This window comes from Cupressus sempervirens, chromosome 1, assembly GCF_028749045.1.
Source record: "Cupressus sempervirens isolate cs-2001-9-10 chromosome 1, ASM2874904v1, whole genome shotgun sequence".
Lineage (NCBI taxonomy): Eukaryota > Viridiplantae > Streptophyta > Pinopsida > Cupressales > Cupressaceae > Cupressus > Cupressus sempervirens.
Window position 1 is genome coordinate 289541127 of NC_143118.1, and position 72089 is coordinate 289613215.

The 72089-nt window shown below is 35.1% G+C and overlaps 1 protein-coding gene across 5 annotated transcripts; it reads right to left on the minus strand.

Moving 5' to 3' along the window:
- Positions 1 to 3998: 3998 nt before the first annotated feature.
- LOC149577233 (glutathione S-transferase TCHQD-like) lies at positions 3999 to 43379 on the minus strand. 5 transcript variants are annotated; one of them, XM_089822844.1, is made up of 5 exons: positions 43100 to 43379; positions 6215 to 6259; positions 5513 to 5566; positions 5072 to 5245; positions 3999 to 4800 (listed from the first exon to the last, which is right to left on the minus strand). In XM_089822844.1, exons 4-5 carry the CDS (start codon positions 5188 to 5190, stop codon positions 4215 to 4217), a joined length of 705 nt encoding a protein of 234 aa, XP_089678970.1. In that variant the 5' UTR covers positions 5191 to 5245; positions 5513 to 5566; positions 6215 to 6259; positions 43100 to 43379; the 3' UTR covers positions 3999 to 4214. The 5 variants fall into 5 exon arrangements, with proteins under 5 accessions (XP_089678970.1, XP_089678963.1, XP_089678981.1 ...); XM_089822837.1 differs by adding an exon at positions 14629 to 14689 and having other exon boundaries at positions 5072 to 5566; positions 43100 to 43232; XM_089822855.1 differs by lacking the exon at positions 6215 to 6259.
- Positions 43380 to 72089: the final 28710 nt, after the last annotated feature.

Consider the following 72089-nt stretch of genomic DNA (forward strand, 5'->3'; position numbering starts at 1 on the left):
TGTTTTTTGATGACATTGATTTACAGATGGACATGGGATGATCATCTCAAACATATTGAGGAAGCAGTTAGCATCATATAGAGTCTGTCTCTATTTGCTAAGTTGTTCAAATGTGAATTTAGACTCAGAGAGATTTTATACATGGGTCACATGATCAATGCAGAGGGAGTGAAAGTGCATGAGGAGAAGATTCAGGCGATTCATGATTGGCCCTCTCCTAGGAACGTTATTTAGTTGTGTGGGCTCCTTGGTTTATGTGCCTATTATAGGAGGTTCGTGAGGGGATTCTCTCAGTTAGCAACACCTTTAATAGATCTCAAAAGGAAAGGAGCCTTCAGATGGACATAGAAGGCACAAGGAGTCTTTGAGAGACTCAAGGAGGTTATAAACACTGTCCATTTTTTGCACTCACTGATTTCTCGCAGCCATTTGTACTTGAGTGTGATGCTTCAAGTGAAGGCATAGGGGCAGTGTTGATGCAGAATAGACATCCTATTGCCTATGAGAGTAGGAAGCTACGACATAATGAGAGATTGTATTCCACATATGACAAGGAAATGTTTGCTATCATGCATGCATTAGCCAAATTCAAATAATATCTTGTTGGCAGAAAATTTGTGGTGAGGACGAACCATAATAGTTTGAAATATTTCCTTGATCAGATAGAGCTTAATGATAGGCAATAAAAGTGGATAATCAAGGTGCAAGCATATGATTTTGACATAGAGTTCATCAAGGGGAAGAACAATAATGTTGTTGATGCACTTTCCAAGAAGCCATCACTTGTTGCCCTATGTTCATTGAGTGAGATTTCGGCAGATTGGAAGGCTCGACTTTTAGTTGAGTATTCCAAAAATCAGCATGCTTGTGAGATCATAGATGGGTTGACACAGGATGACTAATATAGTGTAGTGGATGGTGTCATCTACTATAATGGCAAGGTCTACCTTGTTCCTGAATCATAGTTGAAGGAGCAAGTTTTGCATACTTACCATGATACTCCTACAATGGGACATCTGAGTTATGGTAAGACCTATAGGGCGGTACGAGAGAGATTCTCTTGGAAGGGTCTCAAGGATGATGTCTTACGCCATGTTCATGAATGCATGACTTGTCAGTAGAACAAGTCAGAGCATACTTTTTTGGTTGGATTGTTGCAGCCTTTGCCTATACCGGAGCAAAAGTGGACAAGGATATCTATGGACTTCATTACAAGTCTTCCTCAAGTTCAAGGGAAGGATTGTATTTATGTTGTAGTGGATAGGTCGACTAAGTATGACCACTTCTTTCCTATTGCAGTGGACTTCACAACTTCATAAGGAGCTGAGTTATTTTTCAGAGAGATATTTAGACTCCATGGTCTCCCCAAGACCATAGTGAGTGAAAGAGACAATAGGTTCATGAGTTCCTTCTGGCGGAAACTTTTCAAGCTAGTAGGCACATAGTTGACCCCCATCACTTGCTGTTATCCTCAAAGAGATGGACAGACTGAGATAATAAGTGGGTGGAGGGGTATCTACACAACTATGTGTCAAGGAAACAAAAGGCATGGGTGTGTTGGTTATATTTGGGCGAATATTGTTATAATACTACACACCCAATGTCCATTGACATGAATCCCTTCAAAACTCTTTATGGCTACAAGGCGTTATATTTTGTTGATTTGGCTTTTAGTGACAGCAGAGTTCCTTTGGCATAGGATTGGTTGCCAAAGAACCAAGATATCATGAGATCTCTCAGGGAGAACTTGTAGCATGCTCAAAATCAACAGAAAATGTACGTTGAACGAAATAGGACGGAGAGAGCATTTGAGGTGTGTGACATGGTTTTGCTTTGTCTACAGCCTTAAAAATAGATTACCCTTAAACGGGAGGAGCTAAGAAGCTCAAGTCTCGTTTTTATGGACCTTACAAAGTACTTAGGCGAGTTGGAGAGGTGGCCTATGAGATTGAGTTACCACCAAATAGTAAGGTTCATAATGTGTTCCACATGTCATGCTTGAAGAAAGAACTGCAACAACATATTGCATCACGTGATTTACCTCCTTTGGATGAAAAGGGTAAATTGACTTTGGTCCCCGAAGAGATTCTAGAGGTCAAGGAGAGATGATTGAGAGATTGGGTGATTTAGGAGCACTTGGTGAGCTGAAGAGGTCTACCCATAGAGGACACCACCTGAGAGGGTGAGCCCATTTTGCAGCATCTAGCATTGCAATTGCTTGTGGGCAAGCATCTCCGCAAGGGGAGGGCAGTCATATCCCCTCTCTAATCTGACTAGCAAAATTATGAGAGTTGGCCTATTATTGGACTCTCGTAGGCTAGCAATGGTGGATAGAGACTCATACTAGATACTCAATGACCGGAGTTGGTTCTACATTCAATTTGAGAGCCAGTCGAGGCAATTACTTAATTTTAAGGATTTCCCTAAAAGTTATGAAGTTTTGGCAATGATCAAATTTGAGGCTCCTTGAGAGCAATATATGATTTTAGTTTCTGGCTGACAGGGTATATTCCCTAGTTTCTACAAGCATCCCTAATTTTTAGGGATGGGACTGCCAGTAGGCCCACATTGCCCGACAACAATCATAGGTAGGTGACAGGACCAATTCACTGGTTATTTGGTTGATTTGGCTTTCCAGTTGAATAAAACAATATTTCCTAAGTTTGTGTTTAAATAAATTAAAATAAAGTTATTTACATAGCTAATTGAAGTAATTAGGGATCAAGCAGGCCTATGTGTTATAGCTCGTTGGGAAGATCTTGAATTATTATAGTTTATTTTCATTATCTGAAAACCTTTGGACACCTCGAGTTATGTTATTTGAGGAAATTGGTATTTTTTTTATACATAAAAGCCTTTTAATTGAGAAGATGTCATTTTATAATAAAGGGAAAAGCATGTTCTCTCTTTAAGGTTCAATTGGCTTTGAGAGGGAGATAAAAAAAGATGTTGGCTCATTCTTTCATCATCTTTTACATCTTTATTCTTCGTATTTGCGATTTTGCTTTCACGAGTCATTTTAGAGGATTGGGACGCAAACCCCAGAGCCTAGCTATTGGGACACAAACTCCAATAGATGGTCTTCGCAACTATTCTAATTGACTGAATATTGTATTATTGCGCGTTGTTTCCAGTCTATTTCATATTTGTTGCTGTTGTTAATTATTGTTTAACTTATATCTGAAAAATACAAAAAAAATAAAAACAATCCTTTTACAAATTCTGTCTAATTCGCTACGACCACAAGGAAAGCACAGGAAAATCTATTATTTTAATTAAATTTTCAGCAATTTGTGCTCTGCATTTACAATATGCATGCAAGAGTCAACTCAGTCACAAAATCCACCAAACGCATGCAAGATTCAACTCACTGCCAAGACACACCAAATGCTAGAAGATATCAAAAGTTAAAACAAGAGGCTCTACAACAAAACAGTTCTGGACTTTCATCCTAAAACATGGATGTCCACATTCAAGCTGCTCGTTTTCAAGTGTAGAAATTTATCCTTTGCATTGAATATTTCTATATCTAATTGATTGTGAAGGCATTTCAAGTCAACCTGGTTAAACTTGATTTATTCATTTTCAAAATCAGATAATGATAAAATAAAAGTTACCAAATACTACCTAGACAGATCTGATTTACTAGTACTCCATCCACATGTTGAATCTATTTAAAACTTCAGCTTGAAAATATCATAATACAGCTATCTAAAGCGCAACTGAATTCAAATTATTACATTTAATGCATGAATGTCTTTCTACCAATGTGGACAGACTATTGCCAATTTCAAATTTACAGCCCTGGCAAGAGGACTCAGTAAATTGCAGCACTCAAATCTCTTAGATTCGTCAAAACATTTTTATCAATTGGATGAGTAATCTCGGATTTATATATGGTAAGAAGAGCAGAAAAATATACAATTTAGGAAATATATTTTCCATAACTGGTCTCTCATAACTGTAGATTATTATCACAAATTATTGGAACACTAACAAAACTAAAAATCTTATTTTTACATATCCTCTTAGAAGTTGCACTTTACATGGCCAAAAAGGAAATACCAATTAATTGGCTTCCTGTAACTGTGGATAATGTTTAAAACACTTTAAAATAAATTTAAGTTTAACATTATATTTATATACATCAATAACAATCAACACATCTCCAATGGCACTCATTCAGTGAAAATCTGAAAGCTGTTAGATGACAGTCAGTACCTTTTTAATACATTTCGAATCCAAACACTAGTGTAGGTACTCGAAAAACTTTTATATTTTCTCCATCCTGAGAAATATTTGCCTATAACAGCACCAAAGCTTGGACGCTCCTTCACACAATTCCAGTAATCTAAAAGATGAGTTCTTATGCCAATATATTCATTTTCCTTTCTCAACAACTCGATACGTGCTAAAATTGGAACAAACATTGCATCTGCCATTGAAAACTTGTCACCTGCTAGAAATTTTGATTCTGCCAATTGGGCTTCGGCATCCTCAAGAAGACTTACAAGTTTCTCTGTGCTTTCATTCACAGCATCCTGGTCCTTCAGTTGCTCCTCTGTTGCATAAGCACCTCGAAGTTTCAGATGATATTTGTCTGCAAGATCAGGACTCTCAGCCATTCTTGCTATCGCAACTTGTCTCTTGAATCTTGAAAAGAACAAAATATACTTGTGAGGAATGTTGCTGAGGGTGAACAGCTTTGGATTCCATTCATCTATTTTCTGCATCCACACTAGCATTCTTCTATGGTCTACATCATTTCCCCCCAAGGGTTCATTGATGCCATCAATGTACCTGAAGTTTCATGGGCATTAATGGGCATTAAAGTGATCCACATCCTTCAGAAAATAAACAAATCCTGAACAGAGTGAAAAAAACGACGGTGCTCTAAACAGTAAAAAATAATCGAAGGTAGATGTTATAAAGCCTTGCAACAATTGAAGTGTCTGTTTGAATTCAAATTCTAGACTACTCTAAGGCAGTCATTTGCTATATATATATATATATATATATATATATATTTTTTAAAATGAAAGGAAAGTGAATTGTGAAGACAGATACATACTCAATGATAGTAAGTGTATCAAAAATGATGACGTCACCATTCTTAAAAACTGGTATTTTCCCAGTCGGGTTCATGCGAAAGAAGTCCAAATCCAGATTTCTACCCTTCAACGGATTCATTTTGTGAGACACATAATCTATGCCTTTCTCCTCCAAAGCCAGTCGCACCTTCTGACTGTTCAGGCAGAACGGATGGTGATATAAATGCATCTCTTTTGAATAATTTACAGCATCTCCAGACACCATAAAATAAGTTTGCAGGTTACTTCTTAAACTCTATCTGAGGCTCAAAACTTGTGCTGGTTCAAGATAAGGAAGGAATAGTGGGGAAAATTTTCTCTTTTATATTGTTTGTTTAGTCTCCCACCAAACCTATGCATTCACCAAACTAATATAACTGCGTCAATAGTTGATTAATAGAAAGCTTGAGATGCCCATGCACCTGGAGCTTGGATGTATAGCATAGTCCCCAGATAATCAGTCTGAATCAACAATTCTGTCATATTCAATAACAACACCTGGCAGTGAGCTTAGAATTCCACAAGCACAACATTTAAGAAGAACGTAATTAAGAAAAATGCAATTTGCATTTAACAAATTCAACTGTTGCAGTAATAAATTCTGTACCATCAGTGCAGAGGATATTGGTTGCAAATGCAAGAGAATTTTCAAATATTTAATTTCTTTACTTGAGTACAACAAAAGTCTCTAGTAAATCAGAGAATGTTATTTCAAATTCATATATCTGATAGCCTCTAACAATGAACTGCCACTTCAAAAAGTAAGCATGGCAAACTGGAATGCTAAATCAAAGAATCTGAAATATTGTAGATCTCTGAAATATTGTAGATCCAAGTATAGGTTTGGATAACATGGTCTGGCCAATTACAGAAGCACGGTAGGAAAAAAGAAGCTTCAATTGTGTTCCTGGAACTTGTGTTTCATAGGGCATAAAATTGATTTTTGCAAGAAAATATTTTTTTCTCTAGAAAGTCCAGTAGGAAAGAACTCTTAAATGGAGATACTATGAAGCAAGAACAAGGGTGGGATTCTTTACATAGAGACATCACATAAGATTGTAATTGAACCACAATCATCTAAATTGCTCATATCTAAGACTGCTTTCTGATAAATCATTCAATACCTCTTTCACTGACTATGAGAAGTAGATCTGCTTTCCACAATAGGTCTGTCAAGGAAAAATTGCACATTTTATAATCCATACGTAATCATAAAGATTCTCCATAATAACAAGACACAAACTTGACAATATTCTTGAATTTATCAGCAAAGGTTGGAAGAAAAAAATAAACAACAGCATTTGTTCAGTAAATAAAATAGTAGATAAAATGTGATTGATCATGATTCAAAGATTAGGAACATATTTATACACCAAAATAAAAGATATGGATGATAAGCAGAGTATTAAAGGCATCATCATTAATCATCAGTATGAGCAAAAGACAAATACTTGTAGCAAAATACAGTGCCATTGCTGAATTTCACATATCTTCCTCCGAATTAATCTTTGATGCCATTATCACGTATATGGTGTCTTCTTCACTGTGTATTGAAGTATGTGATGTTCTATCTGGATTCAACTTCATAGCTTCACATCAGTTTTCAACCCATGACCACACATGGTCTACCTAGAATCCATCACCTAGGAGTAATGGTCATACATTTGAAGCACTAGAACCTCCCATGGGGTCCATCTCAAGCACTCTTAATCATGGAGTTTCCCACAAGATCAAGCCAACTTAACTTGATGTTATTCATTAAATTTGTATCTCTATTATCACTCATTACTTATGTAGTGGGGCAACTTGATGCAAGGAGGGCAAAGAATAACTAGGGCCAAAGGTACACCCAGCAATCCAAACCAACCTTGCAGAGTTAACACAACGAAAGCAAACACACAAAGAGAACAGCACCAAGAGAGAGAACAAATTCTTTATTTGATTTTACAAAATATCAACATACATGCCCAACTGTAAGGCCTTCTAGGTTACAGCCAAATACAAAATACATTCCATTCCAGATCCCAAAATCCAGCTTCAAATTTGCACCCTCCAAATACATATGCAACAAACTTTCCAAACCTTCCAGTTCTGCTCTAAACTCTCCAAAAGCTGCCCTAACTCTAAGCCTAAACACCCTATTTATACTTGCCAAAACAGCTTATAGAACATTCTAGAACATTACAAAATAGAAAGGCCGACCCAACAACGGTCTGAACACATCCTAAGAGAAGATCTTATCATAAATGTTGCGATTGAAATAAATCCCGAAAGTCGGCTCACACCAAAAATGCAAAAAACACGTCCAAAATGCTGACACTCGGCATCAACAAGAAAACTCAGCACGTGAAGGATAGCTCGGCACACATTGTGGAACTCGGCACACACTACAAAGTGAGATGGGATAACACACTAACCTAAGTGTTAACATGATGTGGGATAACTTCAAATGATTTAAACTACAAAATTACTGGCACTTGGCAATCGCTGCAACTCGGCAATTACTGTAACTCAGCGACAATTGGCAGAATGAACACAAATGAGCAGGATAACACATCAACCCAAGATTCTCTTGCATTAAACAACCAGGGTAGAAAGAAATGATTCTCTTGAATCATGCAAGTGTCACAACTTGAGCTGAATCCAACTCAAATCAAGAAATCCATGTAGCATTTTCAATTGGTCTATTCTTCCACTTCACCAAATATTCATAGTAGTCTTTTCCTCTTGTGCTTTTACCAACTCTCTGATCCAATATCTGTTCAACCTCTTCAATTTGCTTCTTAGGATAATCATTAGCTACAACAACTTTATCATCTGACTCGTGATATTATATAGATCGGCAACATTGAATATAAGAGATATATCCATGTCATCAGGTAACTCAACTTCATAAGCATTTCTACTGTCAAACTTCTTCAAGATCTTACAAGCTCCAAACTTCTTCATCTTCAGCTTACCATATGTTCCAACCAAAAATCTTCCTTTCTTCAAATGAACCATCACCTCATCACCAACTTCAAAAACATGATGTCTTCTAGACTTATCAACATTCTCCTTGTACTTATGATTACTTTGTTCCAACTTCAGCTTCACTTCCTTAAGCAAAGACTCCATAAAATCAACAAATTTTTCTCCTGTAGCACTTCTCTTCACCAGCAACATCCCTTAAATTTGATACTCCTCTAGGCTTCATTCTAGTAACAATCTCAAAAGGTGTCTTCCCTGTACTCTTATTCACAGAATTATTATATGTAAACTCAGCTTGTGCCAATACCATCTCCTAATTATGCGTTTCATCTCCAACTAAACATCTCAACAAATTACCCAAACTTCTATTCACAACCTCTGTCTATCCATCAGTTTGTGGATGGAATGTAGCACTAAACTTCAACTCAATACCCATCTTCCACGAAGTTCTCCAAAAATAACCAACAAACTTACTGTCTCTGTCAAACATAATACTTCTTGATAATCCATGCAATCTAACAATCTCTTTGAAGAAATGTTCAATAACATGCTTAGCATCTGATGTCTTCTTACATGGTATAAAATGAGCCATTTTAGAAAATCTATCCACAAAAAAAATATAGAATCATACCCCTTTGCTATTTTAGGCAATCCAAGAACAAAATCCATACTAATGTCACTCCAAGGTTCCTCAGAAATAAAAATAGGTGTATACAATCCAGTATTCTAACTTACTCCTTTTGCAACTTGACAAACTCCACAACTCTTCACAAATTTCTGAACATCCTTATACATCTGTGGCCAGTAATACTTCTCTTTGCAAACTCAATGTTTTATCAATTCCAAAATGTCCAGCGAATCCACCACTATGCTTTTCCTTAATCAAATTCAACCTCATAGAACTTCTAGGAATATACAATTGAATAACTTTGAACAACATACCTTCTTGAATGAAATATTCATCATACTTACTAGTGTGATCTATCAGATTTGGTGCTCTGCACTCTCTCCACACCTCAGAAAAATCAGGATCAATATCATACAACTCTTTCATTTCATCAACTTCAACCTTCATTTCAGTCAACAAAGAACATCTTCTACTCAATGCATCAACAACTCTGTTAGTAACTCCACTCTTATGCTTAATCACAAATATAAAACTTTGCATATACTCAACCCACTTCATATGTCTCTAATTCAATTTATGTTGACTTCCCAAGTATTGTAAAGCTTTATGATCAATATACAACACAAACTCCTTAGAAATCAAATAATGTCTCCACTTCTTCAAAGCTTGAACAATAGCATAAAACTCTTAATCATACACAGAATACTTCATTTTAGCATCATTCAACTTCTCGCTAAAGAAAACAACAAGTTTACCTTCTTGACTTAATACAGCGCCTATTGCACTACCACTTGCATCACATTCAACTTGAAATACCTTGTTGAAATCAGGCAAAGCCAATACAGGTAACTCAGCAACCTTTTGTTTCAAAGTCTCAAAACTCTTATCAGCTCCATGTGTCCACTTGAATTCTTTTTATGTCCTCTCATTGTCTCACTCATAGCATTACAAACAACACTAAAATTATTTATAAACTTCAAGTAAAAACTAGCCAAACCATGAAATGATATTACCTCACCCACATTCTCAGGTGTAGGCCATTCCAAAATTGCTTTAACCTTCTCAGTATCCATTCTCAAACCATCAGCTCAAATAACAAATCCCAAATACCCAATCTCTTCTTGCAAAAAAGAACACTTTTTTAGATTAATCATCAACTTCTCTTTCAATCTCTATAATACTTGTCTAACATGCTCAAGATGTTCTTCCTTAGCCTTACTGAATATCAGAATATCATCCAAATAAACAATCACAAACTTACCCAAAAATCTTTTCATAACTTCATTCATCAACCTCATGAAAGTACTAGGTGCATTAGTCAAACCAAAAGGCATAACCAACCATTCATACAAACCATCTTTTGTCTTGAAAGCAGTCTTCCATTCATCACCTTCTCCGATTCTGATCTGATGATAGCCACTCTTCAAATCAATCTTGGCAAAATACTTTGCTCCACTCAAACAATCCACTATGTCGTCCATCCTCGGCATAGGAAACCTATATTTCATTGTGATCTTGTTAATAGCTCTGGAATCAGTACACATTCTCCATTCTCCATTCTTCTTAGGTGCTAATACAGCAAGTACAACACATGGACTCAAACTTTCTCTGATTAATCCATTTTGCAGCAATTCATGCACTTATCTGTTAGGTTTTTTTGTTCTCTGTAGGTGTCAATCTATATGGTGTTTTGTTCGGCAAACTAGCTCCAAGAATCATATCCATACAATGACTTATACTTCTTAATAGTGGTAAACCATCAAGAATATCCTCAGCAACAATCTCTTTATACTCATTCAGCAATTCTGTGATTTCTTCTGGTACTTGGCTACCACTATTTGTTGTTACTCGGTCATTACTAGCTTCTGCTGTCACTCGGTCATTACTACCCAAACTCAGTCCTCTAGGAATTATAGCAAAACAAACTTGATTCTTCTTCACTTCTTTTTCAAATTGTTTCCCATTAACAATGCAAATTACAGTACAATTAACCTCATCTGGACTTTCAATCTGAAGTTTCTTCCCATTCACTCAAAGGGTATATTGATTCAATCTTCCATCATGTACAACATATCTATCATATTGCCAAGGTTTACCTAACAAAATATGACAACAATCCATAGGCATAATATCACACAAAACTTCATCAATGTAATGTCCAATCTAAAACTTCACAATGCATTGCTCACTTACCAATATCTTATGCTCATCTTTGATCCATGAAACATGATAGGGTTTGAGATGCTTCAGCCTCTCCAACTGCAACTTTGTAACCAGCTCTTCTAATGCCAAATTTGTAAAACTTCCACTATCAATGATCACCTTGCAACATTTTCCAGCCATCTTACATCTAGTTTTGAAAAGACTTCTTCTAAGGACAGGTTCCTCATCACTTCCCTTATTACATAATGTTTTTCTCACCATCAGATTTTCTCTAATCTCAGGTCCACTTGGTAAACTCTCAATGTCTTCTTGAATCACAGCATTTCTATTATTTTGCCCACTTTCAGAAGATTTATATTCAAAAGATCTATGCCCTTCTTTACCACATCTGAAACAATTACCACGAAAACCACCTCTAGAATAAGAATTATCTCTTCCTCAGTAAGAACCAATACCTCCTCGATATGCACTACCACCTTTCCACTCGATCTTGTCTCTGTCATCATTCTTCCATTTAAATTTTCCTTTATCTTGCACAAAACTGTCAAAACTGCCACCTTCACCATAAGATCTACCTCTACCTCTCTTAAATCTACCACCTCTACCTCTTTGTCTTTGTTCATGCTTCTTTGTCAAGATCTCCTCAGCTTTCAATTCATATTAATATGCTTCTTCCACATCTTCCAATTTCACATAACTTATTTCATCTTGAATTCCGGATCTCAATACATTTAGATATCTTGCAATTTTCTCAATATCATCATCCGCATGTCTAGATCTAATGTCCAATCTATAAAATTCCTCAGTATACTCTTCCACAGTCATATCTTTTTGTCTGAAATTTTGCATCTTTCTCAACAAGCTAACTTGGCAATCAACAAGATGGAATTTGTTTTTTACCTTGTTCACCATTTTCACCCAAGTTCTGATCTTTTCCTTTCCTCTGCTTTGCTTATCAGTTTGCAAATGCTCCCACCAGAATGAAGCATGACCTTTCAGCCTAGTAACTGCAAGTTTCACCTTCCTATTATCAGGAGTGTTTTCATACTCAAAGAACTTCTCTATATCTGAGATCCAATCCAACACAACATTGGTGTCCAACTTTCTGTCATAAGGGACAACTTCTATAGCAGGCTTCGAATGTGCCCTAGACAATACTCTCAACAATCTTTCCTCATCTTGATCTTCAGGTTCTGGATTAGGGTTTGGTGCTACCGCTTCATCATCACTCACATCCTCAAGATGTGCTCCTCTCCTCTAGGCTGTCTCCACAGCATCTAATTTGGCTGCAATTTGTCTCAATGTATTCAATATGGCATTATCGACATTTCCTCTACCACAAACCATCTTTAAAATTCAGGTTCCTGCAAAATCATAAACCTCTGCAAGTTATAGGTCAAATCTGCAGATCTACAGATCTGCAAACCTACAACCAAATCCGAATCAGGGTTCTACATGATCCAATCTTCACAAGGACGAATCTTAAGCTCTGATACAACCTGATGCAAGGAGGGCAAGAATAACTAGGGCCAAAGGCACACCCAGCAATCCAAACCAACCTTGCAGAGTTAACACAATGGAAGCAAACACACAAAGAGAACAGCACCAAGAAAGAGAGAACAAATTCTTTATTTGATTTTACAAAATATTAGCATACGTGCCCAATTGTAAGGCCTTCTAGGTTACGGCCGGATACAAAATACATTCCAGATCCAAGATCTAGCTTCAAATTCGCACCTTCTAGACACATATGCAACAAACTTTCCAAACTTCCATTTTTTCTCTAAACTCTCCAAAAACTGCCCTAACTCTAAGCCTAAACACCCTATTTATACTTGCAAAACAGCTTATAGAACAATCTAGAACATTACAAAATAGAAAGGTCGACCCAACAATGGTCTGAACACATCCCAAGACAAGATCTTATCATAAATGTCGCGATCAAAATAAATCTCGCAAGTCAGCTCACACCAAAAACACAGAAAGCATGTCCAAAATGCTAACACTCAGCATCAACAGGAAAGCTCAGCACATGAAGGATCACTTGGTAGATAAAGGATAGCTCGACACATGGAGGATAGCTTGGCACACACTGCAAAGTGAGATGAGATAACACACTAACCCGAGTGTTAACATGACGTGGGATAACTTCAACTCGGCTTTAACTGCAAAATTACTGGCACTTGGCAATGGCTGCAACTCGGCAACAACTAGCAGAATGAACACAAATGAGCAGGATAACACGTCAACCCAAGATGCTCCTACATCACAACTAACTACTAAACTTGACATATCTGCAAAACCCCACTTTCTTTTCCTCTTAGAAAAGTCAGTTTGTCAACAATGACTTACTTGTCAATGCTCTCATATCTAGGGTTCTACAAGCATGTCTTGTTACAATTTTTATATCAGTTACAAAATATAGTTTTAGACAAATGTCTTTTGATTATCAAAGATACATGAAGACTTACATTGAAAAACAAATAAAGCATAAAGCTGTTTTCCACACCACTTATAATCACCTACAAATAAAGTTGGTTCTGTATCATTGTCATGTACAGAAATTTTGTAAGAAACAAGGAGACGATTTATTTTCTCTCAAGTTGGCAATTTAAATGTTGTCTCACTTGTGCGTAAATATTCGAGTCCACCAATGCAATTATGATAACTGTATATGACCTGAACCGTGTCTTCATCCATGAGCCTACAAACATAAAAAAAATGTCTGCATGCTGATGTCTAAATCCTTAGCTTTGCAGCTGAAGATCAAGTTGCCAACTTAAAAACTGTCAAAGTACTTTCATGTTTAAGATTCTAGATTTAGATATTTGAATTTTGAGAGATTTTTAAGTGTGTATTAGGTCATCTCTTTGATGGCCAAATTTCATGATTGTTCAATTATTCTATGATCTTTCTCTCACGTGCATTGTTAACAATTATAAGGCAATGGAACCCACAAGCACCTAAAGCAATTTTACTATTAGAGAAGGGAAGCGTTGACATATCCACTTTAGGACTTACAAACTAAATTCATGTTTTGAGCTGCCAATATTATAAATAACACAGCTGGAAAAGGCAAATGGCAGAAGTCAATGATGTTGACAATTTTAAAGATTGACAATATGATGGCAACAGAGATGTAGAAGATGAAGATAATGACAAAAAGAATGAAGCAATTCACTTGCAAAAATACAGTTATTTGGAAAAGTACAGAAATAACCATAAATGCAAAGTATTGCAAGCTAGCATCATGTGTAATGCCATCCTAGATGGTTATTGTGTAATTAACAAAGAATATGGGACTACCAAAATTTCAACAATAAAAAACCTATGAGATTTTGTAATAAAGGTATCTCAAAAATTACAAGGAAAAGAAACAAGATTTTATTGGTTAGGTAACAGAAGCGTACTATAATGAGATGCAGATGAAGAGAAATTTGCATTCAAGCTGCAATGTCACACAGGCTGCAAACATTAAAGATATTGTGTACACAGTCAAAGGATTTTGTACATGAAATAAGACCATATTCTCCTGTAAAGAATGGCTTGCACTTCTGCAAGTTTGATAACCATAAACAGTTCGTTAAATTATGTTCTGGAAAACAACGTATTAATGAAAATTCCTCTTCAAATGTACAGTCTTTATTGAGCATGGACGCTGACTCTGCCCATAAAATAACAACCATACAAATATAGTATGAAAAATATTAGAAAAAGAGCAGATGGCATAAGGAAAGATTCAATAATCCCCAAATTCCAAAAGAAAAAATACATTACAATAATTCCTTTCAAAATATGGAAGCATCAAATGATGATCAGCGAAAGAGTTGAGCAGTCACTGAACATAGAACAAAACAGCAGAAAAAGAACTGTTAAACAAGACCAAGCAAAGAAATTTTTAACTAGAGCAACCTCGAACTATATAATATAAAAAGAGAAAGATTAGCACAGCTGCACAAAAGTCAACTCAATGCCAAATAGCCTTCAATAGGAAAATTGAACGCAAGAAGCACATGCATTACAGGAGGGAAAGAGAAAGAGAGTAGAAAACCATAAGGGGTTACAGGACCTGCCTGAATATTATCCAATAACAATGAAAGAGCCAAAACAATTAAACAAAGCTATGAGTTGTTTAAGATCTTTACAATAGTTTAAAGTTTTGCAGAAGATTTGGTGTAGCATGGTGAACATGAATATTAGAATTCCAAGGGACCTTGGAAGAAAAGAGAATGTAATACTAACCAGAGATTATTGCTACAAAATGAAGGAAAAAAGAAGTTAATCCATAAGAACATGTCCTGCAGGATCTATGAGAACATGTCCTGCAGGGAAACAACCTCAATTGAATAGCAAATGTTATATTAATGTTTGAAAAGCAAATAGTATATTTGCTAGCTCTATTCATCTTAAATTTGTAACAAAATTTCTGACTCCTAGACTGCCTATCTTGATTTTGGAATTTTTCTAATTCACAGGAAAATGAAAAATTGTTTATGATAAACAAACAAGCATATCATTAAGAACATATAAAATTCCAATTCCAAGTAACTCAACAACATTTTCATCTACTCCTTTGTAGTGCCTCTCCCATTTGATTTATGTAAGTCATCCTAATGGATGCAATCTTGATGTTCTTGCTTTGTGAGTGATCTTGTTAGGAACCGTGAGTAGCCTACACTGTTAGGGTAAATTGATTTATGTTATTATATCATCAGGTTGATCATGTTTTATGCCCGATTCATGTGATTATGACATGTTTGATGGTTTCACTGAGGTTGTGCTAGTGGTTACCTGGATTACTATGGTATCACGATGATATTCCATGATTACCCTTGAGATGTGATCACTGGTGTACATTTTTTTTGTATCTTATATTGGAGAATTGTAATGTTACCATAGAATGATCATCTGAGATCATGTGTTATATTTTGTCTTTTATGTAGCTAGGCATTTTGGTTGTTATTTTCATTATTAAATGCTTAGAATAATTGGAAATGAGCTATCCATATTGGACTCATGGATTTATGTACTACATATTTATCAGGTTCTTATAGTAGACTTATACAATAATGCAATTTGATTATTTAAATGGATTATTTAAATAAAATTTAAATTAGAAGCTTTATTTCATGGTTACGCATACTTGGTGCTTCAACTATTATAAACCGTGCATCTACACTTGATTGTGTTCGTTTACTATGCAAGACTTATATCGCCGCCAGCGGCACATGGAGTTAGTGATCTGACCTTTCATGTTGAACCAATGTTGTCCCTGTATGGGCAATGTATTTTTTTATTTGTTATTAATAACCCTCCGATAATCGGTAATCCAGATTCATAATGCAATATGTGATTCAGACCTGTTAGTGTGTCTGTGCATTTGAGGTTTTGCAATTGTCGCAGGAATTATTAAATTAAATGCTGATTTAATGGGTTAGAGGGATTTTTATTATTTTATTTTATTTATTTTATTTCCTGTCTAATTTTTCGCAATTGGATTCCAATTTAATTGGAATTGCCTTATTTAATTTGGGAAAGGGGCAAATAGATTATTTAGTGGGTTAATAATCTATTTTATAAGTCACTTGATAAAGTGCTTAGATTATGCCAAAAGTGAGTTTTCTATACTCACTTCTCACTTTATCATTTCATAGTTCTGGAGGAAATTTCTCAAAACCCTCTTGGGAGAATTCAACAAGAATTTGGCTTGGTGGATCTTCGCGAGATCAATATCGTTGGAGTTGTATCTGGATTGCTCCGCTATGTCGATGGTTTCGTTCGATTTGGTAGGGTACTTATTTTATTCACTCCCTTATTGGTTTTTACCAAGCGTGAGAGGAAGGGGCTTCTCATTTATTTAGTTTTACTTTGTTTTCGTTTCCATTTTCAGTTGCTAAATGTTAGGGAGTGGCGAACTAGTATTCCCCTCCGTTTTTTATGCAATTCCATCACCCGATTAGACAACGATGAGCATTTCTTCTTCGTGGGAATTTAGAAATGCAAGTTTAGACGCTGTTATGCTGCCAAATTTTGCATGTATGTCTAGAAGTCAAATTTTGCTTGATTTTCCTTATAGTTTAGACATGTTTGCTCAACGGGTTTTCAATTTTGATTTCATCGAATCCCAAGATGTTTTTATTTAGGGTGTTTTTGGGATCGCCATGTTTTGCATCCCATCCCATTTTTTCTCTTATCGGATGTATTTGGGTCAGAGTTGTCATTTCGTCATGGGTATGTTTTAGACCAGTAAATGAACTTGTATGGTTTAACCCCCTAGGAACTTATGTTTGGGTTTTTAAATGAATATTGTATGCTAAATGCATGTAGTCTGAAATGCATGCGTTTGTAAGTGATGAATGCTTGGAATCTTTGGTTGTTTGGTTAGTTGTCTTTTGTTGCAATCTCTTATATGATTCTATGCTTGTATTTATGCTTTAACTTAACCAAAAAAAATATGTTAGTCTATATTTATCCTTGTTTCCAAGGATCTCTGAGTGGGGCATTACATCTGGTATTGGAGCCCATGTTCAAACATTGGGATCTCTGTGTATATGTTGCCCATATGGTTGATGATGTTGTTCTGTGAGTACCAGTGTCTCTTTTTGAACTCGTGATATCTTGTTGCTTGGGTAACTACTTGGGATGAACTTGCTTACCCAGTAGATGTGACACAAGTAATGTGAGAAGGAAGAGAATCTTCTTGTTCAGTGCACCTTTCAAGGATGGATGATACCCCTTTGTTAGAACCTCATCAGAGCATCCTAGGCCATCTTGTGGGTTGTTGCTCAAGGATATGAGTGGTTAGTGACCACTGTGTGGTCTAGGTGTGTGGATGCCTTTGCAACTTGGACTATGTTGTTCCTTCGTCTAGCATGTCTTCTGGTGCATTATGTCAACCTCTATTGTGCAGTTGGGATTGTTGTACCTTAGCGTGGCTTGGTTGCTTGTGTGACCCCTTAGTTAGAGTCACTAATTGGTATCCTTGTTTTGGCCTTGAGTGCCTCATGTTGTTCCGTGTAGAGTATGGTGCATTGTGTTATTGTGTTCTGCTAATTAAAAGTGAATGATGTGAAATGTATTTGTTACTCAATGTCACCTCATTATAGTAATGAAATGTTTCCTTTTGTTAATGTTTTGTAGTTTTGGTAGGATAAACATATGAATAATTATATATGAGATATAATGTATGAGAAATAAGGTTTATAATTATATGAGATAAATTAATAATTATATATATATTTGCTGTCATATTAATTATTAATGAATAGACATGTCTCATTAAGGAACATGTCTCTTCATAACCTTGTTCCCAATATAAATACAAGGGAGATTGCTGCATTTGAAAAACATATACCGAAGAGGCAAATATTAATACATTTGCAGCAGATCCAAAAAATCAACATGGTAACAGAGCCAGACTGCAAATTGAATAGAATATATATGTACTTCGAAAATTTAGCATTGCATGTTCGATGTTGCAATGTCTGCAATAGCAAAGAGGGTTTAGAAAGAGGGTTGTGATTAAATATTGAGAATCATTGATACATATAGAAGGAACAAAATATATATATATATATATATATCTTCCATTGTGCTTACACAGTGACTTTATAATAGGTCGCTAAACAAAAGACAAACTTGGCTTGTCTTTTTTTTAAAATAAATCTGGAAGGCTGTGTCAGAAGTAATTTGGAAGGCTATGACAGAACTCAATTGCCTTGTATTCAGCGCTAAATAATTAGTCATCAGGTTTTCATGCTAGTTAATGCCTTGCAGCCTGTTACAGCTAGCACTCCTTCTACCCACCTCTGGACTCAATTGGAATTGGTTTAGACACTCCTCGAAGCATGGACAAAGGTGGCATCAAACTTGTAGCGATTGTAGGTTTGAAAGCTCTTGGGTAAAAATATTTGCGATATGTGAAAGAAAAGACTGAGTCACACCTTGTTATAAACAGCTGCCTCTTTACCCGAGTTATCATTCTCCACACTCCTCAAAGCATTTATAAAAGATAAATCTTTATTTGGAAATGCACATGTTGAAGGAAAACAAGATTTGCAACAAAATGGTTGGATGCGAAAGATCTAAGGAATGATATAGAAAATAATTATGAGTTTGGGAATTTATCCAATGGGGGTATGTGAAAATGTGTGAAGCAGTGGACAAAGCTCACAAACTATCACAAACAATCACCTCCCTTTCATAACTTCTTAACATGCCACGTGGATGGAACGTCAGCAAAGGACAGAATGATAACAGACAGAAGACAATACAAGTTGAACCCCTAAGGTATGAATGCCACGTACAACAAGAGCACCAATAATGTCATTCAAGGACTTTTATGATAGAAGTAGCAGTAAGGTAAACAGCACGTTACAATCAAAGAGGATCGGAATGCATGTCGTGAGTCATCAGATGTGACGAATCACCGGATTAGAGTAGTCAACACATGATAAAGGAAAATGGGAGGGATAGGAAAGATTTGGGAATGATATAGAAAATAATTATGAGTTTGGAAATTTATCCAATGGGCATCTGTGAAAATGTGTGAAGTAGTGGACAGAGCTCACAAACTATCACAAACAATCACCTCCCTTTCGTAACTTCTTAATATGCCACGTGGATGGAACATCAGCAAAGGACGAAATGATAACAAACCAACCCCTAAGGTATGAATGCCACGTAGAACAAGAGCACCAATAATGTCATTAAAGGACATTTATGATATAAGTAACAGTAAGGTAAAATATCATAACAGTAAGGTAAAACACCATGTTAGAATCAAAGAGGATCGGAATACATATCATGAGTGATCAAATGTGATGAATCGCCTGATTACAGTAGTCGACACATGATAAAGGAAAATGGGCAGTAAATATAAGAGGTATATTATTTTAAGTTCTTCGCAAACATCATTTTTTATATAGGTATGTATATAAAAGAGAATTCATAAGGAGAATCTCTTAATTTAAGAATGATGTTTAATAACTTAATATTATGTTTCGTTACATATAAATATGTTAAACAATATAAGTTATTAGTATTACTGTTAGTTACTAATATTGTTATTGAAATATAAATGAAATGAAATATAAACATTGAACTTCTAGGAGAATATTTCATCTAAGGGAAAGTCGTATATATAGAAATTCAGTATTGTGTTATCTTAATTCTATTATAGAAAATAAAGAGAGATGTTATAATCATTTATGCTGTTGTTAGTAATGGGCATGAGTTAAATTACTAACATTCATGTTGACATTTTTATTTATATAACCAAGAGCTATGTGCCTTAATCTTTTCCTCTGAGAATGTTATTGCAGGAAAATGGAGATTCAGAGAGAGTGACACTTCTTCAAAATAAAGGAGCTAAAAAGATTGATGTTTAAAAGGAGTCTAACACATTTGTCTGAAGGAACGGATAGAAGATATGTATCAGTTAATCTTTGAAGATCTTGATCATATCAGAATAAGAGGGAGTTTTGACTTCATGTAAACTTTTGATATCGTGTGTATGATTGCATGATTTGATCGGCCTACCCCCTATGTTCATCATGAGAAAGTGACAACTTCCAAATGATCATCAAGTTATTGAAAGGTGGCGATCTTACAAAAACTTAATTTTCTATTATGATGGATATCTTACGATGTCTATGCAAAACATGATAGAGTATACTTTGCATGGTGGATGTTTATATGGTACGCATTATGAGAATGTGTGCACATACCTTATAAACATTTTTTTAAGTACTTGGTGAATATCATGTGTCGATTATGGAAGACCAATACTCATGATATTAGATGTGATACCTAACATTTTTGAGTACTTGGTGAATATCATGTGTCAATATTCTAGAAGACCAATACTCATGATATCATATGTGATATCAAAACTTATTGAGTGCATGGTGAATATCATATGTTGATATTTTGTAGGTCATTACTCAGAGTATTTGGTAATATTACATGTTAATATTCTAGAGGCCAACACTTATGATATCAAATGGTGGATATCAAATGATCAAAGATATCCTTAAAATTTGCCATGCTTAATATTATCAATGGTGTAATATTTAGCTTGTGTATATCCTCCCTAGCTAAGAGGGAGTGCTAATGTTTTGTAGCTTTAATAAGATAAACATATGAATAATTATATATGAGATATAAGGTTATTATTATATGAGATAAATTAATAATGATATACATAAAATTTGTTATTATATTAATTAAGTAATTAATGAATAGACATGTCCCATGAAGGAACATGTCTCTTCATAACCTTATTCCCACTAAAATACAAGGGAGATTGATGCATTTGAAAAACATATACCAAAGAGGCAAAATTAATAAATTTGCGGCAGATCCAAAAATCAACACCTTTCATTGAGAAATGAATGCATATTGTGAAATTATTGTGAAAAGAAATAATCTATTGCAATAGATCATTTGGGTTAATGACTTATGTCCCCAAATTGCTTGTTTCTTAATCATAGGAAAAGTTATGTGTTTATGATGCATTTAATAATGTATGGTTTGAATGGCACTAGATGAACCTAAGATCTTGTACCTATGACCTTGAATATTGTATTGTTGCACTACATGGAAAGAAATAACAGTTTGCATTCATAAAGGAATTGTAGTTATGCATATGCATGAGATCATTGATGGTATACTATTTGATGTGTGTTAGTGTATTCTCTAACGTGCCTAGGGTGATGTACTCCTTAGCATTGTGTGGCAATTTATCCCTCTTGTGTAACTATTCTCAATCATTACATGTAATGTGACTTGATTAATGCCTTATTTTATTTGGCCAGTGGATCTTTCCACATGTTGCTTGGGATAGCATTACTTTGGTATTTCCTTGCTTGGATCAGTCATCAAATTTCTCTATTGCTCTCTTTGTGATAGTTGTCAGAGTTGACTTATTGTTGAAACGTGCACTTTTGAGATTTTCTATTAGAATTGACACTTCCCCCTGTTGGGGTCTTTTCTTTTGTTCATGGTGACTATTCCAAATGTTTTCTATTGCTGCCCAACCTTGTGTTGTGACTCTTACCATGTTCAACTTGAAACTCTGGTGGTATGTGTTGTGACCGCCTGTCACACCACGCCCATGCCTGGGACCCCCTTCCGTTTTTTTGAAATTTTTGCCAGCTGTTTCCTTCTTCTGCGGAGCGCAAGACTGAAGGAGTCACGGAAAAAACCAAAATCCTTCACTCCATAAGAATCCCGCTTTCCATAACACGTGGAGCGCAAGTCAGCAAGAGTGGAGGAATATGGAAAAATCCTCCAATCATCAAAAACCCTGCTCTCGCATGCAGTGGCGCAGATTTGGAGTGGATGCAGAAAATTTTGAAAAAGACAAAATCCGCCATTTCATAAAAAGCCCACTCCGGAAATCATGGAGCGCAGTTTCAAGGAAATGGAGGAATAGAATAAAGTCCTTCACTCCATCAAAATTCCGGTTTCATGAAGTGGTGGATCGAGCGCAATTCGGCAGGAATGAAGGAAATTTCATGCAAAGAAAAATCCTCCACTCTGGGAAATCTTTGTAGTTTCTTGTTAACTTTCAAAGCTACATGATACCAGATTTGTGGCAAAGGCACATTCAGTTTCCAAGATGACAGTTTATGAATCAACAGGTCCAATATTTCTGTGATGTGACAGGAGTCGATGTTCGAAGGCTCCACTCTTGTCACTCCACCGGATGAAGCTACGAGTTTCAAGTATAAATTAGGGAAAGGCAGATTTTGAAGGTGCTTACCGACTTTTGTAGTGATGGTCTTCATTGGATTTGGATTCTAACCGAAAAACTCGATCCTTGTACACATGATTACTCTGTTTTGGGATTCAGGATTCTCGAAAATCATGGAGCTCAGGTCAGTGGAACTAAGGGAATGGTCAACTAATGAAAATCTCCAGCGATTTTAAAATTGCATATCCTTCATTCTGAAAAAGCCCGATCCCAAAAAGTGTGGAGCGCAAATTTGATGAAGTCATCGAAAAGACAAATTCCTTCACTCCATCAAAATTCCGCTTTCATAAAAGTGTGGAGCGCAAGTTTTAACGGAGTAAGGAATATTTTGAAAAAGATAAAATCCTTGATTTCATAGAAAACCCACTTCCATAAATTGATTGGAGCACAAGAATTTGTTAAAAAATCATGAAAAGCGAGAAAATTGAAAATTTTGTGGAAAATCCAAAATTTTAGAGGAAAAGAATGAAATTTCTTATGAAGTGAAAGTTGGATTCAGAGAAGAAAAGCGAAAAAATGATTTTCCTTCAAAAAGTATTTTTTGGATTTACATTAAAAATTAAATATTAGTTTACTAGTATTTAATTTGATTTTTTTTGAATAATAATCCAAAAAAAATAAAAGATGGAGAAAAGTTGGAAATGAATTTGATTTTTTCATATGGAAATTAATTAAATATTGATTTGTTAATTGATATTTAATTAATAAAAGAAAAAAAAATCAAAATGGGGAAGCATCAAAATAGCAATTTTTTGAATCAAACAGCAAAAAGCGACAAGTGGCGAAAAAAATGGAAACCTTGATGGTTAAGTAAAGCAACTGCCTAATTTTAGTCTGTAGCTTTAAAGGCATCTTTTTGAAGAATGATTTATATAAGATACCCTCTCATTCATTCAGGCTCACACAGAAATTTGAAGAGCAAATTGAGAATAGGAGTAAGATTCGAGGAGTTCAAGCAAGCAGATTTTTTTTGGGAAATCTTTTGAAATTGTTGAGGAGTTTTTGGGAATTCACGACAGAAGATTTTGAATCCTATCAAAAAGGAATTTCCGTTGCAGTGAGTTGTGAAATTTCATATTTCTCACAAAGTGTTAAAAAGTGAATCTTGAAAGGAGTATGGAAATTTTGGCGAAAATCCAAAATCTTTGTCTTATGGACAAGTCATATCTGTTGTTTTTAATACTTTCCTTGCATAGTCTTATGTATGTACGTTTTCTATTTTGCAAGAAAGGAAAATGGCAGAGCCCAGGGGAACAGGAGAAACACAAGGACAATTGATAAAGAATGAAAGGAGAGGATTCTATCCTGAATCCAAAATCGTGTCAAAGTGGACAGAAATTGGAGATACAAATCTTGGCGGCCTTGATTTGAAAGATTTTAACTGGAGAATGCTCGAATATAACGACTATCACCCAACACACCTGGCTACAAAAATTGTGAGAAGTGGAATTTTTGCTGCAGCTGGTTTCCCTCCTTCTTTTCAGCATCCAGAGTTAATCGTGGAATGTACCAAGCATTACAGTCCTAGAGACAGAACCATCCAAGATTCTGAACAAAATATTCTGGCAGATTTTTCTCCGGCATCCATTTCTGAAGCATTTGGAATTCCTTCAAATCCAAGGATGGTCACAAAAACACAAGAGCAAGCACTGAGAATCTACACATCTGGAATCACTTTTTGTGAAGAAATAATCAACAAAAGATGGTTGAAAAAGAATAGACCGCACCATTCCAAGATTCTGAAAGAAATAGTATGGCTCGACTTGCAGAGGGAATATAGTGATATGGTCATGATGTTGAGTTGCATATTTGGCATGCCTTATTCTTATAGGTTTGAATCTTGGATGTGGTATTTTGTTGTGCAGGTGATGGAGGAAGGTGACAGAATAGATTGGGCTGGGCTCATAAGTGATAATCTAAATGAACAGTTGATGAATCTAGAGCATACAAGGAAATTTTACATGAGCTCCTATGTCATCTACATGCTAGCACGGAGGACAAATTATGATGGACTACGATGCAAAGGACCAATTGGATGCGGAAGCCAACACCTCAAAGTCCATGAATGTTACCCGCAGTTGCATTTGTATTCAAAGGATGATTACATGAGGGTTAATGATATATTTGCCATGCACATAGTAAGAACACTACAAAAGAGGCCACATATAAGAATGTCAATGGGTGCAATGAAGTTGGTTGAAGAATATGGCACCTAGTTCATTCAATTTCCTACCTTTTCATACATCCGAGTTCAAGGATTCTCCACGGAGCCATACAAACTCCCCAGGTATCCAACGGATAAGATGGTCTTGTTAGAGCTTACTCGACAACTTACTACCTATGACAAGATTCAGAAAGGGAAGAAGAAGTTGGGATTGCAGTTTCCAATTTCCATAGGAGAAGGGAAAACTGAGGTATGCCCATGTCTAAAAGCCGCAGAGAAATCATCAGATAAGCTCCACTTCTTCCGCCTTCCGCTTTATCCAAAGAGGAATGATTTTGATCCTTACAACAAGATTTCATCAGCAGGAGGATCAAAGTACCAACACAAGGTTCACCTTGAAGACTTTTGGGCAAATGCAGCAGACGAGAACGAGATTAGAAAAAGGTTGCATTCAAGACCACCATTGAACATTATTAGAACATGCAACATATTCAAGGTTCCTGATCAAATGGAGGAGGACCCAAATGTGATGCAAAAAGGATTCAATCCAAAAATGACAGCTCAACCATTTGATTGGAAGAAGAAAGAAATTACAGATCTCGAAGCCCTTTCAAAACCAGTCTTAGATTTTACAAAGTGGTGGATCGAGCGTAAGCTTCAAAAATTAGTTGCACCAGCTAATGGATTCACATATAGGTTGCTTGGCCACAGACCACTTAGGGACGAAAGATCAAGACAAATATCCGAAGGGAGTGTTGAAGAAAGGGAAACTCCATCCGAAGATGTAGGAACCAAGAAAGGGAAGGAGGTACCTCGAGAAAAGCGTCCTGGGATTGAGGAAGTCATCCAAGAACCTCAAAATAAGAAGCAGAAACATGGAGATGCTCCCTCTTCTCCAAGTCGAACTCCAAGTGTCCAAGAGATAGAAACTTTTGAAAAGCAGGATGTAGGGACAAGTATAAGGAGATTTGAGCAAGAAGAGAATTTGGATAGGCCAATTCATGATAGGTTGAGTATAAATGCTTATGAAAAATCCATGCAAGAAAGAGGGAGAGATCAAGATATTGCTACAGAAGAAAGTCTTGCTACGATCTTAGAGCGAGAAATGATTAATGATGGAGATGGTCCACTAGAGGAAGAAACTCCAGGGGTAGCAATACATCTTCCAAGTGCCAAAGCTGTAGTTCCCGAGGTTACAATGGATAGTCCAAGAGGTGAAGAGGAGATTGACATTCGAGCGGTCCAAAGGAAAGAACAATTGGTAATTCCGGGGGACCAAAGTATACCCATTCCGGAATGGTTGAGGCAACGAATTCAATTGCGTCAACAAAGGGAGGTTGATCCAGCAATTGAATTACAAGAAATTTTGGACCGATCAAACCGATCAAAAGAACAAGGGAAAGCAAAAAGATATACTAAATTCATCAAAGGAGAATCAAGATCCAGAATCTTGCAGATTGCGACTCCCACAGTTGACAAAGGGAAAAATTAGATTGCTCCAGATGAATATCATGTTACAGAAGTAAATCTTGGTCGGGCCTCCCGAGAGCAAATATTGGAAGAATTTGATGACTCCACACAGGCTTTGAAGGATAGGCTGAAGAAAGTAGAAGAAGGGTATGAAAAGCAGAAAAGAGAAATTCGGCCCTTATGTCAGTACATCAATAACTTGCCTCATCCAGTAAGAGAGGAAGGTCCATCATTTGTCCCTCCAACAGGTGTTTCCAGTGAAGTGGTAGGTGATATTGACAGAATCAAGCGGATTGCTCAGGGTGCAAAGATTTGGATCGAAGGAATTCAGGAGGTAGCCTTCAAACATGCAAAAGAATTAGTGCAAGTGCACAATAGGGCATTGGCTACAGTCTCTAGGATCCAGTGCATGGAGGAATCATGGGTGGATAAGCATATTTACCAAGAAGAGGTGATTATCGACATTCAGAGTCTGATGGATACCCCAAAGCAAGAATTGATTGATGGTCGAGTTATCAACGAGGGGGATGTCTATGATTTTATTCGATGGTACAGTGCAGTGATCATGGCTAAGGAAATGTTTGAGAGCTTTAACAGGGAATCTAGTCGATGGAAAAAGATTGTTGATAACATCAAGCAAGGAATATCAAATGCAGTTGCATCCTTGTTATCACAAAGACTGGGGGAAGAAGAAATGACAACTGATAATCTGAAAGTCAAGTTAGAGGAATTCTTTCAGCTAAATGTATATGGAAGAGATAATTTTGAGAACTTCTCCATCTTCTCAAATACCATGCACACTACTAAAGACTTACTACCAGATTGGGATGAAAGCTTGGGAAAAGCAAAAAGAGCAATTGCAGTTCCAAAATTCAAGCAAGACTCTGCACCAAGCATCAGTATAGAGGAGTTGGAAACAGTGTTAGATCGATTTCGATCTTTCAGGCGAAGAAATTAAGGATAGATGCATTAAATGCATAGTGGGTGTGCATAGGGATCATTTATTACACCCCACTCCTTAAACGAGCATGCATAGTGGGCATTTATTACCCACTGTGGTAGTGGATCCCTTGTGGCATTAATGTAGATTCTTTTTCATTGCCCTGACCCTAATTAGGGCTGATGTGGCATGATCTTGGCCATCGGTTATTGTGATCATCCGGGCCACCCATTGTAATTGAGGACCTATATAAAGGCCTCATTTCTCATTTGTAAGGGGAGATTTTTATGAGATTGTTGCTATGAGTTACTGAGATAATAAAGTTTTCATTGGAGTTTGGTGAATACTTGACGTATCTTAGTTCTTGCTTGTTCTCCTAAATTTCTTCAAGTAGATTAAGTTTAGCATAGTCAATGTGTGGTGATCACCATGAAGAATATGATGGTGTATTGATGAATTCCTTTGGTTCATACTTTTGACGTTTTAGTTATTCTAATTCGTTGTGTAAAGTTAGCCTGAACCCCTTTCATGCATATGCTCAACTTCTATCATTTGTATACATTGTTCTTTATGATGTTGTATGAGGTGATATGAAAATCTTTGGCATAACCCTTGAAGATTGCACTGGTTCATGCTTAGTTGTAGTATAACTTGGCGAAGTGGAATTCAGTAAATTGAGGAATTTGTCCACTAGAATACTATTCTTTGTTATCACTACCCTTAGGATTAGAATAGAATTCTTGAATCCCATCCTATTTAATTTCTGCATAGTCTGTGAAAAATCCAAAAAAAGCGCTTCATTGCAAAACCTTAAAATAGCTCCCACATCCAGTATGGCTTGAAATGAATATGAATAAACACGTAAGGCCCCTTGTGATCATCAGCAAATCAGATCAACCACCGATCTTATCCACAGTCAAGACCTGGCATTAAAGGAACCTTGAAGTCATTGTATGATCTTCTAGCAATCTTAGCATACACAAGATTTTATTCAAGAGAGGATAAGATATTTCAGTATTTTGTTCTACTATTTAGTGAATCATAAAACACACATCAACAGTATGTACAAGGGAGAACATTACAAAGAACATACTAGTGTATTTGTTAATAGATGTACGGGTGCAAATGAAATGTAATTTGCTTAAATGTTGATAAAATGAAATATTGCTCATGAAAGAAAAGAGAAATTAATATAAAGACTTTGTACTTGTTAGATGATAATTGACTATTGATGCATTGTACTGTGAATCTTTCAGTTCCATTATTCTTAACTCCTTGTAAGATGGTTTAGATAATGAAAATCATGTAAACAAAGTCATTTTGGTTTAGAATGTGTAAATTATCTTTCATTCCATGTCTTATGTTGGTTCAGGCATGCCTTCTAATTGTGGTTTAGGACGTTTCGTCTGTTGCATGTCTTGGCAACCAAGACTATCTACTTTTAACTATGTTGTGTTTTTTTTAAGTGGTGACTAAAACTTTTAGGTCTTAAGACTCTCTAAGTTCCATCATCTTGTAGAGCTCATCAAGAGCTTTCCGATGCATTTTAAACAAAGTCAATCGCAGTCCAGACGCAAAAGTTACAGCCTCCAAAGTGAAGGCAATTTTGTGCTGATCTTGAAATCTCGTGCGATTTTGTCGTTAGGGACAATCATTATTTCGCCTAGTTAGGTGGGAATTTTTGTATGAGAATTTGCTAATGTAAAATGTTGTTTTGGAAACAATGAGCACTTTTTTGCACTTCTAGAGGGTGTGAATTGATGTTCCAGATACCCTTTATCGAGTAGAGGTCAATTCAATGATGATAGATTGGATTTATGCACACTGGAGAAGTTTAAACCTTCATGTTATGTCTCAAGGGATGAGTTATTGTTCCTCCATGATCTACTTGGTCCTTGGTTGGGATCCATGTTGTGTTTTGCAAGACCATTATGACTCTAGTGTACTCCTGTGATGTGAAGTGCAGACTATGAGTGTTCCCTTCTTGGTGTAGACATTGCCTTTGATTGTTTAGGTGTGACTTAGTATATCTATAAGTTTGGATCCTCGTCGTGGGCTTCAACGTGTGTTATTTTCCCTTGTGCTTGCTGCTCTTTGAAGGGGTAGGTTAGTGTGGATACACCATTAGTGTAGCTCGATTTGAGTGAGAGTCAGATGATTGGTGATATTCCTAGTTTCTCCAACTCATCTTGGTTTGACTTAGTGCAAAGGTTGTGAGACTCCCTTCCAAATCTTGACACTTAGTGGTTATATCTTCTCACACATGTATTTTCATAATGTTATCTCGGTCAAGCTGTTCCTTCTTGGTTGACTCGAGGTTGGAGATTGAGTTTTAGTGGTAGGATTGGTGTAGCATCCCTAGCATGCAACTAGTGGGACATAGTACCTTTGGACGCATCTTGTGCATTGGTAAGAAGTTAAACATATGACATTGTCCACTAGTGGAGATCGTTGCAACTTTGTCAGAAGGTGATGCCTTGTCTAGTTGGATTAAGTGACCCTAGTTTCTAGTGATAGTTGAGCTTTCTGCACCATAGAGACTACATTGCTCCTATGCTTGAGGGTGAGTTATGTCGTGAGTATCCCTTTACTAGGAAGAAGTCCACTATCAAGCCTTCTCGTTGTGAGTGCTATTGGTTGTGATTATACAACTTGGTTTGATTGTACCTCTTCTTTTGCCCTAAGTTGTAGTATCCCTCAAAAGAGTGCAATTTTGGCAATGAATCATCCTTTTTGTTTGGTGAGTTAGTGAGATTCTGGTTAGATTTAAGAACGCTCATTTGTTACATAGTGTTCTTGGATATTTCTAGATTTTTTCCCCTGATCCAATTTGATTGGAAGTGCATAGTGTTTAGACCATGGTTGGTAGTCACTTGGTAAGTGCATGATGCAATCCAACACCTTATGATGAGGTTGAGTGGTATGTTCCTCACCTCGTAGTGTAGAGTTCTTGGATAGATGAGTTTTCCTAGCACACATTTTGTTCCTTGTTGAAGGACTTTGTGTTTGTATGATACTCTCTCTCATGGTTAACCCTTTTATGTGGTTGACAAAATGGTTTGTGAGTTTTGGAGCAATTTGGTTCAACTTGTGGAGAAGTCAATGAGGTTTTCTTGTTTTGTTGGTTTTGGTTTTGCACTTGGTGTGCTTGGTTTCTATTCTTGGGTCACAAGCTTCCAAGAGTAAGCCTAGTTTTTTGGGTGGGGATGATGTAGTGCCTCCCCCATTTGATTTACGTTAGTCATCCTACTAAATGCAAAGCCTAGTTTTTTGGGTAGGGACGATGTAGTGCCTCTCTCATTTGATTTATGTCAATCATCCTGATAGATGCAATCTTGATGTTCTTGATTTGTGAGTGAACTTGTTAGGAGCCACGAGTGGCCTACACCCTTGGGGTAAATTGAATTATGATATTATATCAACAAGTTGATTATGTTTTATGCTAGATTCATGTGATTATAATGTGTTTGATGGTTTCATTGAGGTTGTGTCAATGGTTACCTAGATGACTATGGTATCACAATGTTGTTCCATAATTACCCTTGAGATGTGATCAGTGGTTGCTGTGTATATTTTTGGTGAATCTTATATTGGAGAGTTGTGATGTTACTACAAGACAATTATTTGAGATCGTGTTATATTTTGCCTTTTATGTTGTTGGGCATTTGGTTGATATTTCCATTATTAAATGCTTAGAATAATTGAAAATGAGCTATCCATATTGGATTCATCAATTTATGTGCTACGAATATTATCAAGTTCTTTCAGTAGACTTATAAATGATGCAATTTATATTATCTAGATGAATTCTTTAAATTAAAAATTTATTAGAAGCTTTATTTTGCGGTTATGCATAATTGGTGCTTCGGCAATTATATACAGTGCATCTACACTTGATTGTGTCTGTTTACTGTGCAGGACTTATATCCCCGGCAATGACACATTGAGTTAGTGATCTGGCCTTTCATGTTGAGCCAATGTTGCCCATGTATGGCTGATGTATCCTTATATTTGTTATTAATAACCCTCTAGTAAATGGTAAATCCGAATTCATAATGCATTACATGATTAAGACCTATGAGTGTGTCTGCATTTAGGGTTCCGCAATTGTTGCAGCAATTATTAAATTAAATTCAGATTTAATTGGTTAGAGGAATTTTAATTATTTTATTTTATTTATTTTATTTCCCAACTAATTTGTCATTTAATTGGAATTGCCCGATTTAATTTGTGAAAGGGGCGAATAGATTATTAAGTGGGTTAATAGTTTATTTTATAAGTCACTTGATAAAGTGCTTATATTATGCCAAAGGTGAGTTTTCTATACTCACTTCTCACTTTATTATTTCATGGCTTTGGAGGAAATTCTATAAAACACTCTTAGGAGAATCCAATGCTTTGCTTGTTGCGTGAGTTTGGTTGGGCAGATCTTCACAAGATCAGTCTCACTGGATTCGTATCAGGATTGCTCCGTGGTTTTGTCCGATTCAGTGTAGTATTTATTTTATTCCCTCCGTTCTTGGTTTTTACCATACATGCTATGCTAATGGTTTTGTCTAATTCAGTGTAGTATTTATTTTATTCCCTCCGTTCTTGGTTTTTACCAAATGTGAGAGGTAGGGCCTTCTTATTTATTTAGTTTTACTTCGTTTTTGTTTTTGTTTTCGGTTGCAAAATGTTAGGGAGTGGAGGACTAGTGTTCCCCTTCGTTTTTCCATCATCCGATTGAATGGCAATGAACATTTCTTATTAGTAGAATTTAAAAATGCAAGTTTAGGCATTGTTATGCTACCAATTTTTGTGTGCATGTCTAGAAGTCAAATTTTATTTGAATTTCCTTAGTTTAGACATGTTTTCTTAGTGGGTTTTTTATTTTATCTAATTCCAAGATGTTTTAATTTTGGATGTTTATGGCATCCCCTCATTTTGTGTCATTTCGCCTATTGTCCCATTTGGTATAGTTAGGGATTCGATTCTGTAGCCCTTGCCTAAATGATTAGGATCGTGGAATCGAAATGGTTATAGGACATTCCAAGGTATTTTATTTCTCGATTCAAAGTTGTGTTTTCATATTGATTTTGTGGACTCCGAAATTTTGTCAGATTTGTTGGATGGGGTTTATGAGCCTAGTTCATGAATTTTAATGGATCCTTGGTTGTTTGACCATATTTTAGTACTGGGTTTTCAGTTTCATTATTATTTGAGAAGTTTGGATTTGGGTGTTTTATCTTGCCTCATTTTGTGTGCCACCCATAGTCTGTTGGGACTTTGGCGGCATTTGGGTTTTATTGTGGCAATGGATTCTATTCCAAGTTTACTTTCCTGATGTGTTGAATCCACACTCCTAGATTTAGGTCGGTTGAGTAAGTTTGTGATGCTTGGTGTTTTATTGCATTATTGGGGTTCGTGTTGACTCTGGACTCCTGGATATAGGCAAGTTGAGTGAGTTTATTATAATTGTTTCATTGTTGCATTTCTTGTATCCAACCCTTGCATTGGTATTACTTGATATATATTGGTGGAATTGGTTGTGCCCATACACAAGCACATGCATGTGCGCATGACGGGATTTTGCAAGACCCAAACTCCTAGATTTAGGTCAGTAGAGTGATCATTCATTTGCTGTTTGGATTGGGAACTTGCATTGTCAATAGGCAGTCATCGTGTGATGAGCATGGGTATGTACGGTAGACGTTTGGAGCAGCTTCTCTCGTGTATCCCAACACAAAAGTGGCCTACAAGGTAACGTGAAGAGGTTCTAACAAGTGATAACCAAATTAATAAATGGGTAATAAAACTTGATGATAAGAAAAATAAACACCTATATAGTTATCGAGCATCCTGAGGGAGTAGATACAAGGGTGTGGTGTCTGTACGGTTACTAGCCTTCTATGAAAGTTAGTATGAGGATGCAACATGTGGCCTCCCGTTGGAGTTGAGTCATGCCAGGTATATGACCTCCTGGGGAGTATTGAGCCATACCATATACAGCTTGGGAGTTCTAATGCCAAGCGACCTACACTCCACTAGAGTCCCTATATAGTGATCCTATAGTGGGTCTGACCAGTGACTTGATGTACTGCATTGTCTTCATGATCATATAGTTGTTGGTAACATACTTTGATTGGTGTTTGTGTAAGCCATGGGTGATTGTATTATGTGATTGTAGTCTAATCACTATCTCCACCAATACAACAAGTGTGGGCTTCAGGGTACCATGCGGTTGGGAGGCATAGCTACCTATACCACTGCTGGGGACCAGTGTACAAAAATGATTTGCTTCCTATTTTGAGGCCGATGCATGATGTTCACTTGGATTCTTTGGCTTTCTAGTGTATCTTTCCTGGTGATTTATGTTATAGCTCTGATGCTTTGATAACATGTTTACATGATGTATCTTATAGTTATGTTCCTTCATTGCAATGTTGTATATGTATTAGATGAGTAGTTGTACTTTCCTACTTATGCATTTACTTTATCTAGATGTCTTATTATCGTTGCTATGGACTAGGAATGTTTTGGTAGAATAGCATGTTAGATGTCCTTGATTATATTGTTGGATGCTTATGGATTATGGAATTTAGGTACTCTTGATGCACATGTTGTACTTAGTGCCTATTGCTTTACTTTGATGTTGTATAATATGGCTTAGTGTAGCAATATACTTCGTTGATTAGAATGATTAGAGTTGATCCATATTGATGCTCTTGAGTGTTCTCTCCTCACTTCTCGTGGTTGTAATACTCCCTAGTGTGGAGGTTTTTCCTTATTTCTATCTCTTGTTAAGCATTTTAGTGTTGTCTTGTTGTTGTCATATGGGAGAGCAAAGTCTGGTACGACAATGCAATCTCTCATGCAACAAAAGCAATCTATCGTATGGCATGGAAAAGTCTCCTACGAGAGTTTGTTGTTTCGTACGAGCCTGGAAAGTGACTCGCTTGGCTCATGGAGAATGCTCACGTAGAAGCCAATCCTGCCTCACATGAGCATTCTACCTGATTTGTCATATGCCAAGTTTTCAAGTACTTCGAGAAGATGCAATTTGCACTTTTGGATACCCTTCTGGGTCCTGCATCTTCCTAGAGCATAACAGTTTGTTCATCAGATGTTTTTAGGTTTGAGAGGCTATCATTTCGTAGCGGTTATATTTTAAACTGGTAAATGAAATTGTATGAATTAACCACCTAGGAACTTACATTTGGGTTTTAAAATGAATCTTATATGCTTAATGCATGTAGTGAGAAATGTATGCATTTATAAGTGATCAATGCCTGGGGATATTTGGTTGTTTGGTTAGTTGTCTTTTGTTGCGATCTCTTATATGATTCTATGCTTGTATTTATGCTTTAACTTAGGAAAAAAGATATGATAGTCTATGGTTATTCTTATTTCCAAGGATCTCCGAGCAGGGCATTGCATCCTCTCAATCATCATCATCATTGTCACCACCAAATTTTATCTTCAATGATGAACCTCTCGACCCACCAGACCATGTTACAATTTCTTAAACTCCTCCGTTAATCTAATATACATCCACTGGACCCAAATCCCAATTTCTGTTGAACTTACCTTTAACCCCATAAGCACTAATAAGCCCTTAAACCATTGTTCCAACTCTTATTCATTAGCAAGTAAAATAGCTGGGAAATATTCTCAGCACCTCCTTGCAATCCTGCAAAAGTAGAAAGGCCAAGGATGTTTTTCTGGCTTTCTCCTAGGTTGGAACACCTATCCATTTCTTTAAGAAACAAAATGTTAAGATTCATAACATGTCCCTCACGATCAGGGATTCATTTCTACCTCATGTAGAATATCCAGAATCTGACTTGGATAAAACTTGGATTTTATGCACTGTCTCATAAGAACGTTTTAGGCAATAATGTACATTATTAAAGTAGATTTTGGACAAGTGCAAGTTGAAACAAAAATTGTAGGATGAAATAAATATAATATAAGCAAAGATATTGCCTGAGTGATAAAATTACAAGCCAAAGGATCTATAGTTCTGGAATTACTACCTATGGATGCACAAGAACAAAAATGTCTTGTGTATAAAAAATAATCAGACAGTCTACAGGATTGCAAAACACAAGAATTAACACTGAAAAATATTGGAAGCTCTGTAAGCAATAAAGGCTGAATGGGAATACTTAATTTGGCATCTAAAAATCTACCTGAGAGAACCTATTCAATCTAAAAATTATAATCGGCTGTCAGGTACAGATGGCAGAAAGCCATAGAAAGCTGGAAACTATCAAATATGAAAATTTGTGAACCGCCAAATGCTTTCATTAACAGCTTCGAATTGAAATTTTCCGCTCTTGAATATTAACGTATAATGGACAAATCTAGAATAATCAGAGCACCTCATCTTGCCATCAACTACTAATCATATTTTCTGTAGATTGCATTATCCAGCGAGAAAATTTGTTATGCCCATTCCAAGCTTGATTAAAAAGTTTTTTGTTTTACCTTCTATAACTCAAATTAAGAGCAAGTAAAGAAGCCTAATTCTTGACAGAACAGACTTCATTAATTTTTGCTGATGGCTTCCCAATTTTCAAGTGATCACACATGACTGAAGACCATTCAGAATCTAGCATGCTTGCTACTGCAGCAACAGATAGTGACTCCCAGACTGCTAGATATCAATCCATTTCTATGTCAATCAAGTTCATTGATACAATTTCAATCCTTCTAGGACGATGGTGGCTTGCAATTGAGTTCAGTATAAGGGGTGCAGCAAATTCCTTACAGCAAAAGGAATTTTTTAAATCTCTAGATGCTTAGCTCTATAATGGAAAACTTCAGCAAAAGTGAGCTAGGCGTAAAACATGGTATCCAGACAGAAATTTGTTAACTTAGGATCATTAATTTCTCTATGCATGGAACCAAGTTCATTTTCTTGATAGAACACTTGCAAACATGTTACAGAGTGTGTTAATTGCCAACATATATTGATGCCTAACTCCATAGTTTATGAACTTGTGAGAATGGCTACCATGGAGAGTAGACAACCAACCTGGAATCTAAATTATTATTGTTACCTATAGAATCTTTAAATATCTCTATGTGATGAAAAAAGTTTACTGCTGCAAACATGTGCCGCTGTATAATTGTTGCTTAAAAGCGTGTATCACTTGTTCAATACAGACCTGAGTTTTCGTAATATGATTATACTTAAAAGCATTGAAAGTGCCAAAATACTACCTGTTGTAACATAATTGCACATCACCCCATTGCAAATGGGAACCGCCAGTTTTTGCTTTTTAGAGTTCTGTTTTAAGTGTTTCAGTTTCATAGTCAGCGTCTTACCACTGCAAAGTTTAGGAGTTCACAAAAATTTAGAGTTTTGCCAAGCTCAGGAGTGTCTTTGAAAAGTAAAAGTAAAAACGCATGATCAAATGAGTATTCTAATGCCACAGAACTATTCAAAAGGGCCAAGGGATGAAGATCAACATTGCTTGAGGTTGATTCTAAAATCTCCTGCTTTTTAGGAAAAGTTGTTTTTTCTTTTTCTTTTTTCCTTTTTTGAAAGTATCATTTTCGGCACTTTAGGCGAAACAAGGTTTTCTTTGCTTTTGTCTACTTCTTTGTATTTCTTTTAATATTTCTATTTCTAGAAGTTCCTATTTTAGGAAGGCTGAAGGTTACGTTTGCAAACAAGAAAATTGAGAATCACCCTAGTATAAATTTCCTATTTTCTGTAGGATTTCATGAAAAAGCATGAGCTGCGGTAAAAGAAATTGGATTCCAAAATGAACTTTAGCATTCAAGATTTTGAAAAATTCTTGGAAATTCCTTGTTCTGGTATCAAATTTATTAGAAATCTTGGAAAAGAACACTAATAGAAGCATGCTGATTACTGAAATTTGGCTGTCTGAAAACTTTTCGGATCTTCCAAAATCTATAATGTCCATTATTACTTCTTGAGGTCTGAAACCACTCTCTGACAGTATTTCTATTTATATAAAATATATTTATGCTTGAAATTCCAAGAATCAACATAAACTTTGCCCTGTAAATTCAGAAATTCTTTCATCGCACATGACATCTGCTCTCTCCCATAAGGAAAACCCTCAAACCCATGCCAAGTCTGACTTGCAAAATTACTTGACAAGGGGCAAAGTCCAACTTTTCCAACATGAGAAATCCTTTACACCACATGAAGTATGACCAAGGTGAGACTCGAGTCAAATTCCACAAATACATATGAAGTCCAAACAGCTATGAGAGCTATGAAATTCAATAAGTAAAGAAAATTCCTCAACTGCGTGTAAAGTCCACCCAGCCTAAAAGGCTTTGAAAATTGCAAAATGTTTAGAAAATTCCCAACTCTCCATCAAGTCTGCCCAAGTTTGGCTATTTTCAAAAGATTCCTAACTGTGAAAACAAATCAAAAGAGAGCAAAGATAAAGTGATCGACTTAAGGCAAGAAAGAAAACCAAGCATGGATTTGAGGGGAAAAACAATACAGAAACAAAGCACTTTAAAGCAATGTTTTTTCAAGAAGTTATAGAATAAATCAAAGCAGGTTTTTTCCAAGGAGTTTTAGAAGAAAGAAAAGAGATTTATCGAATCAACAAAATGAAAAGTGTTTCATTTTTTCAAGAGGGATTGACCATAAAGGAGAAAGGAAAAAAAATCAGAAAGGAAGCAATAAAATAAGCAAATCAATCTCTCCTTGACATTCACAATGCTTATAAATACAGAAGCTTGCCATCTCATTCTTCAAAAACAAGAGAACACAGCTCTGAAGTTAGCATTATTCCTCTGATTTCAGATGTAATGTGAATATTTTGAACAATTCTCAGACTGAGTTTCATTAGTCCTTGGCACAGATCAAGGGTTTTAGAAGAATCTTCAGTTGAAATTCTAATTTCTCTCAAGTTAAAAGGTGATTTTCAGACTTTTTCTTTAAGGATTTTTAGGTTTCCTAATATGCTTGCAGATTCAAGACAATTTCTTTTAGACTTTGAAGATTTTTTCATTCCAAATTCAGAATTTCAATCTGCAAATCAGAATTGGTGCAGATTCAATGAGGTGGATGTCAATACAATTAGGATAATAAAATGAAGAAATTTCTCAAATTCACATAATTTTTTTTGGAAAGTTGTGGAAAATTGAAGTTAGTAAAATTCCTGATTTCAAACTGGAAAAGTTGTTTGAAATCTACAAGCACAAGCCAACTCCTCCCAGCTTAGGATGACTTGAAAAATTAGGTAAGTGCTGACAGACTAGACGAATAATGCAAACCAAGAGATGAATTGCACTGGATCCAGAAAAAAGTTGGAATATGGTGAAGACCAAAGCCACTTGATGTTGAAGTCACCAACTATCCAGAGAAAATTCCAAGCACGAAAGAGGAAAAGACCGAGTTCTAAAGAGAAAATGTTAAGTTTACGCATAGAAAAGAAGAGATATAAGTTTATAAAGAGAGAAGATGTGAATTTTGGAGAGAGGATATTTTTAGAGGGTGAAATCATGAAAGAAGCAATGGTGAAAATTGCCTAAGTATGGGAAATTTCCTGAAAATAAGACCTGAAAGTGTAATTCCAAGGACAGGACTTTTTGAAGTCATCTATATGAGTTATTGAAAATTTTCTTAATGTTGTTTTGCAGGTCCAATGCAACGTGAACAATCAAGGCCAAACAAAGATATAGGAGATGCCGCAACAAGATCAAAGGAAGGAATTCAAATGGTACAAGGAAAGATGATATTCACAGATGAGGAAAACAAACACAATCAAGGACTTCATCACCTACAATTTCAAGACAAGAAGAAGAATGAATGGACAATGGAAGATTTCAAAGACATTTTCCAAATTTCAAAGTTCACACCAAGAAGTCTAAAATCCAGGATTAATGAAGAACATTCAAAAGGTTTTAAATTCCGAGTTCAAGGAGGTTTAAAGATGATGCACTTTGAGAATTATTTTCCAAAATCCTAGTCTCCCAAAAATGAAGAAGAAATGTGTTAACTTCATTCACATATACAAGAATATTGAGGTAGCAACCACTTTTCTCCACCAATAAGATAATTTCATGCATATGGTGTCCAAGTTCATCAAATATGCTGCAAAGGAAAGGCTAAGCTCCATCTGAGTTGTACATTTTCATTGATTCTCATTGGATAGTCACTGTAATCCCTAAACTATGGTATGGTTGACTGAATCTTGATTGTCAATCTTAAATTGATCTTGACTCTTCATTTGTTTTTGAACTCCTATATAAATCCCACTCCTCTCATTTCTGAAGAGAAAATTGGACAAATTGTTGCAGAAGAATCTTAAATAAATTCATTGTTCAACAGTTGGTGAAAATTGATATCTTTTACAAGTTGCAAGGTTTGTCTCACTTAAAGTAGATATCAATTTCAATTTGTTAAAGTGAATGAAGAATTTGACGCGAATTTTCATTGTGGAATCAATACATTCATACTTTTGATAGTTGAATGATTTTCAACTATTGTGCAAAGTTAGTCTGAACTTGTGATAGAAAAACTCATTACTGCATTCATTGTTAAAATGTTGGTGAATATCTGTGATGTACTAATCCCCAGAATACCTTAAAAGATTGCACCATTCTTGTCAAGTCCTTGAATTTGGAGAAGCAAGGATAGGTTTCAGATTCCAGTTTTTGAGATTTTGTCTCTAGATTTCATAGGATTAGTTCATAGAATTAGTTTAAGGTTAGAATTGTCTTACAATTCTTAAGAATTTAAACCAGAAAATTCCAAGTAAAAAACAATCCAAAGTTGAGAAAAAAATCTTGAAAAACCACGCAAATCCCCTTGGAGGTTTTCAGCAAATCATCCTATAATGAGAGTCTGTCCTGAACAGAAAACCCAGACGCATTTGGAACCTTGGAGTCAACCTATGTGATCACATAGTTCATCTGTTTAGCACATTGCAGACTTCATTCAAGAGAGGGTAGTACCCCCTTGGACTTTACTCAGTGTTGTCTGTGTCATAAAACACAACCCAACACTACCTGTGCCACAACTTTACAGATTCACATTTACATCAGTACAAAGCTAATTTGCTTTGTAATGCATCCTTGCACACATCCATCTGTCACCAAAACATTGAGAGTGAACTCACTCCAGTGTTATAAGAGAGGCAATCTATGTTGTGAAGGTTGCTATATTTTTACAAAATTAAAAGTGCAAATTGTAATGTCCAAGTCATCTTTGAGCTTTGAAAATTTAAGATCTAATAAGGGAGTTTAACTGATAAGATGGGGTCACAATCTATCTGCTGGTGTAAAATAGCAGCTACAACATACAAAAAACCAACCAGACAGGCCAAATGGATAGATCAAGAATACAGAAACAAAAACAGCGATCAAACAAACAATGCAATTGCATTATAAGGTCTGGTCCCTGTGGTATTCCTTTTTGAAGAGGCCTCCCTCTCTTTGAATGTAACTTATTTTTCCAAGTCACATTTTTATTCAAAAAAGAAAATCTAGTTTTGCTAGAGGGACAATACGACAACCAATCAACGGAGTCTAGATGGTTCCTCCCAGCTCCGTGGAAAATTAATGCTACACACTTTACTTGCCGGTCATGGAAAGGCATGCAGGTTAAGCAACAAGCAGAAAATTACAAACATCAAAAACAGAAAACTGAAGCCTCCTATGGGAGTTTGATCCAGTGCCATTTCAGTTTTTCCAATGAAAGGCAAGCTTTAGTCTTGATATTGCTACCCATACGGTGTTTTGATGCCTTACAAGCTAACACAGTAACATCAGAACGAAAACAGTGTGCACTTCCAACACAATTGTTATTGAAGCTTTAAATGTTGTCCACATTTCACATTCAAAATGTTCCTCTAAAAAGCGAGGTCAAGTTGGCCACAATTTTGATTAAATCTCTTAGGCATTTGAGTCTTTGGACCATTGAATTCTATCTTGAATACCATAATTTCTAAAACATTTACAAAGCTCCTTTTTTTATTAATAATTTTTTTGGCCTTTGAAAGAAAGAAACAATGACAATAGCTCCGTCAAGAACTTTACAACTATTTTTATAATTTCGAATCCAACAAAAGGAGGAACAATGATGAATAAGACCATCTCATCAGCCATTGAATTTTAACACGAGAAAATGTTCAACATGAAAATAGTATGAAGACATCCAATAATGGCTCTGATCTATAATGGATTGGAGTATGCTAGCCTATATGAAAATGGTTTGAGAACTAAAAGAATACACTATGAGATAATATCAGTATAGTCAGTATAGGAGTATTTCTAGAATTATAAAGGCATTCTATTTAGATCAGATAGATATGAACAATCTCTAAAGTAATTAATATACAAAACAAGAGCAAAAAATATGTGCCTTCAACTCCAGTCTCCATATTGAAATGTAAGTTTTGACTGTAAAAGAGAGCTGCATCATTATGAATGCCAGAACAATTACTTCTAGGAGCACAAGTGTGAATCTATAACTTAACTGCAAGAAAGAAAAAGATCATTAAAGGCAAATAAAATAAAGCTCGTCCAGTTATGCTTTTCGAGATGATGCAAGTTGCAACCAACCGACATATTTTGTTTCTAGTTACCTTTCAATTGCTTTTCACTGTAGTTTTATAGAATACTATAAATCCTATGTAGTAATTCCATGACAATATATACCATTAAACTGGAAATGCCAAAATCGCTAGGGTAAGATAGATATACATATCATGCAGACACTCGCTGAAACAGACCTTAAGACCTAAGCGTTTATGATAACCACAAAACCCAAAACAGGAACCATAAAAACTTAGACATAAAACCATAGATGCCACAATAATGACAAAGAAAACAAGAAGAAATATCTTGGCATGCCAGAGTTGCTTTCTCGCAACTCTTCTGAAGCTGCCTATATAAAAATTAAAAGCTCATCAATCATAGCATGGCAGGGATAAAATTTATAGCTGAATGATGCAGTCAATGTATATTTGTAAAACTTATATCAAATAAGTTGGGCCAATGATGAATAAGTAAAAACGAAAGAGTGATTTCAATTCACTTATATGTAAAACATGCACATAAAACTACTCTAAGTAGCACATATTTAAAGCATTCTCTACCCGGGCTCCGTTTTCTCTCCCTATGATGTATACCGAGAAGAGAAACTCAAAAAATGAATTTACATACGAGTACTTGAGCAGTAAAGAAATTTCCACCAACCCCAAATGCAATTATAATGAATTGAACTTTGCAGCAATCTACTGAAAGCGGGGCTGAATTTAAACACTTACAAACTGCCATTAATGCAGAAAACTTACATACTTGACATCAAGCACAAGTTCTCTGAAGTGGGACAAGATGGTTTTCCCATTTCCAAAGTTCAAACTACTGAGATGTTACACGGATGGTTCGAAAAGTTATCGTGGGCAATCACCATATCTCCAACAGTCTACCAAAGGACTTCTCCACACCCAAGATTTGACCTGAGGAGTTCTGATAAGGATGGTTTCGACTTTGAGCCTCAGATTCAATAAAGAACTCCTAATTGCTCCCAACCATCACAAGAAACTTGCACGGCTCACCGGCAGAATCAAATTATACACATAGCCATTTTCAAATTCAAAGTACTTTAGGTGTGAGGGTATCCTAATTTTGATATCCCCAAACATAGCAGTCTTTTCAAAACATAAAATTCATATCTCCTGAAACATACACTAAAGAATCCAAGCGTGCCTACTCAAACCACATAGCCTGTCAAGACACACAAAACTAAATTGCATCCAACCCAAACATTACCAACTAAAAGACAACCCAAAAAGAATAGTAACAGCAAACAATCCATGAAAGCTTGGAACGCCCAATTGAATTCATCCATGTACCTTTCACCGTGATTCCCAAAAGCAAACAGAAAGAATTTGATTGAAGCACATGTAAAGTCGAGAATCGAACTTACTGTGTTCTTAACAACATAGAAGAATCTGAGCTTTCTGCGCTGTTCAAAGATCGGTAACGGCTGCAACTGAAGGGCGGTCTCCTTCTAAGAGTGCGAGAATTTTAGGGCGATCTTTCAGCAACTATAGCGCCTTCGCGTTGGGGACAATGAATGATGCCTATATTTACTTCAGGAACCGTTGAATGACAACATCATAGAACTCCGAAAGCCTTTTCCGCGACGGCCACTTTTCCACTCATTCTTTTCAAGGTGAATTTCTTTTTTATTATTCTTATTGTATATCAAAATGGAAAGCGCGTCCGCCTAGATATACATCAATTTGTCCCCCAAAAATTGTGATTTTTATTGAGATGGTGACGTCATCGTAGGAGTGGGTTTTGGTTGGGCCAAGCAATTTGGGAATTTGCAGGTGGCAAGGTTGGAATGGGATGATTTTACAGTATAAATTTGTTGGGATAAATGCATGAAATTCTTTGAGTATCGAAGCTTTTTAGGTAATGTTGTGGGTGTCATCATTCTCGTGGCACAATCTAACAAGTTAATGAATGCCCACTTCAAAGATTCTCACTATCTGTCACGTGTCAACGAGAGGATTTCTTCTTTTTTATTAATGTTTAATATGGAATGTTACGCTGGATTTGTTTTACCTTGGACATGCGTGGATGGAGAAAGCTCCCTGGTCCAATCATATTTGAAGGGTAATATTAACTTCTGTACCGCGCATGACTTTTTGAAGCCTATAACAAGGTTGTCATGGCTACGTAACAATTCTATCTTGACCACTTTATCTTGGAAGGGAAATTTTATGGATTTTTTTTAATGTGGGGTTTTATATCAATCTATTATTATGTAGCTATTTAGTAGGGTTTGTTTTTTTTTTTTTAAATAAAAAAAATTAAAGACGTGATTTTGGCTTTTTAAGTCAATAGGCTTATATGTGAGAGCTGCTCTGGAAATGAATTTGTTTTGCTGGAAATTTGTCAGCCCTTCTCCTATAATTTTTCTTTTCTAATTAAATTAATTTTTTATGTTCTTTTCTTACAATTAACGGACAAATCTATAATAAGAAATAGAAACTTGTCTTTTTTCCCACTTTTTGTTGATCTTATCCAAAATCAATGGACTATAATGAGAACTTATACTATAATTTGTTATTGATTTTGCTTGAAGGCAATATGAAAGGTCTTATTTTTGTTAAGCAAGATGTCAAGGAAGACTTGAGGCTTGGATTCATACAAGCGTTGATTTTTAAAGATTAGGTATATTGTAGTTTATATTCATAAATGAAATCAATGATTCTTCTGATTTGAATCTATATTAATTTGTATGATCATGTTCTGTTATTTTTATATGAATCTTTAATTAAATGTATGATTTTATTTTGTATGAATCTATAATAATAAACATGTCTAATTTATTTGAAGAGAACTCTTGGATATGCCTATGTTTTAACCATAAAAACAATGGCTATGAAATGAATTTGTGAGCTTGGATTTTTAAACATGATTTTCAATTACTTTAATTAAGCGACATAAAATAATTTATAAGATAGGTGAATCTAATGAAAATAATTGATGGGTAAGAATTTTTACTTCAAACTAGTGTTCGCTCAGAATTTAATGGTATTTTATTTCATTTTTAAGGTTTCATATTCAATTGGTGCACAATGTCTACATGACTCTTGAGAGATAAATTTTACCCTAAAAAATCATTTAAGTCATGTAAAATATTGTTAAGAATTTTAAAATTTAAAATTTATTTTTTATATTTAATATTTACATTTAGATAGATTTTTGTTTAATTCCTAATACATATAAGTATTTAATTAATAATATGTAGTATTTAATTATTTTTATTGAAATAAAAATAATAATTATTAATTAAGTCAATAGAATATACTCCATCTTATTCATATATCTTTCTTATTATTTTGTATAAAATATCATGAAATATTATTGTTTAAAGCATTGGATCATTTTAAATAAAAAATGTTAAATATCATTGGATCATTTTAAATAAAAAATGTTAAATATATTTTTGTCAGAAAATTAATATGTATGGATTTATTCATCTAAAATTATTTAATAAAAACTAGTGATGTTTTAGTCTATATTTATCCAAAATTATTCATTTGAAATTAGTTTCATCTATGAACACGTAGAAAGGTATAATATATTTTAAAATCAAAAGACTTTTCCAAAAATTATAAGAATTGAAACGAAATAATATAAAATAATTTAGTGAAAATAATTATAGAAAAATGAGGAAAAAAGATGTATTAAATTAATGATGTCTTTGATTAATCCAAAATCACTCAATCTAAATTAAAACAATATGTTTTAAAATAGAATGATTTTTATAAATAATTCTAAAAAAATATTATTGTCCATTATAAATTGTTACCTTGTAAAATATCATGAAATATTTTAATAAAATATTACTTTTAAGTTGATAATTTTAAATAGATAACATGTTAGAGGTATTTTCTAGTGAATATAAAATAATTGTAGAAAGGGAGAAAAAATATTTTATAAATTAATAATGCCCATATTTTATCCATAAAAATCACTCAATAAAAAATAGTGTCATCTATGCTTTCTTTATTCATCTCAAATAACTCAATCTAAATTAAAGAAATATGTTTTAAAATTCAGTAGTGTTAGCAAATGATTCATTAAATCATTATTGTTGTAGATGTAAATGACACGTTTTAAGATTTAAAAAATCTTTTTAAAAAATTATTTGAGGGCATTTTAAAATTTAAAATTCCCATCGGCTTATTGTTGCATGTACAAAAGCATGCAATTGCTAGTTTATTAAGCTGATAGGCTTATATGTGGGAGCTTTGCTCCTGAAAATGAATTTGTTTTGCCGGAAATTTGTCACCCTTCGCGGATAGATTTTCTTTTCTAATTAAATTAACTTTTATGTTCTTTCCTTAAAATTAACAGAAAAATCTATAATAGGAAATAGAAACTTGTCTTTTTTCCCACTTTTTGTTGAGCTTGTCCAAAATTAATGGACTATAATAAGAACTTATACTACAATTTGTTATTGATTTTGCTTATTTTTGTTAAGCAAGATGTCATGGAAGACGTGAGGCTTGGATTAATACAAGTATTGATTTTTAAAAATTAGGTATATTGTAGTTTATATTAATAAATTAAATCAATGATTCTTTTGGTTTGAATCTATATTAATTCGTATGATCATGTTCTGTTATTTTTATATGAATCTTTAATTAAATGTATGTTTTTATTTTGTATGAATCTATAATAATAAACATGTCTAATTTATTTGAAGAGAACTCGTGGGCAGATATGCCCATGTTTTAACCATAAAAATGGTGGCTATGAAATGAATTTGTGAGCTTGGATTTTTAAATGTGATTTTCAATTACTCTAATTAAGCGACATAAAATACTTTATAAGATGGGTGAATCTAATAAAAATAATTGATGGTTAAAATTTTTTTACCTCAAATTAGTGTTCACTTAGAATTTAATAGTATTTTATTTCATTTTTAAAGTTTCATATTTGATTGGTGCACAATGTCTACATGAGTCTTGAGAGATAAATTTTACCCTAAAAATTCATTTAAGTCAATTAAAATATTGTTAAGAATTTTAAAATTTAAAATTTATTTTTTATATTTAATATTTACATTTAGATAAATGATTTTGGTTTAATTCTTAATACATATAAGTATTTTATTAATAATATGTAGTATTTAATTTTTTATTATTGAAATAAAAATAATAATCATTAATTAAGTCAATAGAATATAGTGAATCTAACAAAAAAGAAATAAATTAGAAAATACTCTTGTTTTTTATTCCTTTTTCTTTTGGTTCAAAATTAGAAGGATTCTAAAATGAAAAATAATAAGTTGTCTTATTTTTTCCATTATTCATATCCCTTTCCTATAATTTTGTATGAAATATCATGAAATATTTATTTTTTAAGGCATTGGATCATTTTAAATAAAAAATGTTCAATATATTTTCGTCAGAAAATTAATATGTATGGATTTATTCATCTAAAATTATCTAATAAAAAATAACGATGTTTTACTCTATATTTATCCAAAATTATTCATTTTAAATTAGTTTCATCTATGAACACATAGAAAGGTATAATATATTTTAAAATTAAAAAAAATTCCAAAAATTATAAGAAATGAAATGAAATAATATAAAATGATTTAGTGAATATAATTATAGAAAAATAAGGAAAAAAGACGTATTAAATTAATGATGTCTTTGATTAATCCAAAATCACTCAATCTAAATTAAAACAATATGTTTTAAAATAGAATAATTTTTGTAAATGATTCTAAAAAATATTGTTGTCTGTTATAAATTGTTAGCTTGTAAAATATCATGAAATATTTAAATAAAATATTACTCTTAATTGTGATATTGCTATCAAGATTTAACTGTGTGATTTTTGAGTCAAACTCATTGACCCATGTTTCATGAGTAGTGATTCAACATGAATCCATCTCTCATGAGAATAAATGGAACACTTAGCACTCATTGGATCTAGGTGATGCTCACAGGGGTGAAGCATCGGGACTTCTCGAGAGGTCACCCATCCCAGTACTACTCCAGCTTGAGCGTGCTTATCTACGGAGTTTCCTCCATGGTTAAACCCAAAGCTTGCACCCCATTTGCAAAACCTTCACCAAGTGTTGTGCCTTATGAACCAATCCTTAGAAAGCCCCTTAAGCTCATCAATTGATAATTTCCACAGCAAGTCAAATTGTGATATTACTATCAGGATTTAACTGTGTGATTTTTGAGTCAAACTCATTGACCCATGTTTCATGAGTAGTGATTCAACATGAATCCATCTCTCACGAGAATAAATGGAACACTTAGCACTCATTGGATCTAGGTGATGCTCACAGGGCTAAAGCATCGGGACTTCCCGGGAGGTCACCCATCCCAGTACTACTCCAGCCTAGGTGCACTTAACTACGGAATTTCCTCCATTGTTAAACCCAAAGCTTGCAACCCCATTTGCAAAACCTTCACCAAGTGTTGTGCCTTATGAACCAATCCTTACAAATCCCCTTAAGCTCATCAATTGATAAGTAGGAGATAATTTCCACAACAAGTCAAATTGTGATATTGCTATCAGGATTTAACTGTGTGACTTTTGAGTCAAACTCATTGAACCCTGTTTCATGAGTAGTGATTCAACATGAATCCATCTCTCATGAGAATAAATGGAACACTTAGCACTCATTAGATCTAGGTGATGCTCACAGGGGTGAAGCACCAGGACTTCTCAGGAGGTCACCCATCCTAGTACTACTCTAGCCTGAGCGCACTTAACTACAGAGTTTCCTCCATGGTTAAACCCAAAGCTTGCAACCCCATTTGCAAAACCTTCACCAAGTGTTGTGCCTTATGAACCAATCCTTACAAAGCACCTTAAGCTAATCAATTGATAAGTAGGAGATAATTTCCACAACAAGTCAAATTGTGATATTGCTATCAGGATTTAACTATGTGATTTTTGAGTCAAACTCATTGACCCATGTTTCATGAGTAGTGATTCAACATGAGTCCATCTCTCATGAGAATAAATGGAACACGTAGCACTCATTCGATCTAGGTGATGCTCATAGGGGTGAAGCACCGGGACTTCTCAGGAGGTCACCCATCCCAGTACTAATCCAGCCTGAGCGTGCTTAACTACGAAGTTTCCTCCATGGTTAAACCCAAAGCTTGCAACCCCATTTGTAAAACCTTCACCAAGTGTTGTGCCTTATGAACCAATCCTTAGAAAGCCCCTTAAGCTCATTAATTGATAAGTAGGAGATAATTTCCACAACAAGTCAAATTGTGATATTGCTATCAGGATTTAACTGTGTGATTTTTGAGTCAAACTCATTGACCCGTGTTTCATGAGTAGTGATTCAACATGAATCCATCTCTCACGAGAATAAATGGAACACTTAGCACTCATTGGATCTAGGTGATGCTCACAGGGGTGAAGCACTGGGACTTCCTGGGAGGTCACCCATCCCACTACTACTCGAGCCTGAGCACGCTTAATTACGGAGTTTCCTCCATGGTCAAACCCAAACCTTGCAACCCCATTTGCAAAACCTTCACCAAGTGTTGTACCTTATGAACCAATCCTTAGAAAGCCCCTTAAGCTCATCACTTGATAAGTAGGAGATAATTTCCACAACAAGTCAAATTGTGATATTGCTATCAGGATTTAATTGTGTGATTTTTGAGTCAAACTCATTGACCCATGTTTCATGAGTAGTGATTCAACATGAGTCCATCTCTCACGAGAATAAATAGAACACTTAGCACTCATTGGATTGAGGTGATGCTCACAGGGGTGAAGCACCGAGACTTCCCGAGAGGTCACCCATCCCAATACTACTCCAACTTGAGCGCGCTTAAATACGGAGTTTCCTCCATGGTTAAACCCAAAGCTTGCAACCCCATTTACAAAACCTTCACCAAGTGTTGTGCCTTATGAATCAATCCTTAGAAAGCCCCTTAAGCTCATCAATTGATAAGTAGGAGATAATTTCCATAGCAAGTCAAATTGTGATATTGCTATCAGGATTTAACTGTGTGATTTTTGAGTCAAACTCATTGACCCATGTTTCATGAGTAGTGATTCAACATGAATCCATCTCTCATGAGAATAAATGGAACACTTAGCACTCATTGGATCTAGGTGATGCTCACATGGGTGAAGCACTGGGACTTCCCAGGAGGTCACCCATCCCAATACTACTCCAGCCTGAGTGCGCTTAACTACAAAGTTTCCTCCATGGTTAAACCCAAAGCTTGCAACCCAACCTTCACCAAGTGTTGTGCCTTATGAACCAATCCTTAGAAAGCCCCTTAAGCTAATCAATTGATAAGTAGGAGATAATTTCCACAACAAGTCAAATTGTGATATTGTTATCAGGATTTAACTATGTGATTTTTGAGTCAAACTCATTGACCCATGTTTCATGAATAATGATTCAACATGAATCCATCTCTCACGAGAATAAATGGAACACTTAGCACTCATTGGATCTAGGTGATGCTCATAGGGGTGAAGCATCGAGACTTCCCGGGAGGTCACCCATCCCAATATTACTCCAGCCTGAGCGAGCTTAACTATGGAGTTTCCTCCATGGTTAAACCCAAAGCTTGCAACCCCACTTGCAAAACCTTCACCAAGTGTTGTGCCCTGTGAACCAATCCTTAGAAAGCCCCTTAAGCTCATCAATTGATAAGTAGGAGATAATTTCTACAGCAAGTCAAATTGTGATATTGCTATCAGGATCTAACTGTGTGATTTTTGAGTCAAACTCATTGACCCATGTTTCATGAGTAGTTATTCAACATGAATCCATCTCTCACGAGAATAAATGGAACACTTAGCACTCATTGGATCTAGGTGATGCTTACAAGGGTGAAGCACCGAGACTTCCCGGGAGGTCACCCATCCCAATACTACTCCAGCTTGAGCACGCTTAACTACGGAGTTTCCTCCATAGTTAAACCCAAACCTTGTAACCCCATTTGCAAAACCTTCACCAAGTGTTGTGCCTTATGAACCCATCCTTAGAAAGCCCCTTAAGCTCATCAATTGATAAGTAGGAGATAATTTCCACAGCAAGTCAAATTGTGATATTGCTATCAGGATTTAACTATGTGATTTTTGAGTCAAACTCATTGACCCATGTTTCATGAGTAGTGATTCAACATGAATCCATCTCTCAGGAGAATAAATGGAACACTTAGCACTCATTGGATCTAGGTGATGCTCACAAGGGTGAAGCACCGGGACTTCCCGAGAGGTCACCCATCCCAGTACTACTCCAGCCTGAGCGCGCTTAACTACGGAGTTTCCTCCATGGTTAAACCCAAAGCTTGCAACCCCATTTGCAAAACCTTCACCAAGTGTTGTGCCTTATGAACCAATCCTTAGAAAGCCCCTTAAGCTCATCAATTGATAAGTAGGAGATAATTTCCATAGCAAGTCAAATTGTGATATTGCTATTAGGATTTAACTGTGTGATTTTTGAGTCAAACTCATTGACATACTTATTAATTGATGAGCTCAAGGGGCTTTCTAACGATTGGTTCATGCAGGCACAATACTTGGTGATACAAATGGGTTTGCAAGCTTTGGGTTTAACCATGGAGGAAACTTCGTAGTTAAGCGCACTCAGGTTGGAGTAGTACTGGGATGGGTGACCTCCTGGGAAGTCTCGGTGCTTCACCCCTATGAGCATCACCTAGATCCAATGAGTGCTAAGTGTTCCATTTATTCTCATGAGAGATGGATTCATGTTGAATCACTACTCATGAAACATGGGTCAATGAGTTTGACTAAAAAATTCCACATTTAAATCTTGATAGCAATATCACAATTTGACTTGCTATGGAAATTATCTCCTACTTATCAATTGATGAGCTTAAGGGGCTTTCTACAGATTGGTTCATAAAGCACAACACTTGGTGAAGGTTTTTCAAATGGGGTTGCAAGCTTTGGGTTTAACCATGGAGGAAACTCTATATTTAAACGCACTCAGGCTCGAGTAGTACTAGGATGGGTGACCTCCTGGAAAGTCCCGGTGCTTAACCCCTGTGAGCATCACCTAGATCCAATGAGTGTTAAGTGTTCCATTTATTCTCCTGAGAGATGGATTCATGTTGAATCACTACTCATGAAACATGGGTCAATGAGTTTGAATCAAAAATCACACAGTTAAATCCTGATAGCAATATCACAATTTGACTTGCTATGGAAATTATCTCCTACTTATCAATTGATAAGCTTAAGGGGCTTTCTAAGGATTGGTTCATAAGGCACAACACTTGGTGAAACTTTTGCAAATAGGGTTGCAAGCTTTGGGTTTAACCATGGAGGAAACTCCGTAGTTAAGCGCGCTCAGGCTGGAGTAGTACTGGGATGGGTGACCTCCCAGGAAGTCCCAGTGCTTCACCCCTGTGAGCATCACCTAGATCCAATGAGTGTTAAGTGTTCCATTTATTCTCATGAGAGATGGATTCATGTTGAATCACTACTCATGAAACATGGGTCAATGAGTTTGACTCAAAAATCACACAGTTAAATCTTGATAGCAATATCACAATTTGACTTGTTGTGGAAATTATCTCCTACTTATCAATTGATGAGCTTAAGGGGCTTTCTAAGGATTCGTCCATAAGGCACAACACTTGGTGAAGCTTTTGCAAATGGGGTTGCAAGGTTTGGGTTTAACCATGGAGGAAGTCCCAGTGCTTCACCCCTGTGAGCATCACCTAGATCCAATGAGTGTTAAGTGTTCCATTTATTCTCATGAGAGATGGATTCATCCTGAGAAGTCTCAGTGCTTCACCCCTGTGAGCATCACCTAGATCCAATGAGTGTTAAGTGTTCCATTTATTCTCATGAGAGATGGATTCATGTTGAATCACTACTCATGAAACATGGGTCAATGAGTTTGACTCAAAAATCACACAGTTAAATCCTGATAGCAATATCACAATTTGACTTGCTATGGAAATTATCTCCTGCTTATCAATTGATGAGCTTAAGGGGCTTTCTAAGGCTTGGTCCATAAGGCACAACACTTGGTGAAGCTTTTGCAAATGGGGTTGCAAGGTTTGGGTTTAACCATGGAGGAAACTTCGTAGTTAAGCGCGCTTAGGCTAGAGTAGTATTGGGATGGGTGATCTTCCGAGAAGTCTCGGTGCTTCACCCATGTGAGCATCACCTAGATCCAATGAGTGCTAAGTGTTCCATTTATTCTCGTGAGGGATGGATTCATGTTGAATCACTACTCATGAAACATGGGTCAATGAGTTTGACTCAAAAATCACATAGTTAAATCCGGATAGCAATATCACAATTTGACTTGTGGAAATTATCTCCTACTTATTAATCTTAAGTTCATAATTTTAAATAGATAACATGTTAGAGGTATTTTCTAGTGAATATAAACTAATTGTAGAAAGGGAGAAATTTATTTTTTTATAAATTAATAATGCCCATATTTTATCCACAAAAATCACTCAATAAAAAATAGTGTCATCTATAGTTTCTATTCATCCATTAAAAATTAAAAATAATTTTATCTATAAATTTTATTCATCTCAAATCACTCAATCTAAATTAAATAAATATATTTTAAAATTCAATGATTTTAGCAAATGATTCATTAAATCATTTTTGTTGTAGATGTAAATGACACATTTTAGGATAGAAAATCTTTAAATTTTTTTATTTGAGGATTTTTAAAATTCGAAATTTCTATCAGCTTTGTACAAAAGCATGCAACTACTAGTTTATATATATGATGTTGAAGTCTTACACTAAGCACAATCTAATTTTGAGAGGTTTTTTAAAATGGTTTAACTTCATAGTGGACCAAGGATTCCTTGATGATTTATAGATAAATTTATTTATTTTATCTTTCATTCTTTTTTTAATGTCTAAATTTAATACAATTTTATTTTAATTTAAATTGTCCGCATCCTAAGCTTATATTGTACTCATCTAATTTTATCTCCTTCCAAAATTAATTATATAAAATCAACTATTTAAATAACATTAATACCTATATTCTCATGATTAAGTAATTAGTTTCAATTATTTATTTAGCTCGTATATCTTCAATCCACTTTCTATGAAGTTACATCTAGTAGGAATTACATCTAGTTCAATCCAGTTCCCCGCATGGTAGAGTCTAACATTGTGTGGATCAATAAATTGTTGAAAGGGATGAAGGAAGAGAACACAGATTTTGTTTGGTGCAAGAGCACCTAGGTAAGGCTACATTGTAAGCTAGGGTTCCTAGTCAAGTTTCGGCTTGTAATGGTCTTAGCCAAACCACTAATGAAATAATAGGGCTAGTTAGTCATAGGATATGCCCTAATCACCAGGAGGCCTAGTTAGGTCATGAAAACCTTCATAGTTGTGTAGTTCTTTAAAGTTGCTTTGTATTGTGATAATGTTGCTAACATTGTCAAATAGGACATATTTTTGCATATACAGGACTATATTGGACAAATAAAGGGTGAAATTGTGTTTTCTTGGCCTATGGAGTTTATTTTTCATGTCATAGAGTTTCATGAATGTTTGGCCAAGTTTGGTCTTAAAATGCAAAAAGTTGTCATGACAACTTTAGTGGAACTTGATTGCATCTTTGATCATGGCGATGGATAAATATCTCAAGTAGTTAGGACATGTAATGAACACCTATATAAGGCCTCCCTCAATCTATGAGAAGGGTTGGAAATTTTTTGAAGAAATTCTAGTTACTGAACAAGCATAATTTCTGAGCAATTTTTCACAGTTAGGACCTTTTCTTTCATTTTTGAAATTTCATGGATTTACCTTTGCATTGTAGCTTTTGCATGAGTTGGTAGATGTACATAACTTTTTCTATGTGTGGTTAGATAGTTTTCTATTTCATTGCATTTTGTAAATATTTTTGGTTTCGACACTATTGTTGTTCTGATCTAGGTAGTTTTTATTCATGGCATCATAACTCACTTTCCCACCATGGCATCTAGGCAATTTCTTGGGATTTATGAGATGAATCCTTGTAAATTAAGTGTGAAAAGGTTTGGGACCTAGAAAGCAAGCTTATTATTTTTTGCAATGATGCCCTAAGCAAGCTAGATCGGCATGGTTAGGGATCACAAAGGTTGCAAGAGTAATTAGATGGATTGAATACATTCATTTCTTTAATCTGAGTACGTGGAGAGGTGATCATGTGTGTGAAAAAATCTCATACCCAAGGAGAGGTTTTGGTGACAAGTTTTACTAGGTGTTTGAAAAAAGCCTTATGGATGTTGTTAGCATATGATGAAACCCTTGTTTCTAGGCTTAATTCTAGCAACCAACTAGAGGGATAGGTTGGGGAAGTGAGACTAGATAAATCCAAAGGGCCTTCCAAAAGGGTATTTGGAAATGAAAGTTTTTTCGATCATGTTAATGGATTTTTTGAGCTATAAGCCAAAAGGTGTGTTTTAAGGCCTAATTCCTTGTCACCCTAAAAGGCCTAATTTGAAGCAATTTCTTGAGATCGATAAGGATCTCATAGCATTTTGGGTTGCAAAGCATTATGATGGACTCAATATCTTAGAAGGTGATGTCCACTCTTCAGTCTTGACCATTTTTGGTCATGGTTGGTTGTTTAGCATGGATGATGCAAAAAGACACTAGGTGAAGGATGCATTGTTGAGTTGGTTTCATTATTGGTGTGGACAAGTTGAAGGGGTGGAGGATTGAGAATAGGATCCTCTGGAACTAGGGTTAGTGGAAGAACCCTAATAAGCTAGAGAGGTGGCCTAGGGAAGACCCTAAGAGAAGGTAGAGTTTGAGCAATATTTGTCTTTACATCAGAGTGGTATCAGAGCCCCAAAAGATTTGGGCTTGTGGATAGATGTTTCAATATGAAGAATCAATAGGCGAAATAATAATGGTGACTAATGCAAAGTTAGCCAAAGAAGTGGGTGAGAAAAAGGAGAAAAATAGAATCTTTTGAAGAATCTCTATAGGAAATGAGAACAAAACTACTATAAGTTGTTGAGGCAGCTAAAAAGAAAGATAAAGAAGGTGAAAGTAGTGACAAAGGTAAGGAAAATATTGATGAGGAAGACATGATTCCAAAAATAGACCCTCCATTGAATGAAGAACCATTCTTGAAAGCTATCAAGGCACTAGGAGAAAGGCTTTAGAAGGAATCTCATTATTTAGTGGAAAGATGGACACTAACACAATGATGAAATAAATTTAGGGGATGGAAAATAATTTTGAGTGTGAAGGTGTCACAGAGGCACAAAAACTCAAGGTTGCAAAATCAAGGCTAAGAGGGTCAGCATTGACATCGTGGAAATACTTACAAGAGGAAAGGGTAAGAATGGGTGAAAAGCCTATAACTAATTGGATTGCCATGGTGACTAAAGTAAAGGAGAATTATCTAGTAGAAGATTATGAAATACAATTGTATAGAAAAAGGCAAGGTTTGAAGGAAAAGACTTGGATGTGGCCTCTTATATAGAGGAGTTTCAAATGTAACGCCTAAGGTTTAAGATTCAAGAAGAAGAACCTATCAAGGTAGAAAGATAGTTAGGTGGACTAAAGTGGAACTTTCAAGAAGAGATAAGCCTATGGAGCCCTATCATTGTTTAGAATTGTCATCAATTATCTCTTGGGGCCCGTTTGGTTAGCAGAATTAGTAAAACTAGGTTTTGATTCAAAACTTGGTTTTGTCAAAATCAGGTTTTGAATTTTGAAATCTGATTTTGAAAAAATTATTTGCCCTATTTGGTTAACCTGAAAGATGAGGCATTTAATCCATAAAATTGAATTTGGAAGAAAAGAGCTCAACCTTTGGAAGAAAGAGCGCTCATCCATGCCCTCATACATTGGTGAACAAGGGAGTTTCACGTGCAACAACCATGATCTGGGCATCTACAATAATCCACCATTGCTATTCATTTTCTGCCCAGGAGAAGAAGTGGGAGAAGGCATATAATTTATCCAGCAATTCCTCCACCTTGAACATAGATCTAGTGTACATCTGGAGCATTACAAGTAGAAACTCCAACTTGGCTTGTAAATGAAGCAAGGATTCAGGTGGGTCAACATCGATGATAATGAAAGTGTAATCCTTTCAATTTTAGGAGATGGAGCAATGTAGCAGTATTTTTTCTTACTTTGTATTTCCACATTTCTATGGAGATTTATGCATTGCAGAATGTGAATGAGTCTAAGGTGCAAAGTGAAGTACACCTACATCTAACTTCAGAAATAATGGAGTAATCTAAATCCGTCGAGCTCTACCATATGGCAATTTCAATTTCCAAATATCTTCATATAATGGGCTCTATACACATGCATAGCTTCTTCAACCTGTTAAAGAATGAGCCCTATGAAAAAATATATGAAACTTGATTTTGGATACTATTATAAACTGAGTGGACGCCAAAAAATCATTCATTTTAATTTTGTTGTAATCTCCAAAATGAAAAACCTTGGATTCAATTCCCAATTCCTGCTATTTTGATGGAAGACTAGTATCCTTGTTTTGGGTCAAAATTAGAAGACTAGTATTCTAATTCCATTTTAACAATTTTGACCCAAATGCCCACTTTAACAAAATTGGGTTTTGTCAAAGTCAATTCTAGTCCAATTCTACGAAACAAATAGGCCCTTAAGGTGGAAGAAAAGAACATGAAGAAAGGGGACTCTAATTTTAGAGGTAGAGGCAAAGGATGAGACCAAAGAGGACATAGAGGTGGGTACCAAGGTAGGGGTAATGATCAAAGAAACAAAGGTGATCTAAAATTGTTGAGCATGGTAGTGAAACTACTCCAAGAGGGGGTTATACAAGAGGAAGAAGTACTCTCAAGGAGGCTCTAATAGAGGGAGAATTTTAGGTAGAAGTAATTCATACTTTGCAAGTATGAAATGTTACACTTGTGGTCAGATGGGTCACCCTACCTATAGATACCTTGACAAGCCAACTTCTTAAAGTAATGATAAAAAAGTTGCATATGTTCAAGAAGAAATAATGATTGCCAAGAGATCTGAGGTGGATCATATTGAATAAGAAAGGGGAGAGAACTTTATGTTCAAAAGAGTGATGATTAGGCAACCAGTCAAGGATGAACCCGAGCATAGGAGGGCCTATTCATAATTAGATGCAAGATTTTGGGTAAAGTATGTAAAGTTATTGTGGATTAAAGCTCCACAGATAATATCATATTTGAAGAGGTAGTGGACAAACTCAAGTTGTCAAAGACACCTTATGTTAATCCATACAAGGTGACATGGCTAAACAAAGGGAAACATGTGCTTGTGAATGAGCAAACATGGGTTGAGTTTTCAATTGTGGGCTACAAAGATAAACTACTTTGTGATGTGTTGCCTATGGATGCATGCCATCTGCTATTGAGCAGGCCTTAGCAATATGATATGAATGTTGTCTATGATGGAAAAGAGAATTCCATTTCTCTCAAGAAAGATGGTACAAATTTCTAGATTCGGTCCTTATTGGAAGAACATGAGTCATGCAGTCTAAGACCCTTAGTGTCTTATTGAGTAGTGTGAAGGAGTTCATAAATTCCCTCAAATATGAAGGAAGTGAAGGGTATGCCATTGTGCTCAAGCCCAAGGAAGAAGAGAGGTTAGAACAAGAACACTTACCATCTAAATTCCAAGAGTTACTTGTAAAGTATAAAGATATAGTCAGTGATGGAAATCCTGCAACCTTACCTCCTAGAAGAGTGATAAGTCATCAGATTGATTTTGTACCTAGTGCATCATTTCCAAATAAGGCAACCCATAATCTTACCCTAGATTAGAACAAAGAGGTAGCTAGACAAGTGCAATAACTCCTAGATTTGGGGTTGATAAAGAAGAGTATTAGCTCATGTGTAGTACCAGTAGTTTTGGCATCCAAGAAGGGAGGGAAATGGAGACTTTGTATAGATTTAAGGACCATAAACTAGATCACCATTAGGTATGGGTTTCCCATACCTAAAATTGAAGACTTTATGGGTTGTCTTAGAGGGGATCAATTTTTAACAAAATTGGATCTTAAAAGTGGTTATCATCAGATAAGGATAAAGGAAGTTGATGACTAGAAGACAACCTTAAAAAGCATAGATGGGTTGTATGAATGGCTTGTGATGTCATTTGGGCTCACAAATGCTCCTAGCACATTCATGAGACTCGTGAATGAAGTATTGAAAGACTACACAGGGAGATTTGTGGTGGTATATCTCGATGATATATACTTATTTTCAATAAAACAAGAGAGGAGCATCTCAAACATGCGGAGATCGTGCTAAAGAAGTTACATGAAGAAAAGTTAGCCATCAACTTAAAAAAGTGTGAGCTTTTGTAGCAAGAACTTGTATACTTGGGATTTGTGGTATACAAGGGATCTTTGAAGATGGATCAAGACAATGTTGTAGCTATCCTAAACTGGCCACCACCTACCAAAACCATAGAGGTAAGAAGTTTCCATGGTTTAGCCCAATTCTATAGAAAATTCATTAGGAATTTTAGTGGTATTTGTGCACCAGTACTAGACACCATTAAGGGTGGGATGAAGACCAAGTTTAGGTGGACCTCTGAGGTAGGTAAAGTATTTGAGAATTTGAAGGAGCAAGTAGCAACACAACCTATCCTTGACTTCCTAGTTTTGGTAAATTGTTTATCTTGGAGTGTGATGCAAGTGGGATAACCAATGTATTGTGTCGAATAGGGATTTAAAATTTATGAGCCATTTCTGGAAAACATTGTGGAGTAGATTGGGACTTAACCTATCATTCGGTTCAATTTACCACCTTCAGACTGGTGGCCAAATTGAGGTGGTCAATACAGTGTTAGGTAACTTATTGAGGTGCCTAACTAAAGAGTATGGTCAGACATGGGGCATGTTCATCCCCCAAGTAGAGCATGTAGTGCCTCTCATGTTTGTAGACTGCACCTTGTTGTATTTTGATTCAAGAGATACTTGTACTCATGTTATTATTTTGCATTTGAGATGACCTAAGGGCCAGATGTTATACCTTGATTTCAGTATCATAGATGTTAGTCTTCTATCTTGTTCAATTAACCATATTTGCATGATGATTCCATTTGGAGATGACAGTATGTTTTATGATGATATTTGGTTATCTAGTATTTGGACATCTATCTTATTATGTTATATGTGATGGATTTAATACTATGGTTATTTACTTCATTCTTGCTTCATTATGCTTTATGTGAATGTGAGTGATGTAAATGGATTATTTTGGTATAATTAAATAAATGGTTAAACTAGGTATTTAATGCATTTATTTCTTTGGTTATGTTATTATATGCAATTGCACTTGATCATATGTTTTAGTGTGCAGGAATTATATCCCTAGCAGTGGCACTCGGACTTAGTGATTTAGTTGTTCATTATTACCAGTGTTGCTCCTGTATGGTTGATGTATCTCATGTAATTTTTTAAAATTAAACATTCTGATGATTTGATTAAATCCATAATCATTTGCATTATGTGACTAGACCCATGAGTGTGTCTATGCATTCAGAGATTTGCATTGTCACGAAAGTTGTAAAGGAAATTTCTATGATTTTGGGCTTTTGGGATTTAAATTTAATTGAATTTATTTTCTGGTATCTTTGTCGTAGATGAATTCCTATTACTAGGAATAGCCTATTTTTGTTTGGGTCAATTCAAGATTTAACTGAGTTGGCTAGTTATTTACCCTAATCAATTATTCACTCGAAAAGTGAATAATTTTTGAAAGAGGAAATTAATTCCTCACTTCTTACTTTTGGAAATTGAGAATTTGAGAGCTTTTTCCAAAATCCTCTTCTGGAAGATTACATTTATGTTTGTTGTGAGAGCTATGGGCATGGGATCTTCGCGAGGTCAGTCTCGTTAGATCTAGCTTGGGGAGACTATGTTGTGCCGTGATTTCTGACAACTTCTATAGGTGATTTATTTTATCGTGTAGTTTCCTATTTCAACCCCTTTTTCTATTAGGTAGGGCTCTCCTGTTTTCATATTTTAGCTTAGTTTCTACATTTGTTTTTGGTAGTTGTGTGTTCATAGGCTAAGAACTAGTGTTCCCCTTTGTTTTTGTTTGTTAGTTCTGCTCGGTTGGTTGGGTATAAAATTTTTCCCTATTTTTGGGATGAGGATTTGGGATTTCATGCTGTTGTGTTGTTCGTTTTTGCATACAGTGTTTGAACCTAAATTTTATTGGATCTTTGTGGCTTTTGTGCCCAAAGATCAAATGGGTTTTATTTTTGGTGTTTTCAAGTTTTTAGTGTTTCACCTCAATTTTTGTGTCACCCAAGTTTCTCAAGTTTTCTTGACATGTTATTGATCATCAACTTCGATCATCCATAGGATGTTAGTCATATCATTGTTGCACTTTTTATGTTTCATTGGGATGTGTTCTACATCTGTCCTCCCAAACTTGTTTTCAGTTGAGTGTGATTTATGTTTGTGCTCTCATCCAACCCTTGTGTTTGATCTTTGTGATGGTGGTACACCACACATGAGCATGTGCGTGTACATTTTTCAGGTGACTTTTGAGGCCCAATATCTCATTTGTATTTCAGTAGAGTTATGTTCATGTGGGGTTGGGTTAGAAATATGCATGCCTATGGGAACTCATCGTGTGATGAATATGGATCTATAGGGTAAGGTTGATGGAGGGGCTTCTCTCACAATCGTGGTGTCCTAGCCCAAGTTGGCATTAACGAGTTTATAATAAGTGATAACCTAATTAATTGTTAAAAAATTAAATAAGATAAGAAATGTAAAGTCAACCTCTTGAGGGTGGTGCCGAGGGGAATGATCAGTGATTCTTAGTCCTTGTGGTTTAGTTAGGGATGCAACATGTTAGCCTCCTGAGGGAGTATTGAGGGGAATAGTTTGTTAGCATGTTCACCAACTCTCCACCAGAGTCCCTACCTAGTTACCCATAGAGTATTTGACCAGGACCTATTGTACTTGCATTGTTGCATGATCTTGGTTTTAGTCATCATTATTGTCTGGCTTGAGTGTTAGCCATGGACATTTTCTTTATATGTGTTTGTGGTTGGATCATTATCTCCATCAACACAATGAGAGTGGACCAAGGGGTTCCACGTGATTGGAAGGCATAGCTACCTTCACCACTACTCGGGGCTAGTCTACAAAGATGGTCTATTATCCCAATGTGACCATTACTTGTTGTTCACTTGGTACTTTGGGTTCTAGAGTATATTATCTTGTGATTTATGCTTTCATTGGAATGCTTGGATATCATGTTTAGATGCTATAGTTTATTTGACACATTCTTGTATTATGATGTTTAGCATATGATTAGATGATGAATTTAAGTAGTTGGAATATCTAATGCTTTACTTTTTAGCATGTTAGATTTTCTTATTCTTATGTTGTAGTAAATTTTAGTAGTAACGTCCTCATAAGACAACTCTGACAATCTGGTTGGTAGTTTGGGATGTTACATGTAGGGGATGGCTAGGACCTTCAAGGTCTCATGATGCTATTATGGTTGGGAGGAACTGTGCATGAGCTTTGTTATTCTTGTACATTGCAATGTTGCTTCTACATACTACAATGTTGCTTTCAGTACATTTCTTTTACTGGTATGATTTAGATGGTTAGTTGTATTTTCATTTCTGTCCATTTGCTTATTGCATTCAAGTGTCCAAGCATCAACTTGTGGATCAGGTATTCCCTAGGGTGGAGCTTCTAACCCTATTTTTGCCTTATGTTCTTTCATCATCATGTTTCTTACTTTTATGGGCAACCATGTGTTAGCATGGGGTGATGCTTTTAAAGTATCACACACCCATAGAGAAAAGGCCTAGTTTGAAGCAATTTCTTGAGATCGGTAAGGATCTCATAGAATTTTGGGTTGCAAAGAAAATTGTGGTGGATTCAATATTTTAGAAGGGGATCTCCCTCTCCATTGGTGACTAGTTTTGGTCATGGTTGGTCATTTAGAATGGATGATGCAAAAAGAGACTAGGTGAAGGATACATATTATTGGTGTGGAAAAGTTGAAGGGGTAGAGGATTGAGAATAGGATCCTTCAAAACTAGGGTTAGTGGAAGAACCCTAATAGGCTAGAGAGGTGGCCTAGGGAAGACCCTAAGAAATGGTAGGATTTGAGCAAGATTTGTCCTTACATCATTTTTGTTATCTATTGTGATAGGAAATCTAAGAACGATTTATAAGGTCTATCCTTACTATCTTTCACCGGTTGCACGCCTATACTATTATCAAGAAGTCCATCTACAACTTTTCGGACTAATTTCTTTTGATCAAACAATAAATTTGGTATTAGAAATGCAGAAGTCCATTCTATGGATTCTAAAATATTATTATTTCGACAGATAACTTTTATATAAAGTTCATTGAGATCCGAAGTAATCACTCCACCTTCATTTAATTTATACATTAGCCTCAGGTCAGGAGAAAGAATAGGTAATAGGCATAAAACCATCCATTGTGGTTCTACATTTGTTTGAATAAAATATTGAGCAAATTTCATCTGTTGAACCAGGCAATCCTTTCTTCTTTGAAGTGAAATAAGTTTTTTCTTGATACTATTATACAGTATATAATAAGGTTCCAAAATGCAATAAAAATATGATAGAATATTCTATCATATTTTTATCCATAAAATGGAACTAAACTATAAACAATGAATTTAATTTAAAGATAAATAAGAAGTGTACAAATAAAAACAAATATATAGTATAATAATTTTTTTTTAAAAAAATGAAAAAAAAAATGTATATATATATATATAAAATATAATATATTCAAAAAAATTCTATTTTTTCTAAATAAAATTGAACTATAAAAATATTATGGTTGTACCAAAAAAATCCACTTCTAAATCCAAAAAATAGCATCGTAACAAGGTTTGGAGGAAAAAAGCAAATTCTCTTTCTTATGTTACGAGTTATTCTTCTTTAAGAGAGTTTTTCTTCAGTGAGAAGGATGGGATGATAATAATGGGACCAAGACCGAACATACCGAGAGAACTACTAATGGGAAAAAAGCCCAAGGGTTTTCTTCCTCCCTTAGTAGATGAAGAAGACTCCAAAAATAATGAATAAATTGGAGGAAGTGGTATAACTATAGTAAACCTTCCAAGACCCTAGAGATGAGCAATGAGAATCTCTAGGGTCTCTTGGAGGTACTTGGAAAAATTAAGGGACACGGTTCTATAATCTACTATAGCTCTTCTCCCTGACCTTAAATATGGGAATTTATTAATCATTTTGTCATCCCTTTTCTTCTTTCTCAATGGAAAGAGAGTGTTTCATTCTTTTTAATAATCCTGGATAAACTCTGACATTAAATCTTGCTAGTATGGTAACTTTATTCTATGAAAGTTGCATTTTATTTATGCCGAAGAGAAATTCATTTGATCGAAACATAGGAAGGAATATATAGACCATGAACAAAAAGAAATGGATCTCATTCTTTTTTCTTACTCTAAATTAAATTAATCAAATAATATTGAACTTTGAAATATTTTTTTATGATAAAAAATTTGTCTGTTCACTCCTCTTTGATTCCTAGAGAACGAAGAGGATCTATTGAATGTCAAGTATATTATTTAACCAATCAAATTCAAAAACTCACTAAACATTTGGACTTGCACGGAAGAGACTACTCATCCCAAAGAGGTTTGTGGAAAATTGTGGGTAAACGTAAATGACTTTTGATTTATCTGTTCAAAAAAGAAACAAGTGCTATAAATATATGAAATAGCTCTGTAATGTAAACAAAGACCAAAATATTGCTATCAAGTATCATTACTTGAGAGAGTTAGTTCAAGATAAAGAAGTAAGACTCGAGTATGTGAATACCAAGGAGCAAATTGTAGATATTTTCACTAAGGCTTTACCTAAGGATGCACATGAGTATCTAAGAGGTAAATTAGGGGTGATTTCCCTAGCTAAGGTTACTTAAGATAAGATGGAGCTCTGCATTAAATGAATTGATTAGAATATCTTACAAGTTGATGTAGAAAGTCATACTTTAGGAGCTGCCTAAAGTAATGAGATCACACAAAAGATGATAAATGGAGAATAAAATTCCAAAGTACTGACAAGAAGATATCTACATGGTGAAGATGCATGAGAAAGATGAAGTATCTTTGGCATTATTGTCAAAGAGTGAGAGAATTAATGTCACTTACCATATAAAGAGGGTGATATTAATGAAGAGCTACCATATGGAGAAGCAAATAGCAAGAGATGTTGCAAAGAGGGAGAAATCAGCGAATGGTGTTGCCAACAATACAACAGGGAACTGATTGATTTCATGATATGATATCATATGATATGGTAGACAAAGTCTATGTGTTATATATACTAGAGTTGCATGGATGAGAATTAGAATGAAAATAAAAAAGGGAGATTGTTGGACACATAAGTGAGAATTAGAATGAAACTAAGAATATTAATGAAGATTTTTTTATTGAACATAGAGGGAGCTACTCAAAGAAATTGAATGTTCTAGATTGCATGGTAACTAGAGGTGGTTCCATCAATGTCAAACAGGGAGATTGTTGGAAACTATAATTGGAAAAATTATTTTGTTGTCCTTGATGTCAAACCTTACTAGTAAGACATTTGCAATTTGAGTAGAGTGCCATATCAAGATGATTGATGAAGAGGATTTGAGAAGAAGAGATAACAAAAGGACCTATAGGAAAGGTTGAGTTATGAGAAACTACAATGGGCACTTGATCAGTTGGACTTTGACAAGATAACATGATTGTTTAATCATAACACAAGTAAAAAAGACAATTTTACTAAAGCTTAGAAGTGATCAATAGAAGACCAAATGCATAGGCTTGACCTAGAAAAAGAGATAAAGATTAAGGAACTTGAAGCATATGTTGAGTGATGCTAGAGTTCACCGAGCAACAATATAAGCTAAGAAAAATATAGTATCGACTGAACATCAATATTGACCAATTATTAGCAAGTATGCCAAATAGAACAGTTAGTATCAACTGAGTAATTAAGTGATGACAGAGTGTCAGATTATAGTGTTGGCCAAGTGACAACATTTGATAGTATGTGAGGAAATATCAATTTCTAGGTGACATAATTGAATTTTTGGAATATGTAAAGCATGTTGAAGATAAGGATTGATGAGTTGGATTATTCGATGCAAGGAAAGGTTTTGGTGAGTGATCAATGACTTGAAATAAAGAGAACTTTTTAGAAAAGACGAAGATGAATAAGAAGGTGGACATATTCTTTGTATGTGTTGAATATGATCAAAACCCTAATATCTATGGTGATGTTTAAGCAGAAAAAGATTAGAGCTACTTGTTTAAAGAGGCACAACAGATAACCTACTAAGGTTAGAGTAGTTGTTGATTTTGTTGATTGGAAAACTTGAGCAGAAGATTGAATAATGAAGTGTTGAGGTGAAAAGTGGTTTCTTGAAGCATTTCCAAGAAAATTAGTCATTGAGATGTTAATGGAGGTCGGTTAATGAGTTAGTTGTTGGACCGAATTTGTGATCTTTATTTGCAAAGTGATTTGCATTTGTCAAATCAACCTTTTGTTACTTTCTAACCATTGTATCCATTTGAAATCCTTTAATCAAGGTTGACCTAATAGTCATTTGGAAATCCTTTAATCAAGGTGACATTCTAATGGAGTGTTCTAAAGCCCTCTTAGAAGGCCACTCCTAGCAGGGTGATTAAATCCTTTAAGAAGGTCTTATTTAGAAGTATGCTTTGTAACCTTTAATAGGGTTGGTTCCTAACATAGCTCACTTCAAAAGAGTAAAGAATTGGTGACATGTTACTGGTGGTTTTTCCAAATTGGGTTTCTATGTTAAATTATGGTGTCATACTTGTGTGGATATTGTTTGAGATCTTTTAGTGTTAATGTTTTAAATTATGTAAGTTTGTTACTATTAGGATAGTGGACTACAAGTTTTATGTTGTTGATTATTTTCTATAGAGACTGAGCTACTAAATGTTTAAATCTAAAGTATTTAAGTGATTAAATGTTGAATTGGTACAACTAGACCTGAGGATAGATAATTCACCCCCCTTCTCAATTATTCTAAACCATTCTAACATGGATTATAACCCTTGAAGGATAGGCAAGTATCAAGGACATGGGTAGGATCTCAAAATGGCTACAAAGGAAGGATGGGGAAAAGGTTCTTGTATGAAAATAAGAAAAACATAGTCATATTTAATGGTGTGAACAACTTGGTGTTTGATAGAGCACCTAAAGTTATGCTCCATCTTATAGATATTGTGATGATAAAGTGTCAAATACATTAAGGACTAGAGATTCCAAATAAATATGTAATTTCATTATGATATGAAAGATCATGACATGTATGTAGTAGATCTATTGCAAGGATTTGCGTATATATGAAACATACATGTAACATGTACACAAAATAAAACTAACAAAAAATGCATAAAATAATACAAAGAAAAACATGATACATTATCCTAGGTTGAGTTGAAATTGATGATTAATTGATGATTGTGATGATAGAATTGTTTGATGTGTCCCATGGTCAAGGTAAGGAGATTTCCCAAAGGAGATTGTCCAACCTTGTATCTAGAGACAACATAGAATAAATTGAAATGCCATAATAGTTATTCAACACCAAAGAATAGAAAAAAAAACCTGATTTTATTCAGTTATCTTGCAACATGCAATTTAAAGATTTACAATAGACATGCCCCATTAATAAGCACACAAGCTTCATTCCTGATCATCATTACTTCATATTTTTTACTACTTATGATTCCTCATTTTCTTTTCTAAACACTAAATATAATGCTACTTATAAACAAGATTTCCAACCACAAGTCATCTTAACTGATTGTAACTCTTATAATTAAGAAAATGTATTACAACATACATGTTAGGACGCAAATCCATAAGAACTCAATCAAACAAGGTTTTTTTTTTGTGTGATTGTACATGAAGGTACAAGACAAATGTATTAGACTTTTAAACCATGTCATCAATCATAATAGACCATAAAACCCATTGCAAGATAAATATTTCCACCCTAATTGTTAGAAAAGGAAGAACAATATAGGGTCAGACCAATCTTAAGATAACTTCATTCAGAAGGACAGATTAAGTTGCAAAGCTAGATATTGGATCATTGTGATGTCTAGAAGACACCATAAGTATCACATAAGATAAAGAACCAAATGGAAGGATCACCACCTAAAACACAAAAACTGGCAAACATATGAAATTATAGAAGACATAAATCCCTTGCTCATTCTTAATCCAAATATCATCTTTTTTGCAATAGCCAAAGTCTACAAATGGCTAATCCTATTGTTGTTGTATTCGAACTTCATAAAACTAGTAGTATACCACCTCTAATCAAGTAAAAAAATTATATTTATTCCATTACCCTTTCTCTAATAATCCAACTTACACAAATCAACATTTAAATCTTCTTTAACCTATTAGTAGAACTATGAGTAAATTATACGTTAAACCAATCGTGCAATACATAAAAATAATCATACAATTACACCACCATATATACTTTGTAGAAACTCAATTAGGGTGAAAAACATAATATGAAAGCAATCAAGTATTTGTACATTTATTGAATATGCCCTATTGGGACCCTACCTCATTAAGGGTTATAAAAGCATTGTTAAGGCTATCTGGTTAAGGGATGTTGGAAATCTGATTGAAAAGCTCATTGTTGAAGATCAAAGAGGGAGATTGTTGTTAACAAAATGTTTTCAATCATTGTTTTGTCAGTGATGTCAAACCTATTATTTGTAGGAATTACATTTGCTTATAAGATCCAAGTACTATCACTTAGTTGATTGATGAAGAGGATTTGATCAACAAGATGTAACAAGAGTACCTAAAGGAAAGGTTGAGTTATGATGTTGTAATGGAGTGCAAGGATCGGTTAAGACAATGGTTAAATGATGTATTGATAACATATTCAAAGATAGAGAGGTTGGTTACACTTAGAAACATTAGAGGAATAAGTAGTAACAAGGTTGACTGCAAAGCTTAAACTAAGTTCATTAGTGGGTGCCGAGCAAGCTAGTTGAAGCCAAGTAAATTCTCAGTTGGAGCCAAGTAATCAAAAATTCTAGTGTGCACTGAGTGATCTTTAGGTGTCAAGTAAAGTTTAGATGTCGAGCATCAGGAAAAACATAGTTGATGCCAAGCAACACATTATGTGCTGAACACTAGTAGTTCAATAGTATCAAGCTGTTGCATTATTTTAAATGACGAAGATTCGCCAAATCAAAGTCGACAAAGTGGTTACCTTGAATTTTGTGACTTGTTGGAGGATAAGGATGATGAGCTGGTGGCATAGAATTCTATGTAAACCATTTTTGGGCAAATTCAAAAGGATTATTCAAGAAGTTTCTAGAGGAAACAAAATATGGGTTAGATACAATGAATCCTACCTAATCCATATGAATTAAAATTAAAGAATGGAAGAGTTGAGCGGGAAAAGGAACTCCAAGACTTCTATTTAAAGAGTCATAGACCAAGAAGAAAATGCTGCTAATGATGTTACTGCCGAAGTGCCAAATTAAAAAGTGGTTAGAAGGGTGTCAAGGAGAAGACATCTAGGAGAAGGAAAAGCATAGAGGCTCTACTTCTATAAGTGGTCAAGAAGTGATGATTGCACTAGTACATTGAGCACGAAGACTCATGGAGACTAAGCTTGAAAGAAGGACAAGTTGTCAAGAGTTGTAGTGATTGAAGGCCAAGCAATGAGAAGAGATGAAGAGTGATCCGAGATCTGCAAGTTCAGTTGTATGTTGTAATTAGGTCAAAATCCCTAATTGTTACCCCCTAGCAATTGTATTAGTTGGGATAGAGAGAAAATCCAATGGACTTAGGTTGGCCTAATAGCCATTTATAAATCCTTTAACAGGGTGGAATTCCAAGTGAATGTTCAAAAGTCCTCTAATAAGGCCCACTTCTATCAGGGTGGTTAAATCCTCTAACAAGGTCACATTTAACAGTGTGTTGTAAGCCTTTAATAGGGCAGGCCTTTCATAGGGCATCACTTTAGAAGAGTGAGAATTGAGTAGCATGTTACTGGTGGTTTTTCCCAAATTGGGTTTCCACATAAATCATTGTGTTATGTGTTGATCTTTTATGTGTTATGCTTGCATGTTGATTTATAGTAACTTTCTGATTAGAAAAGTTAATGCTTGGATGAATGAATGGTTGAATGGGCTCACTATACTTAGTGAAAATGTTTGAATAGGACATTTGGACCTTGAATAACTGATTCACCCCCCCGTCTCAGTTATTCTAAAGCATTTCTAACAAGGGATTGCCCTAGAGACCTATTAAAGTATTATACCCTAGTAGGAGTAACATTGTTAGAGTAATTTAAACACTTTTTTGAGAATGTCACCTAGTTAGAGGATATACAAAAGACCTATTAGGGCCACCCAATTAAATGATTTTACCATCACAATTATTAGAGAGAAAAAACTAACAAATGATATGTATTTTGCATTATTTTGACTTAATGAGATCCAATAAAGTTCCTGAACACTTTAACATACCATGCTTAATCCTTAGTTTTGATCATTAATCTATTTTGTATCTTTCTATGTGATCACAACCTCTTCAACCTTCTCTGTTCCTTGCAACAACATTGTGCCACACTATTTAGTTATGATACCAATCATCTTCTTTGTCTCCTCCTTAAGTAGTAACCCTTCACTCATAAACCCTAAACATAAATCCAATAATCTTGATTAAAGATAAAAAATCTTGACCATGTCAACCTTCTAATTCATAAGTTATTTTCTCCTTGTAGAAACTTCTCAAAAAATCCATCCTTAAATGTATTACCTTGATATTTGTGTCATTATCTATTTTCTTAAATCATAACTTAGCCTTCCAGTTGTCTAATACAATTCACACTTTCCAATAATAATTCAAACTTTAGGACCATACCTCAAATCTGCACCAACTTTTCTTCATTCACTATTAACACTTGTTACTACTTACCTATTTACCTCTCCTTACTTTGTTATGATAAGTTATTTCTTCTTTTTTACTAATATGCCACTTATCCTTTGTTCTAATATGTTAAGTGCCCTTATCACTTTCTAGTTTATTGATAAGACCTTATTTATTGATAGGATTCTTCCTTTACCTATTCATCTATCTAGTTTACCTATTTGACTTCTCCTATCTATATTACTTCCAACTTATCAAATCACTTTTACTTTTTTTTCATTTTAAGGTATTATCTTCACCATGTCTTCTCAACATATTTAATCGTATCCAACAATCAAATCAACTAATTCCTTCACCTATATTGATTAACTATCAAATCATTCAACTATCCTTCATTATTTCTCCCAGTTATTACCCAATTTGATTCATGACTTCATAACTTACTCAAATATTTACATCAATAGGTGCTATCATAGATTTAGCATATATACTCATCACTTAACATATTTTTATAAGAGAAACACTCAAATTATTTTGTAACTCGCTATTTTCTCATGAACACATGTTAACAAGTTAAAATAGTATGCCAAACAATTTAATATCAATGAAAAAAATATAATTAATTATCCTATTTATATATTATGTTCATGTTTATACTATACCATAATCATCAGAAATATCATTAATGAATCAACTCAATATTTATGCCAACATTTTAGATTGACTAGTTGGATAATGTATACTTCATGCTCTCTAGTTTAGTAAATGTGAACACATTATAAGAGTGTTAAGATGCACTAGACATGACATAAGATCGGTATGAGAAAAAATAAATTGAACTAATTAGAAAATACCATTCAAACCCATCATAAAAGGTTATAATATGACCCCCAAAAAAATCTATGTTGTGTTTTGTGTTAATAAAAATATATACTAGTTTTTTTCAAAAGTTACAAAGATTTATCAAAACAACCAAGATGCAAGTTTGAAACCAAATCAACATTATTGAAAGTATTTATCACTATCTTTACATGTTGAGGCCTATATCCTTTGATTAAGGTATAACCCATGTCACTTAACCAAGAAATTTATTTTACAAAATGCCTTAAATATGGGCCTATTAAAAGCTAGGGTTTTCATGGCAACAAATTTCAACATGTCAATGCTCGATACAACCATAAGACTTATCAAACATAGGAGGCAATTAAGTCATGTCACAAATTCTAAAGGGGAGTGTTAGTTGTTAGTCCAATAATCCCCTCTTTAGTCTTACTCGAGGAGATTTGGACTTGAAACCAAACTCTAATACCACTTGTTATAGGCTAGGGTTGGCATTGCACCATAAGATCAATTTGTCAATGTCCAATACAACCACTAGACTTATATAAAACAAGAGGAAATTAATCCATGTCATAAATCCTGAAGGGGAATGTCATTTGTTAGTCTAACATGACCACCCT

What these genes read in the sequence shown, in the direction of transcription:
- LOC149577233 (XM_089822820.1), bottom strand. Translation starts at nt 5,316, where the DNA reads ATGGTGTCTGGAGATGCTGTAAATTATTCAAAAGAGATGCATTTATAT. An exon ending in GATACACTTACTATCATTGA is followed by an intron (nt 4,801 to 5,071) that starts GTATGTATCTGT and finishes ATGAAACTTCAG; the next exon opens with GTACATTGATGGCATCAATG.